This window comes from Eucalyptus grandis, chromosome 7 (assembly GCF_016545825.1).
Source record: "Eucalyptus grandis isolate ANBG69807.140 chromosome 7, ASM1654582v1, whole genome shotgun sequence".
In the NCBI taxonomy this organism is placed as follows: domain Eukaryota; kingdom Viridiplantae; phylum Streptophyta; class Magnoliopsida; order Myrtales; family Myrtaceae; genus Eucalyptus; species Eucalyptus grandis.
The window spans coordinates 59,834,861-59,903,060 of record NC_052618.1 but is presented as its reverse complement, the minus strand read 5'-3'; the positions used below and the strand labels follow the sequence as shown (position 1 = coordinate 59,903,060).

The window sequence follows — 68,200 nt, the reverse complement described above, 5'->3', positions numbered from 1 at the left end:
ATGACTTGGGCCCCACTATGTAATATTGTCCGCTTTGGACACTAAGTCTTTACGGCTTTAAAACGCATTGCACATATTAGAGAGACCTAAGCCTTTATAAACTAGCCCGAGACTCCCTCCCTAGGCGATGTAGGACAAGAGACATGCCTCTCCTTGCGCACATCCGGGAACCGAGTAGCAGATGCACTGCCATCCCTCCTCTCCGCGCACCGCCGCTTGGGCTATCACAAGTGGTGCCATCAATAGAAAATCCAACAAATCAGGTTGTGACAAGGTCAATGGCAGGAGTTGTGCAAGAGGATAGTCACGTCCTAACAAAAAGTGATCAACAGTTTATACCAGTACAAGGTGTGCACGAATAGCCTCAAGAAAAGCCTTCTTTTGAAATTGTCCCCTCTTTAGTACCCGACCATTCTCATGAGAATACTCCTGAGGTAATATCTCATACCATACTTGACTCTTGTGGATGATTATGATGTGCTTATTGGATATGAATTACCTAGCAGGCACAATCGTGGCAAGGCCTCTAGTCGATACTCATCAAATGTGGAGGAACATAAATCAAAGTACCCTATTGCAAATTATGTTTCGATAAGGAGATTGTCAGAACCATTGAAGGCATTCATATCAAATGTTTTTGTAACTCGAGTTCCTAGTGGGGTGAAAGAGGCTTTGAGGGAGAGTGGGTTCAAGCAATGAAAGAGGAGATTGAAGCATTACACAAAAAAAAAAAAAAAAAAAGACTTGGAGACTTGCAAAGTTACCAAAGGGGAAGAGAGTAGTGGGTGTAAGTAGGTTTTTACTATTAAATACAAAGCAGATGGCTCCATTGAGAGATACAAGGCACGGCTGGTAGCAAAAGGATATACACAGGCTTATGGTGTAGACTACCAAGAAATGTTTTCCCCTGAGGCAAAACTTAATATTATGAGAGTTTTGTTGTCTCTTACAATGAATCTGGACTGATCGTTGCATCAATTTGATGTGAAGAATGAGTTTCTTCATGAGGATTCGGAAGAAGAAATCTACATGGAAGTTCCACTTAAGTATTGTTGTGCCACTCAACCCAACATAGTGTGCAAACTAGAACACCCATTTTATGGGTTAAAGCAATCACCCCATGCTTGGTTTGGTCGCTTTAGCTCAGCAATGAAAATATATAGATATTCTCAAAGCAACTTGGGTCACACAATGTTACTAAGGCGACGTCAAGGAAAGGTAATGCCCTTAATCATATATGTGGATGATACGATTATCACAAGAAATGATCATGAAGAGATTTTCAAACTCCAAGAGAAGCTAGCAGAAGAGTTTTTTCTTTTTTTGGTCGGTAAGCTAGCATAAGAGTTTGAGATGAAGAATCTAGGAGGATTGAAGTATTTCTTGGGCATTGGAGTGGCTAGATCAAAAGGAAGTATTTTTTTTCTCTAAGAAAATATGTGTTGGACCTATTAACCGAAGTTGGAATGACAGAGTGTAAGCTTGCTGACACCTCTATAGTTCGAAATCATAGACTTGAGGAGTATCTAGATTAGATGCCAACCAATAAGGATAGATATCAAATGTTAGTAGGGCAACTGATCTATTTGTCACATACACGCCCTGATATCGCATATGCTGTCAGTATTGTGAGTCAATTTATGCATGCCCCGAGTGAAAATCATATGAATGTGGTGAGTTGAATTTTACACTACTTGAAGTCGGCTCTAGGAAAAGGTCCGTTCTTTGCGTAGAACAATCATCTTGAGGTTGAGGGATTTAGGGATGTGGACTAGGCAGGTAGCATCTCAAATAGGAGGTCTACATCGAGGTATTTCTCATTTGTGGGAGGAAACTTGGAGGAGCGAGAAGTAGAAGGTAGTAGCATTGTCTAGTGCTAAGGCGGAGTTTCGAGGGGTGGCTAAAGGATTGTGTGAGCTACTATGGCTTAAGAAGTTGATGACAAAACTTGGTTTCCCACTGAAGTTTGAGATGAGATTTTTCTATGACAATAAAGCAGCAATTGATATTTCCCACAATCCAATTCAGTATGATTGGACCAAGCACGTTGAGGTTGACAAACATTTTGTCAAGCAAAATTTAGAAGCTAAGGTGGTTCGGTTTCCTTCTGTTAGGTCTGAAGATTAGTTGTCGGACATACTTATTAAGGTTGTGTCAAGCAAGGCCTTTCACAATTCATTTGTTAGGTTGAGCATCAAAGATATCTTTTTACCCACTTGAGGGGAAGTGTTAGCATGAGTTGTTAATTAGAGATAATTTAGGAATCCAAGTCAATCTTTGGTATAAGATGTTAATTAGAGATAATATAGGAATTCAAGTCAATCTACTTCCTATTTTGCCTTCTGATTTGATTAGGAGGATTGTTAGGACTGACTCTCTTCTTTATAGATATATACTCAAAAGCATTGTAAAACAAACGATGTATAAAATATAAAGAATATGAAAACCTTCTTCACAAAGTTATATGCGATAGAGGATCAAGCTAAGGCTGATTTTCGTGATGCGTGAGCGGGAAGGGGAAATGGTTGTCGAAGAAATGCTAGGGGTGACAGTTGAGGGGCGGTGGATTTTGGAGTCATTCCGCAATTAATGAGCCCGTGCATGAGGCGGGTGTTCTTGTGGTTCTTAAAGAACAACGAACAGTAAAGGAACAAGGAAGAAGATGAACGGTATCCATAAAAGGATAGAAATGAAATTAAGAAATAAAGATAAAAAAAATTTAAAAAAATCAGCAACGGTATGGTTTCAATTCAGCTTGTTCATGTCAAATCGCCAGGTAAAAAGGCCGACATCGTTTCGATTCAACTTGGCCATAATCAACTAGAAGGCTATTAAGATTTCATGCAAAGATTCAAATCATTGAAACATCGAAAGGTTGGAGACTACGTTAAAACCTGCACAACGGGTTTAGTACCAAAATAACAATTTTCCCCCTTACAATGAATTAGAACATGTATTTGGCACTTTGAATGTTGGACAGTAGTACAGTACAGGGCATTTTAGTATCACGCTTGAACCTTCAACATTTTTTTCAAAAGTTAGCGTTAAAAGAGTGGAAGTAGAGAATGCATTTTCTATATTTCATTCGACCATTAAAATAGATAATTTATGGAATCCTTGTGACAATTCTCAATAGACCACTTCCATGGTACTATTCAATTATATTAGCTAATTACATGCATTAATGAGCAACAATCTATGACATCAAAATTACTACAAAATTAACCATTGATGGTGGTAATAATTTATTAGGAAAAAAATACCAAAAAAGTCATAAACCCATTACATTAATACCAATATAATCATAAACTTTTCAATTAGATGAATTTAGTCATAAACCTTTTTTACATTGGTACAAATTCAGTCCATTCAAACGATTTAGATCGGAAATCATTGAAGGGGATGTCGGCCGTCCTACGTAGCATGATTGGTACTGACGTGAAAATTTTAAACTTTTTTTTTATAATTTTAATTTCTTTTCTTTTCTCTTTTTTCCCCTTTTTTTTTTTTCCTTTGGACTATGGCCGATACTAGCCACAGTCCATAGGAAAAAAAAAAAGGAAAAATTTTAAGAAATAATAAAAAATAAAAAATTATTTTAAAATATTCACATCAAGATCGATCGTACCACGTAGAATATTCCATGTCCACATAAGTGATTTCCGGCCTAAATAAACCAAATGAGCTGAATTGATATCAGTGTGAAAATGTTCAAGACTAAATTGGTCTAATTAAAAGGTTTATAACTAAGTTTATGCCATTAGAATAGGTTTATGACTCTTTTGGTACTTTTCCCTAATTTGTTGTCCATTAAATTGTTGGTCTGTTTAAGTTATATGCATGCCATGGACTAATCAATTTTTTTTCTCTTCCATATTAATCAAAGACGAAGAGGCTCATCTATTGTACCTTTTAACATTTTCTCATGTACATATATGTACATGTACGTATATACACACACACACAATTTATTGCCATGGGACATACAAACAATATGGCCATGGGACCTCTGGTAGTTGCATTATACAAGGGAAGACCCTTAAATGTATTTTCTTTCATTTAAGTATTACACGGCATACAAATATAAGTGTATAATCCGATTTACTTTAGAAGCAGCTTCCTTTCATTTAAGTTCAGTGAATGTGCGGAACACAAAAGTTTACTGAAGACCGTTTACATGTACAATATATATCGTAAGTAAAAGTACAACCGGAGAATCTAAATTATAAAAAGCACCATGAAGAAACAGAAAAGTAAACCATGGATTTCTAGATAAATTCGACAAATAGTTTTTGATAAAGAACAACTGAATTTTGATGTTAATATTTGTGATAAAAGTACAGCACAAATGTCATAACTTGACACAAAGAAACACTTAAGTATCAAAAATTAATAAATATACATATAAGTACCACTTTTTTTGGAAAATTGGGATATATGAGTATCAAGTCTGGTGAAACCTCCCGGAAATCCTATGTGGCATTTTTTTTAATAACATCACTCACTCACTTGGCTTGCCAGAGAGTAGTAAAGAAAAGCCAAAACGATATTGTTTTGCCTTTTATTTAAATTTTAATATAAATATTAATTTAACTAAAAAAAGAGAGAGAGAGGAGGAATTGCAAAACGGCGAGGGCTATCATTTCAACTCGATCTGTCCTTGTTCAAAGTTTCTTGATGATTTCGGTCATGAAGCGTGAGAACCCTCGCTCCTCAACAATCTATCCTCTCCCCCCGGGCCGGGCTTCGCGGTTATGTGCATGAGGTCAGAGAACTTGTTCATTTGGAAAATGGTGAATCTGTTTTCATTTTATAATGATCCTCGGGTTAGGGCAGGTCGAACGTCGAAGTTTGGATAAGGTTTGGGGATCCAAGGGCATTCACGTTCCGGGAATGCCAAATGCAGCGAAATTTCAGGGAGTGGATTGCGCGGAAATTTTTTTGCTCGGGGTACACGGATTGATTAATTCACGACCATTTGTTCTTCCATTTGTCCGTGTGTACGCAAATGCGACTGTATCTGGTGCAGGTTTACTCGCCCATGCGGTGTTACTTACGATGCTGTTCAGCCCCGTACACGCAGGGATGCAGAGAATTTCTAGGTCCAGATGCTATTTGATGTCTGGATCGGGACTCTCTTTTATTAGTTATATCACCGTCCTCTGCTGACCCGGCCGATCTGTACAGTTGACTATCTACACATGTCCTTGTCATTGTTGGGGGATGTTAGGTTACGGAACTCGTCCTGTTTCTCGTTGCTTCCTTGGTCTTATATTCACCATAAACTATTCGTTGTCCGTTTTTTTTATTGGAACCCCAGGCATAAAAGAATACCATTTTGAGTAGTCATCTGGGGTGGGGAAAAGCTAGAGGAAAGTTCGTACATGCATGGACGGAAGGTCTTTTCGACTTTTCTCCAAGCGTGACTTGGACTTGGACTTGGACCCTTTGCAGTTTCGCCTAGGGAGGACGATACTGAGGGAGGCTGCATTGCAGTATTCATATACGCATCTCGTCCCCCCAGTGCAAAGAAGCGTCTGTTGTTTTATTTATTTATAATTCATGAATATTTGTCGCTTCACCCGAAAATAGAAGCAGATTTACCACGTTTGATGTCGGTCCATCATGCATCACTCGTCATCCCATGCTCTGAATGGGGCTAACCTCAGGACTATTTCTTTTTGGTCAAAAAGAAAATTTTCATTTCATATGAAAGAGAAGTACATAATTTCATGACGAATGAGCAAATCCCACAAGGCAAATAAATTTGAATAATGAATAAATTTGATATAGCTTTCAGAGACTCGTTCATTCCAAGAAAAATAGATCTGTCGTAACGTTAAAGTACAATCGAGAGCCAATCACCAAATCTCGTATAATTATCAATTATTAGTATATACCGAAAAATCCCTTTCCAAGTAGCTATGACTTTGCCAAAAGGTAGTGCACACCTAGGTTCGGCATGCCCAACACCATAACCATATAGAGACCACAGCACCACCAAAAAGGTTACGCCTTATAAATGTTAAGACTATTATATATATGCTTAGGTATGCCAAACAATGAGCAAGTTGATTTCTTCATTCTTACGCTCCCCACATGACTAGCTTATAATTTGGGTCTCTGCAAGTTCTTCATGTGCTGTATGCGGCATAAGTCCCCAAAATATAGTGCTTTCCATAGATGAAGTGGAAAGTCCTTTTTGACCCATTTAAATGAATATGGATTAATAAATGGGTTTTGGATCCATTTTGACAAGTCTGAAAGTAAGTAATGAATTAATATTTTCTTTTTATTGTCGACTATAAAAAGAGATTTGAAAATGTTAACAAATTTGTATTAACCACGTTGAGGATAAGTTCAAGACAAGGCTTATCTAATCGTAACTTTATGGTTTTCTAAAATAATATTTCCAAGAAAGCAACATACATATTATCTTAAACTTGACGGTGAGGTTTGGATGTCGTTTCATTTGTGTCGTAGCTGGCTTAGGAGAATAATGCCATCATGTGGGGAGAAATTTTTATGTAAATTAATTGCCAACTTGTAGCTTTATACGAATCGATGTATGTGAATACGACATGCATTTTTATTTGTGTATATTCTGATTTACTTTAGAAGGAGCATCCTTTGATAAGTTCAGTAGTTCATTGGCCATCGCGTATGTCTACATATATTATAACTAAAAGTACCAGTGAGAATCTAATTCATAAAATGTATCATAAAGAAATTGAAAATAAACCATGGATTACTAGACAGATTCCACAAGGGTCACTAAACGACTGTGTTTTCGTAACGAAGAACAGAACTTTGATTTCGATTACTAAATGCATCATACTTCAGTATCTTCGTAATCGATGCAGGTAAGCTGGAACTCATCAAAATTTCTAGGGCAAATGCTGGTCTGGGTGGGCATACCATGTGAACTTCGGGTGGGAAGTGTGAATTTTGTAGGACCACTGTCGAATGTTTTAAAAATTTAAATTGTTAGATGAAAACGTAGTTTAATATTTAATTATTCTAACACTCTCTCTCATACTTAGTCTGATCTTTTTACCTAGTATAAGCGTGAACGTATTTAATTAGGGAGGTAATTGTGGCCTGAAAAGATTTAAACTCAAGACGAAAGCATGGTTAAATATTTAATTATTTCAACATGAAGCAATGAGTGTGCACTAATTGAAAAGAAAAGTCGTTCCTAAAGAACTTCGTAGTCGAAGGAAGCTCACCATGCATTTGCCGGGCAACCGAACAAGAGAGGAAGTTTCTTGATGATTTTGGTGTCATGAAGTGTGTCCGGACTGCGTGCATGAGTTTAAACAACTGGTTCGCCAATCGGGTTTTATTTTTATGAAGATTTTCAGGGTACGGCAGGCCAGTCGTCCGAGGCAGAATCACATATTCAGCGGATCCAAATGCATTCACATTCTGGGGAAATGCTAGAATATTGCTGCCAAACTTCGAGGAAGGTACATCAATTGATTCATTCATGATCACTTCTTTTTATACAGAAATGCGATGGTATCTGGCGCAGTTCTTACCTAGCACAGCTTTACACACCGACACTGCCCAAATACTAGGTGGTCCTGGACCGCTGCATGGGCCATAGTCTACTCCACTCGTTGATCATCCCGTGTCTATGTAGGCCATAGTCTGCTTCTCTCTCCCTCTCTTTCACCCCCTCTGTCTTCTTCAGTCACTTCTTTTTGCTTCTGCACCACGCCATAAATCTGGTAATGCCTGCACTCCATTAACAAGCTCCGCAAACAAGATGTGCACGGCAAGATAGGCCAAATTTACAGGGAAAATTCACAAGCAAAATCTCTAGTTTTTATTGTTCATTGGGAATCAAAGTAAGTCAAAATTAAAACTTAATTAAATTCCTTTCCCAGTCCTCTCTTCCTCTGCAGACAAATCTCGAGGTCATTGAGAAAATGGAACAGAAGAAGAACTCAAAGCCTGCTCCAAGCTGCAGAAACTTCATAATCTCAAAAAACACAAACACCTCGACCTCACGAAAACTGTAAGCCCAAGCTTGGCAGCATTTTCATCCTGTGTGCGCAAGCATCAATTCCCGGTGGCGTCGTTGTGGGTGGTGGGCTCGTTGAGGCTAAAGAAGGGGTGAACTCATTGCTTGTGCCATGATGCAGTTGTCCAACTTTGAAGCCATGAGTGAGAGAAGAGAGAGGGGACAACGGAGGAGAAAAAAAAATTGAAATTAATGGGTCCCAATTGAACACGTGGCAGCCGATTAATGGAGTGGCCTATGGCCTATGTATCGGTCTAGGACCCCCCATTATTTTCTTGGCCTCGTTATTTACGATGACATTCAGCCCGTGAATCCAGGGACGCACGGGAAAGAGCTTCAGCCTGTGAGTTCCTAGGCGCTGATGTAAATTGATGTCGGACTTGGACCCTTTTTTTAAGTTCTCTCTCCGATCTCTCCGCTGACCCCGTCGGTCTGTGTGATCATTCTCATTGTTACTGATCTTGTTCTTTTTCTCGATTTTTCTTGGTTTGTGTCAGCCTCGTTGATTCCCTATAAACTATTTGTCTTTGTTGACGGAATCCCTTGAAACGGTGGGAAAACAACAATTTCTCTGTGTTTTTTAAAGCCCCTTCGAGCAGTTATCTGGGGGCGGGAAAGCTGGGGGCATCTTTTCTGAATAGTTACGTTTCTTCATGCTTGGACAGAGGTCTTTTAATCTTTTTCTCCAAGCGTGAGTTGGACTTGGACTTAAACACTCTGCGGTGTTGTCTATCTAGGGTAATATGATACTGAGGGAGGTTGCATCGCTGTATCCATGTATGGAATGTCGAGGCGTCTAATTTCTTTCTTATATTAATACGCCTGACATTTGTCGCTTCACCCGTAATGGAACCAGGTTTTGTCGGGCTTGATAGCTTGTTATCTCATGCTCTGAATTTGGCCAAACTCAATCCGACACGCATGCGACTCTATGCATATGTACATCAAACAATGAATAGATTGGTTTGCTCATTCATATACATTCATCTGTCTTATTGACTAGCCTACGATATGTTACTAGTCACAAATAATAAATAGACCGAAGCTTTTCAATAAGAGACAAAACAATCTCCTGCCTTTTTATTCATAAATACGTGACAAATAATCTTCTTGCGCTTCTTTGTTGACTAGCTCATAATTTGGCTCTCTGCATCTCCAAATAATGCATGAGGCGTTATTCCCCACAAAATGGTGTTATTGATAGACAAAGTGGAAAGACCCTTTTGACCGATGCGCTCCTCTAAAGAGCTGAGGGAGGTACCAACTGTCATCATGCTGGGGGTTGTGTTTATATTAACTCAGTTCTTATGCATGTCTCCCCATTTCCTTTTTACCATCTCTCCGTTCTTTTGAGGTATGGACTTTAGTACACTCCGCTAGAGTTTCCTTGCTATGGAGGTCCATCATAAACTCTCTGATATTTTGTGCTTGCTTGCTTTCTTTCTTGTCGCTCAACAACTGATCATCTAATTACACACTGGAATGTCTTATTTCTAATTCTTACATTATTTTCGTGGACTTACTTTTCTGAAGATTTTAGTGTTTCGATTGTTTCTTTCTCATCCAGATCTGGAGTTTGCTACACTGCAAATAATGAACACTAGAAACTGAGCACTTGATCACGGTGCATCAAGAGCAACATTGTCCTAGGTGGCAGCAACCTGGTTGAATTATTTAGAACTTTGGTGGATTAAAACTCAAGTTCATCTTCCTTAGACTCTCATGGCCGAGGACTCTGATGTTCGTGTTGCTGACAGTGTCATTGAGGAAAGTGACCTAAATACTCCGGAAGCCATGCCCGAAGGCCCAGATCAGCATGATCCTGTGGTTGTCATAGAGGAAATTGATCAGCATCCATTGAGAAGCAAGTGGAACATTCCAATATCTGTCTTCTTCAGAGACTTAAGGTAAGGCTACTCTGGCTGCATCTTTGAACAGCTAAGGCTAAGACTAGTTATGATTTCTCATTTACACTCCCAAATAATGCTTAGTGCAAGATTTCAATTAGCGTTGGCAGGATATCATCTTTCACAATACTAATCATCTTGGATATTCATTCATGTAATACTCACTTGGCACAAGTAAAATGAAGTCCAGGCAGAAATGAATTGGCTTGCCAACTAGCTCATTTCCATGATGTCAAGCATTTCACCCATCAGTGATGTCTGTCGTGGGAGCTTATTGTTCAAGTCATGTCATGACCCAAATAAGTTAAATGAAATGTACATCAGCTGTCTTCTTTAAAGCTAAACAATGGTCTCAAATTGGATTGCAGGCATGTATTCAAAAGGGATGAACTTGGTCGAGAGATATGGGGGATTGCTTTTCCCGCTGCCTTGGCTTTGGCGGCTGACCCCGTCGCTTCCTTAATTGATACTGCATTCATCGGTCGTTTAGGTATGATGATCAAGTCTAAGCTTTTCCGCGAAGTCTAGGCAGGTTGCTATTGCGATTTCTTGGACTGCAGAATGAGCTCTATAGCATGTCGTGGTTTTGTATGATCATATTCACAGTTATTATAAAAGGCCAAGAACATGAGAAGTTTGAGCTGGTAGGAGCTCCAGGTTTCTACTGTTCAAGAACTTGATTCTAGGTCTACGTTCCTATGTTTGTTGAGACATCATTTGACTGATTAGTTGAGTTGTTAATAGGATGTTGCAACTGGAGTATTTCTTAATGACAACTTTAATTGCCACGTTCAATAGCATGCAAATGCTTTTGGTACGATAAGAGATTTCAATGTATTGTGTGGCTGAATTCCCCTTGAATCTGTCTTGCCTTCCTAATGCAGAACATTTAGTGAATAGACAGCTGGTTTTGTTGATTTATTTCCATTGGTACCTACCATTATGTGGATGGGTTCAAAATAACAATAAATCTGAGGACTTAGCTCACCTTGTGACAACTTCAGAAATTTCCAATCTACACATTACAATGACTCATTATACTTGCCTCTAGGCTTCAAGAGGTATGATAACTAGATCAATGCTATGCTAACTTTGTCGTGTGCAGGTCCAGTGGAGATTGCAGCTGTAGGAGTCTCTATTGCTATATTTAATCAAGCTTCAAAGGTTACCATATTCCCACTAGTCAGTATAACAACTTCATTTGTTGCCGAAGAAGAAACTATTGGAAAAACATGTGCTAGCTTGGAAGAACATGAAAACCCTAAGAAATGCTCAACTAAGAACACAGAGATGAAAGAGTTGATGCCTGATGATGAAATGCTTGAGAAGTTGGAAAGGGGTTCCACCAACAATCGTGAAGTGAAAGATTTAGTTCCAACAGAAGGTATTTTATCTTTGAAAATGCATTGCCAAACTCATTTCACTAACTAAGCCAACCAGCCTTCAAGCAAGAATGTTTATACAGGACCTGAGGTAGGGGGAAAAAAGAGAAATATATGTTTGACATTGAAGTGAGGTTGGCTCCATGCCCTAAATCAAAAACTGAATGAGTCTATTCAAAATCGTTTTCCCCTTTTTCATTTAGATTTTTGGGATAAAGGGAAAGCTTACATCCCACCCCTTCCCCCCACCAAAAGGTACTTCACAACAAATATAGATCTTGATAATTTTAATCCATGTATGTAGCTCTCCTCTCATGTTTTTAGTTTCACTAATTCACCGAAAGACCTGAGATGTTAGGTTTCTAATGACAATACTTTTGGTTGATCAGATTTTTCTGCAACTACATGTAAGTCCACTCCAATATTCAGTAGCAAACCAAAAAAAGCCAAGTTGAGCAAGGAAAGACGACATATCCCTTCCGCATCTACGGCACTAGTACTTGGCGGGATCCTTGGTCTCTTACAAACATTGTTTCTGATATTTGGTGCTAAACTCCTCTTGTCTCTTATGGGTATAAAATCTGTAAGTCTTTTGATTATGTCTTTTGCTGAACTTTTTTAACTGCTGAAATTCTTCTTACTATTATAAGTGCAAAGTTTTATCTGTTTGATATAAAATATGACATAGAAAACGTGCACGATACCTTCCTCGAGTTCTGATTCTTAAGGTGGCTCCATGAGAGAACGTCATACATTTATATATGAACCTTGATACCGGGAAACCCCTTCCGGCCCTACGTATAAGCAACAAAACACACAAAGCTATAGTAATCTCAAACACTCTTTTAGTGCTCGTAATAGTTTGCCTCCTCACATAGATATATAATGATGAAACACAAGTAGATTATACCAAGTAATCCTTTTCCTTTTCTATTATTAGGTTAGTAATAGTAACATTATAGACACTTGGCCTCGCTATTTTTTATTTTCACCTTTCTACATGATCAATATTTTTTAGTGACATTCAGCCGGAGGATCTAGTGTTATTTATTTGAGGATACTAAATAAGCTATCGACATGATTTTAACTAAAAGCATCTGCTGCTTGTTTGGACAGGATTCTCCCATGATGACCCCTGCTAGAAAGTACTTGACATTAAGAGCACTAGGTGCTCCTGCTGTTCTTCTTTCTTTGGCAATGCAAGGCGTGTTTCGTGGCTTCAAGGATACAAAAACTCCTCTCTATGCCACTGGTAAGGGAGTAATATCCCCATTCTTTCTCAAAACTTTTGTTTCCAATTGCTGCATCAAAATGGTAAATCTGCATTTAAATGTTTTCTTATAGAAGACTACATTTTATATTATTAAAGACGTAAACTATGGAAAAATAGGCTCACAATGTATACATAACATAATTTTCTTAATATTTCGTGTTGTGTGTAAATCAAGTCTTATACATGAAATTTACATCAACTAGATGATTGAAGGCATGATTACAAGAACAGGAGAATGGGCAGAATTACAACAGAAAAAAAGTTAGAATTTGAAATCTATTCTTTGATACTGGGTTCAACTAATGTTTTCTTCCCTCAAAAGACCAGTTAGAAAATGGTCTATAGTGTATATATAGCACGTATCTTAACAATTATTACTATAATTTTAAGTTTAATATCAAATGTGTTTATGATGAAAGTGCCTGAGGCGATGCGAAATCACCTATGGACTAATGAGAGAGAAGAAAACAATGAATGTAAATCAATTAGGGCTATTCTATTGAAGCTTCAAAGAATCAGATTTTCCAATTTGTATGAAGTCTAAGCTAAAGGAAGAGTGCTTTTTCTGGACAAAATTGTCAACTGATATTCATTATATCATACATAATGCACTATTATAGAGTCCTAGAATGCTATAACTTGTTCGTGGTAAAGTTAACAATTCCATGGACAGCGAATTATTTTATATTTGCCTAATTCTCTAACAGTTCACTAACTAGATTATAGTATGATATGTCTTGTTAAAACGTATATAGTTCCTATCCTAGATGAAGTTGTTGGAAGTTCATCTTCTAATTAACTTCAGCCCGAGGAATAAAATGATATTGAGTGTTTTGAGTTAGTAAATAAAATACAATAGGAGGGTCTAAAAATATTCCTTCTTGCATTTTACAAAGTTATCATTTTGTAGGGTATACTGATGCTTCATGGCTATAGAGAAGTTAGTGGTTTTTGTGGCTTGGCAAACTGGAACTATGTTTATTCTCGGCAATTAGTTGATTGTTAATTTGATTGGTATGAATAACAGTTGCAGGAGATCTCACAAATATTGTCTTGGATCCAATACTTATCTTTGCCTGCGGTTTGGGAGTCAGTGGTGCTGCAATTGCGCATGTTCTTTCTCAGTAAGTGGTGCCATTCATCCCTAATTTTCATCGGTTCTTTACTTATGTCTCCAAAAGTTACATTATTTCACATGTTCATATGCGTTCATAATGTCTTAAAAAATTGACAATTGACCATATTTTCTATTTTTATAAATTATCTTGTGATTCTACCAGGTACTTAATATCTCTTATTCTACTATTGAGGCTGATGAAACAAGTTAATCTCTTACCTCCCAGCGGTAAAGATTTACAATTTCGCCGGTTCTTAAAGAATGGTTAGTGAATATTCTTGCATTAGCAAATGCATATGGATGCATGTATCAACTAACCAACTTTATCACTTTATCTTCCTCCTTCCTTTGACAAAAGGAGTAGAGCTGTCCTTTAGGTGTTACCTTTGTTTAATACAAATACTGATAATTTATTTGCTCATAGTTGTATAATCATGTGCTCCCCAGAGTTACAATATTGAAAAGGCTGCCACAACAAGAAATTGAATTGTCATTTCAATTTATATCGCTACAAGTTCTTTTCCGAATTTTGAGAATATAACCAATTCTAAAGGAATGCTTGTGTCTATCCATAGGAATTCTTTTGCTGGCAAGGGTGATAGCTGCCACAATTTGTGTTACCCTTGCTGCCTCAATGGCTGCACGGCTGGGTTCAACTCCTATGGCTGCATTTCAAGTATGCTTACAGGTTTGGATGACATCATCACTTCTTGCTGACGGTTTGGCTGTTGCTGGACAGGTAAAACTGCTTCCTTGAATACTTTCCTAGAAATGAGGAATACTTCCTTAGTGTGTGATGCCCTCACAGGATCTTTAAGTGAAGCAAAACTATGTGCATGAGTCAATTAGCTTCTTGAACAATAAGAATGAGATTTGTTAGGAGTGTTGTTCACTTTCTTGAAAAAAGTTACTCCCCCATCTAGATTTCTTTTGGTTTTCTCCCTTCTATACTTTTTAGTTTGATATCCAGTTGAAAACTTGCTTTAAATTTTCATTATCCACTTAAGCATATTAGAAGATCTCAAATAGAAAACATACTGCAGCTTGGTATCCAAGAGCAAAATGAGATGAGGAATATGTCAGAGATACCAATTCGGATTGAACTTGTGAACAAGAGTTATTTTTTAATGTTAGCATAGCATATTTAAAGGATTTGCCACCAGCTTCTTAAACTGCCTAGTTATTAGCAAAATGCAAAAAGAAGTACGATCCATTACATTAGCAGGTAGTTGTCATTTGAGATTTTTGATACCTTTGATAGGTGAGGGTCTTAACGTAGAGGAAACTACTTCATTCATAAATATTAGAACACTCTAACTTCTTGGCCACGATTTTTATTATGTTTGATTTTAGTAACAAAAGGGTATGTTCCTTTGAAATTTTTTAAAGATTGTGCTATAGCCTTATCATATATGCTACTGACTATATCATCATCCTTTTATCTTATAACACTTATCGTCAAGCCTACATCGATCATTATAGAAGTTTCTTTTAATTTTATAATGTGCAATGTCAATAGTGGTCATTGACTAAGATGTCCCTTCTCTACTAATAGGCAATTCTAGCAAGTGCATTTGCGGAAAAAGATTATGACAGGGCAATTGCAGCTGGAGTCAGGGTATTGCAGGTACTTATTTTGATGAATCATAATGACTTTTTAAACCACCTGAAATTGTAAATTGGAGATTCCTGAGAGTAAAGAGAAAAAAAGGAAACCGCCCAAATAACTTGGATCTAATTATAAGTAGTATTCGAGCATGAAAACAAAGAACGTGCGCAAATGTTCAACTTAGTACAAAGAAGCATCATACCCATTTAATCTTCTTTTGTTGCATTGTCTCCGAATACACCACATGAGACAAAGCAGTGCAATACACCAAGGTTCTTTCTAAGATAAAACCAGCATCATATTTCAGGGGATGATGTTTCCCTTCTGCCCATAGAGATCATGTGCAGGGACCCATACTCACATATGGTGCATGCGTGCTTTTGCATGTGGCCGTACACATATACGCACACACTTGGATCCGAAAATGTACAAGTATGAACTTTAGCGTGACTGCCACCCCTATCAATATGGTTCTAGATATCAGTCAATGTCAAATATCTCATCCTATTTTTCTTTAGAAAATTTGTTACTCTTCAGGCATAGTGGATAGTGGACCCAAATGTTTAGATCATTAGCAGGGTGCTACGCTTGTCACCCATGCAGTGTCGTAGCTAAAACTTGTCAGTTGCTAGCTAGGCATTCTAATTTCAGAACTATTCAATTATGCAGATGGGATTTGTTCTAGGCATGGGGCTTGCTGTGCTTGTTGGTGTCGGCCTAAGATTCGGATCTGGAGTATTCTCGAAAGATATCAATGTCCAGCATCTCATTTTTGTGGGCATCCCAGTATGTTCTCTCAAGTAGCTCAATATCTAACAATACAAGTTTTCTTGGAGAAATTGAGTAAATCATCTTCATGTGCATAACAGTTTATTGCAGCTACACAACCCATCAATTGTTTGGCTTTTGTCCTCGATGGTGTCAATTTTGGAGCATCAGATTTTGCCTACTCTGCATTTTCCATGGCAAGCCCCTAAATCTTTGCTACCAAGATCTACGTTTATTTAGTTCCCGTGAGTTCTAAATATGTTGACTACTCTCTAATAAGTTTCTATATACAGGTTACAGTCTCCCTTATCAGCATTGCTTCATTATTCCTTCTCTCCAAGAGTAATGGTTATGTTGGAATCTGGGTTGCTCTAACTATATATATGGTTCTTCGGGCTCTAGTTGGTCTTGGGAGGTATGCTCTCCTACTTTTTTGAAATCTTCTAGATGAAGTCTTTCATTTCTATTTCATGACAAGAATTTCCACCTTAATTAATCATTATGCATTATTTGTTATGGAGAAGTTTGATGGAGTGCTAAGTTAAGGACCTTACTATTTGGAATCAATTAATCAACAGCAAGCAGAAAGTTAATTTCCAGTATTCATTAGGAGTTAGTAATCTCCCACTTGGATAATGTTCAAGAGCATGTGAAAGTACAATTTTGCTTTGTTTAATGTGGTTTTGCAGAATGGGAACTGGGAGTGGACCTTGGCGCTTTATTAGAGAAGGACTTCTTCCACAACGTTTATGAAGACAAACTTACCTTAAAACTCTTCTTAGATAATCCAGGCCATTTCCGCAACTCATGTTTATTTATATTTCCATAGAAGCCATCCATCTCTTACATTACGCTTTTTCCTCCTTACCTGGGGTTCTCCTACCTTACCTGCTCAATAATCGGTTATATACACATGCTCTCTCTCTCTCTCTCTCTCTCTCTCTCTCTCTCTCTCTCTCTCTCTTCGACACCTCGAATCTACTCAATTAAAAAATCGCAAGGCCAAGAATCATGTTAGATCTCGATAACTGAGACTAAAACAACTTTTTCTAATAAAAAATTCAGACTTATCACGACCTTGAATTTCCACCTCACTCACTCATAAGTTGAACCGAATAAACAACACGGCATCTTTAAGTGCACATATAGGATGTGAAAGTGCAGTGACGTTTCTTCTTCTCAGCAACATGGAATCTCAATGCTGAATCACTCTCTGATGGTATGATCAATTCTCCCACAAGTATTTTACTCCTAGTCAACTTCCTAATCGCAAAGGATCAACTCATTCCAATATGCTATAGTTAGCTGCAGCATGTTAACGTCGCAAGCAAAAGGAGCCTGGCTGCAATCCATACGGAACTAATCGGTGAAAAATACGAATAAGTTTGGCTTATCATTTTGTGGTCGAAGTGCATGTATCTGACGAATTGCAGGAGTGCCATAAAGGCTACATGGTCGAATCTCTTATTTTTCACCGCTTAGACTTACTTAAGATGTCACATATCGACAAGCACGAGCACAACCTGGGATCGTTTTTTTTCCTACTTATCCTCGGGCAACAAAACCACTTCATGCCTTTCAAATTAAAACAAAAGGAGAGAAGAGAACAAAGCCAAAAGCCCCCAAAGGATGGCAACTTCAAGCATTGCATGCAGACGTTGCTAATCGGAAGTAGATTTATTGTGTTTGCCTCCCCCTTTGACCAAGCTCTTCACCATCTGCTTCAATCCCCTCTTTTTACGAGCCTTCTTCTCAGACTTGCCTTCTATCATCTTCCTCTCGGCCTCCAACTCCCCCTCCACCTGCAAACATAGCTGACCAAATATTACGCAATTCAGTTAGTACTTCATCATCCATATTAAATAGCGGAGACTACCGAGCCAATCGTTGACATACCTTGTGGAGACGGTCCTCTACATGATGGAGCCTCTCAACGAGATTGCCTTTGGCTTCGGTCTCCACCATCACACGGTCAAGTGGACGACAGTATTTCTCCAGACTCTTTGGAGAAAAGTCAACGGATGAGACGTGCCCTTCACTGGTCAAAGTCCCGCTTGATGGGGTTGACGCACCGGATGAGCTCTTTGTAAATGATCTGTTACCCACTTTAATCTCCTCTAGTTGCTTTAACTGAGTTGTCATTGAGAGAGAAAGAAATACAAAGACAATCACTATCCTGTGCTAGTACTCCCCCTTCATTTCTTATGGGAAATTTAAACCCATCAAACCTTGAAATGAATTCTCTCGTATAATAATCTGACTTATTGAATTGAAGGGGGTAATATAAGTAATTTTCTGATGTATTGATACCGTATCTTTACTATGTGATGACAGCTAACTATGGTCCTCCTTAAGGATGAGAGAAGGAAATATCGGCAATCAATCACTTCATTTCGATTTAGCTTATATTCAAGATGCCAATTTAGATGGATAACAAACCCCTTGTGGTGTAAACGGTGGCATAGCATACCAATACTGTAAATCTCAACTATACTTTGCGTTTCTTTATTCATGTTAAAATGAATAACAAGTCGGTACTACCTATAAAGACAAAATAGCATACTAACTTATGATGTACACAAACACACATTCATGGAGCTCCTTTTGTATTCTAATCTCTTTGAAACTTGCTATATTGACCGATAAACTTTAACTCCAAGTCAATCTTTACGAATCACTTTTGCTCACAAAGTCGTGAGTTTCTTATCTCTACATAAACTTATACTCAATCCTCTCAACACCTAATTATACCTTTTCAAATTACACTACTCATGAAAGCAAACTATACTTAAGTAAGGTAAGTATAATTTAAGCGGTCAACTTCACAGCCGAAGCATTTCAAGGCAAAGACAATCCAACTATATATATGGAAAAAAGAGATCAATTCTTAGCTCAGCGTACCATGTTATCCAAGCGATCAATGCGAGAGAGGATTGGTTCCTCCATTAGTGCCATTCTCAAGCTTTCTTTCTACAGAAGTGGGGGCAACACAAGTGGATGAGCTATTCAGGAGTTCTCAGTAGCGGCAGCAGAAGCGGGAAAGTAACAAATCTCTGAAGTTGCGGTAGTGAAGAAAAGGAGTGCTTTCTTTACACGTGGCGAAACCGTAGATGTCAACAATTTACACGTGGCGCACAGAGCATCTTCGGTTGTCAGACATGGCATGGGACTTCGGACACGTCAAACAAAGGCTTCTGCATGCTCATTCGCCAGTTGACGGTCGATGTTATCCAGCCAGCCGTTAGAAAAGGCAAGGATCCAGTCTTGAAGTTTCCTTCGATCTTCTGTACCATTTCTATCCGTTGGCTATTTTTTCCCAATAAGTAGCATTTTCGTCCATAAAATTTTTAGTCAAAAGACGAACCTAAACGATAAAGCATGTCATCGTCATCCATTAAATTTCGGGAACTTAACCGTTGAACTAATAATTATAAAAGAATATATTGGACAAAGAAGTTCGAAGGAGACCCATATCGTTATCCACTAAATTTATTCGTATTCCGAATGTTTAATTAACCCTTTTGAGTTAATTACTCTAAGGTCATAATCACAAAAATTCATGGTAATTTCGCATTAATTACTCGTAAAAAATTGTTCGCTTTCCCTTTTTCTCTGCGTGAAAAGATGCTTTTACAATTGAATTTCAATTTATTTTTAACACAAAATCAACAGCTCAAGATGTTCCTGCCCCTTCGCTATTTTACAAGCATGCGTCTAAGTCACATCTTGGTTCGAAGACCGTGGTCTTTGCCCTCAGCCGACCAAGTCATAACAGGGACAGTGAGTTAGAACGGATGGTTTTGTACCTTAAACTGCGTGGCAGTTGGCGAAGTAGAAAAGCAAATAATCCTCTCAACATGCTCACATGGGACTCCTTTTCTTTTTCTTTTTCTGGGCTGAACCACACATGTCTTGATCTTCCCATAAGAGGAAAATCCCCACATCCCATCCCCTTTCTGAGAAGCAACGTCCAAAATCACATTTTCGAGAACTTACACTTCTCTCAGAAGAGTACACTTTCTAGAAACAAAGCGAAAAGAAAGAGAAGGACGGTACTAAAAAGGGGGCACGAGAGAGGAAAGAATGCCAATAAGCTTAGGATCACCACCATGCGATAGGTATAATGCATTTGAACGAGCAAATACAATGTATTAGCTATTCATGAGAACAATACATTAACTGTTTTGGCAGCAGTCAAAAGGGAAGCCAAAATACAGATCCTCCAACTAATGCACATTAACTTATGACCTTTGAAACAAAAACTCTCACAGCCTATCTATCCACAAATAAATAAATCTTATAATCGACAACAAACAAGATTGCACTTTGCAGCCAGCCAGGTGGGTACATCTAACGACAGACAAAGGTTACCCTCACCTTCACAACTTTAGCTTAGTGGGGAGTAACCAATTTCGGATCTTACAGTTTCCCCATCTGTGTCCAATTATTAGCAGTTGATTCCACACTGCTCAACGGCAGGTCCAGTAACTCGGGTCGTGAAGGGATCAATACGCACCCACAGAAGTGAGAAAATGGATGCTAGGAGGATCGACCAAACAACTACAATGGTTGGTGTGCGGTTCTGGCGTCCCATCAGACCTTTGAGGAAGGGGTACAGGTGAACGATCACCCAAAACGCAAAGAACAACTTACCAAAAAGTGGACCCCACGACTGATATCCACTATTGATGGCATACGAAATCCCAGCCACGACCCCGACCAAGTTTATGATGAGGAGCGTAGTGGGAGGGATGAGAAGAGTTGTCCACTTGAACATGTAGAGTTCGGCAGAATCCCCATCTTCATCTGATGCTTTGGATGTAACAGTAAAGTTGGTGTCAATTCCAGCCAAGACTTTGAGCAGGCCCTGGAAGACGGCAAAAAGATGGGCAGACACACCACCAATCACCCAAAATTGCTCATTCCTCCACCATTCATCAATTCCAACACCACTCCACCTCATCTCCAGGATACCAGTGGCAAAAATGGAAAGGAAGAGCGAAATGAACCAAATACTGGCAACGTTACTAATCTGCACCACCAACATCAAACCTCAGTCATTGATTGATAATTAGATACACTAAAAGCTAAAAACCTTAATGGTATTCTCGAGTGCAACAATATCATCGAGAGAGAAATTATGGTATCAGTAAGCAGAAGTAAATGATAAGAGGTTAAATATCAAGACAACAAAATGAGTTATGACAATGAATGCTGAATGGCGCACCTGTGGAATAATAAACTTGTTTGTCAGCAGGCAGACAGCTGGCAGGGTACAATACATCAGAAGAGGTATGGCAGTGATGGGATAAATGGTAGTGTTGACATATGCAAACCTCTCAAGCCATTTAAGCCTACCGCCATATCCATACCAGATAGGGCAATGGCGGCTAAAAAGAATTTCAACAGAACCTAGAGCCCATCGAAGCACCTGGTTCAACCGATCAGAAAGATTAATAGGAGCAGACCCTTTAAATGCAGGACGTTTTGGCATGCAGTAGATTGACCGCCAACCACGCGCATGCATCTTGAATCCTGTAAGAATATCTTCTGTGACAGATCCATAGATCCATCCAATCTGCAAAGCAAAAGAGAGATTGTGCTCAAGTGTCGAACCAAATACTGGAGGAAAAAGAAAGGACATTAACAGAAATACTAGAGTATAAGTCAAATTTCATCTTACAAAGTGACCTACCAAGTAGGAAAATTACTTGTTTTTAGAAGGCAAGGAGTTAGTTGCATACAAGAAAAATATGAAAATGAATTACTTCACTCGTTATCTCTTCTGCTGAATACACACAAAGACAAACTCCATCCGACATCTTCCCCCCGCAATCTAAGCCTTCACTCTCCAATAGCCACGTATCTCTTTCTCATATAACAACAAACACTCGGGTGGAATAAAAATTAGAATAAGCTCACATACCTCACTTCCCCAGTCCGATTTATCCTCATAACCACAACTGATGACATGAATAGCCTCCTTAAGAAGGGTTTCTGGAGTTGCAGATTGAGGAACACCACCATTCTCCATAAGCGTAGAGGCCACAAAGACAGCAGACTGACCAAACCTCTTCTCTAGGCTCATTTGCGACATGAGCAATGATTTTTCATCATCAAATCCAGCACCTATGAACATGCAAATAAAAAGTCAGCTGGAGAGGTTTTAATCTAAAGGTTAAAGCTCCTCCTGCAGCATTATAACTTTCTAGCAGAAGATCAACACTATCACCTGAAATGAACTATTAGACATTTAATAGCTCTTACATACAGGAGCGGCATTAAATGGATAGTGAACAGGATTGCCAACATGAACTGTTAAAGTGCACTAGCAAGGTCTCAACAAAATAAGTGATTGATGAAGATAGGTGAAATCCAGGCAAATAAAACATTAAGAAAAACCTAAGAAAACTAAATTACTGAAAGAACATAGAAATTGCGTCATTGGAAGGATCCCGAGTCATCGGGGACAAAAGACATCCTCAGACAAGAGTGTCAAAACCCCAAGGGCCACTAAATTTCTGAGGCAAAGGGTTACATTAAAATGAGGACATATTCCAGATCTCAAGGCCTCACTAACTTGTATACCTCTATCTGCTGTTGACCAGTCAAATGTTATTGAGGTTGCAAGGAAGTTTCCAGGCAAAATTAAATGATCCAAGAAATAGCTAGATGTGTACCTTCCACTCCCTCTTCTATATCTTCCAGGCTGAAGATAGGCACAGTTGGATCTACATGTTTGCTAGACTTCTTCTTGTCAGAGCCTTTTTTACTTGATCTTGATTTCTTTCGTGATCCACCACAGAGAGAAGACAGGAATCCTGACTTTCTCTGCTTTGGCTTGTGAGGAGGTTCATAACCATATAAGGCTGTTCTATTGAACACGCACCCAGTTCCGACATACACAGGACCTTGGATGCCATCCAAACCTCTCAAGTTTATCTAGAACATAAAACAGAATACCCTTCTAATGAGTTATGCAAGGAAACTGAAGAATGTTTTAAGTCTTAGTCCATAACAAAAGTACATGCTTTGACAGAGGAGGTGATTTTGAGGTCAGCGCAAGTAGCAATATTGGACATAACATAAGAAAATTATAATGAAGAGACGAAGAGCTTACATCAAAGAACACAGTATTGCGATTGGCGTATCTGTCATTTCTATCAATACCATCAAATCTCTGTGGAAATTGTACGTAACACACATGTTTCCCAAGGTTAGGGTCCATCAAGAAACACATGGCTTCTCTCAATGCCTTACTGTTGTTTATGTAGTGATCACAATCAAGATTCAATAAGAAAGGTCCATTAGTGAGGACAGCTGAGACTCGCACCTGAAAAAAAAATAGACAAGGTAAGTAAAGCGAAAAAATGAAAGCATCAACAACCAAAATTAACAGACATCTACTCACAAGAGCATTCATAGCACCGGCTTTCTTGTGATGTTGGAAGCCCGGACGTTTTTCACGAGAAACATAGACCAAACGTGGCAGCTCATTACCCTCAGCATCAAGACCTCCACTTTGCCCTAAGAAAACCTGGCAACAGGTGTAAATGCTCAGTAAGGAAAAAAAATACTGCTTCCAGGGTCCAGGAACTATAGCGTGACCCTCATCATAATGGAGTTAAGAGAACTTGGATGTGGAGTCATGGCCTTGAAGATGCAGCACAATACGAAACAAGAGAAATCTCTACAGAAAATGATATCCATGAGAAGTTAATAGATTCATTTATCCTCAATCTATAACAGCCACAACTATCATTATGACTCTTTTAGGTTCAATTGCCATAAGAAACACCAAGTACAAATTGATATCATAGACATGAGAATGAGATATTATAGTTCACATGATCATGGGTGCATTGACAAATGGATAAAACCAAGCTTGTTAAACTCGCTTTTTTAACTTGGATCTAAGAGACCTTTATGAAATTGAATTGTAAGATCATAAGATATGATATGCGAACTTTAAAATAACCCCGAGAATTTTAGGAATTTGATACTTATAGATCATGAGAGCTCCACACCATCAAATTTAGTAATGGAAGTTAAATGATACTATTATCCTATTAACAACACCATCAGTGTCACATTGTATAAAAATAAAACATAAAAGCATTCCAACTAGCATTTTGGCTCTTGTGATTTCCTGATGTATACTTGCAAAATCAAAAAAAAAAAAAAAAAAAAATTCCAACTAGCATTTTGGCTCTTGTCACATTAGGGAGGCAATTTCATGGAGAGGACATAATCACAAACTCAAAGTCAGTCCACATACGTCATCATCAGTATTATAACTTTCTCCTAACCATCAGTAAATTAGAAATATATATTCAATTGATTTGTGAACAGTATGCATTAATGTGAAATAGGAAGAGGGCAAAAGAATTGGGGCCTTTCAAGAAATTAATTCCCATACAATGAAAGTTTTAAAGCTTTCAGCTTTTTGTTGCTTAAGTAATCAAAACTAATGGGGTGGAGAAGGAGATTTCTGATGAAAATTTTAATCATAGTTGGGTCGCATGTGAGGCTTTCAGTGGCAGCTTCATCGAACATGAGAGAGAGAGAGAGAGAGAGAGATTGCTGTGTTGCCCCCTGAGAGTTCAGAATGTGTTTTTTGTTTTTTGAAGTTAAGTTTGCACTAATAATGACGAAATGAACCGTTTCATTACACCTTAATATGGGCCCCTTTGTCTCATTTGCTTTGGGGCCTAAAGAAAGCCCACAATTTCACGTAACAAGCCCCCGGACAAATATAAGCCAGCCCAACAATTCTTACCAAGTCAACTGCAATTTCACTTCACAACTCAATTTCCATGATTTGGCTCGTAAAATCATACAATTTCACTAGCCAAATCACAATTTAAATACATTGGATTAAACTATAAATTAATCAGAATCAATCCAGGGTGAATACGATTTTACAATCTAAATCGCAATATTAACTACATTGGAAAAATTATAAATGCACCTGAATCATTCCAGGGTGGTCTCTTGTGTTATTTCCAGGCCATGGTGTCCCATCTTGCATGATCCATCCTTCCTCGGGAATCTTTGCTGCCTTGGCAACAAGTCCATTTATACGGACTTTAAATTCCTCATATTCTCTCTGCAATACATTAAAAAGCGAACATGTCACAACGCAATGCACATTAAATGGTGATTGCAAAACACTATCATGATTCAGATCTAAACTCATGCCTTCATAGCTCTGCGATCTTTGACAAATGATGGATGAACTTTGTCCTTCAAGTAGTCAATTTTCAGAGCAAAGTACCATTCAGGTGCTCGAGGCTCAATGCTATACTTCTTGCAGAAAGGAACCCATTTCCTTGCAAACTCTGATGTTTCAGAAAGGGCCTCAAAAGTTAACATTGCAGCTCCATCATCGGACACATAGCATGAGACCTTGTCAACTGGGTAGTCAACTGCAAGAATGGAGAGTACGGTATTTGCTGTCACAAGAGGAGGTTCTTTGAGTGGGTCGACAGTACTGACAAAGATGTCAACAGCAGCTAACTGTGATGGTTCTCCTTCTCTGTCATACCTATAACATGTAAAGTTCCACCAAGATTTCTGATCAGACAAAACAAGTTGATGATAAGAAAAACCTAAGTTAACAGATTCATGAAGTAGTTATCCTACCTAATGGCTAGTCTGTCGAGATACGTTTCACGATTTACTGGAAACCACTTCGGAAACTGATCCAATATCCAAGATATTGCAAACCAAATCTCACATATCACAGATATTAACCACAGAGCATAGGCATTGGGCACAGGATTTGTAATTCGGTAGTGCAAAAAGATGGAAAGAATGATAAGCCGCAGGACTATAACCATTCTATATGGATTTATCCTTGATGATGGAACAGAGACCTTCCTCGAAAGGGGCTGCCTGGCTTCATCATTCCTACAGAATAAGAAATTTATGTGAGATTCAGCCAAGGACTGAACACGATAAACAGATAGAACGAATTATTAAAAAGTAGTTGCAGTTACATTATGACACCAGTGACTATATTTAATAATGGAGAACCAGCATCAGAAGAGATTTTGAGAATTTCTAGCAATTCAACATAGATTAACAGCTTTTTCAGCTGAAATCAGAGATGACCACATTATTAAGCAACATCAACAAAGGAAAGGTTAGTGAAGATGGTCAGCCTCACTTTTAGTCCAACAGTAACAAATTCGACCGTAAGAAATGCTAAGTGAAAAAAATAAAAAAGGACCAATAAATTTTAATAGGGTAGAGACTCACAGTAAAGAGTCATCCACAAGTACATCAGTGCTGGCATCGATATCACCAACTCCTCTTTCGGAAGTAGCCTGGGCAGTGCTCATTGGAGCTACATTCTTCTCTTGCTTCATTTTCCAGCCATCAACTCTCTCCTTCCAGGCAACGTTGTTCAGTCCTGATGAACCAAATTCCCGCACTGGGTCCACCACCCTGATGTTAGCTGCATCGCCAGTACCACATGATCAATATGTGCCATACATAGGGGTTACAAGCATGTAGAGACAAGGATGTTTGTGAATAACAAGAGGGAACTACGTGATTGATTAGCATCGGCTACATAAGGTAGAGAATGGATGCGCTTCCCAGCACCAACATCAGGAGATGCCACAGAGAGGCGTTCAGGCGAAGCAGCAGATAACTCCCCAGAAACCTGAAGACATTGTGATGAATAACAATGCAAAGAAATGTTTAATTCTAAATCAACGCCAAAGAGAAAACCAGCACCCATAAGCTCAAACAATGTACCTCTTGGCCACTTGTAAGTCGAGGAATATGGTTGTGAGAAACCTCCTTATCGTAGTTTGGTGCACTCACATCCTCATTCTGTCCATACTGCATGTGCCAACTCAAGATGCGCTCTTCAGTCTTCCGGTTTAGATTTTGATTTTCTGAGTAATTGAAATCACTCACACTATCATCAGCATCAGCATCTTCTTCTTGGTCACCAAGAATAGCCGGACTTCCTGGAAAGAACACATATGCATAAAGGAACCACAGAGACCAAGGTCAAACACAATCAAACAATAATATTGACAAGGTTTCATGTCGAAGTAGTTTGACAGCAGAACTATAAGAGGTGGCTATAGCCCCAGATTCAGCAGGGAAAGAACACGAAAAAGATAGTCTCTCCCAAAAGGACTATGTACGACAGACCTCTGTGCCTCTTGTATCTGGTTTTGCATTGAGGACATGACTGATTCCCGTCTTTCCTCTCATACTCATAGCATGGCCTACAGACAGGAAATGCACAGACATTGCAAGCAACAAATGGCTCGCCATCAACACTTTTGCCAACGTTATCACCACAAATCTGGCAGACTTGACCACCCAGAATTTTCATTGACTTTCCCTGTGCAAAAGTCACAAAAATAACGGCATTGAGCAAAATCTTTCGTGTGTCAAAGGAAGTAGGTGATGTAAATGATTACGGCAATAATAACTATTCAGGATTTTATCAAGCTAACCACACGATCTAAAACATACCATTGCCCAAGGAAGGTGAAAACGATAAAAATAAAATAATAATAAATAAAAAAAGAGCAAAAGATAGTTTCCACTCCATCGAAATCTCCGTTGCCCCAATTTATCAACCTCCATATGTCCCCAATAACTGAACAACCATCTAACAGTGCAGGATTCAAAAACCATGAGAATCAAGATAGTTTAACAAGTATCTTTAAGTTTTCAACGAGACAAACTTTTTCAAACGACATTAAAAGTTCCTCACACTTTGCCATTCCTAAATTTGTGCCATCAAATGGGCAATGGTGTAAATGGAATATCATCAAAAAGACTAGTCAGTAGTCAGCCCTCACCCCAGTTTCTCCTTCCGACTCCATCGCAATAGCTCCTCCTGGCTCGGATGCTAAGAGAGGATGACTTCACTGATTCCGAACTTGATGTGGCATTAGCAGAAGCTGTAGAGATCTCTAGTGTTGCATTCAGAAGCAACTTGTTTTCCAGTAAAAACACAGATCCGTGAGTAAATTCCTGAAAAAGTTGCGAAAAATAAGTTATTCTCCTTCCACAAGCCCAAGATCGCTCCAATTGAACGACAATTGCGGACGAAATTTAGAGACTTGGACTAGCTTCTATAAGGACCGCATAATCAGGCAACGATTCTTCAGCTTGACTGAATAAATCTCATTTCCCCCTTGTTCACCAGTCAAAGAACAAAGTCGAATCTCGAGTGACGAGATCCAAACCTTCCAGATTATCCGTCCTACTTCGGCAATCACAGATCATGACCCCCGGGAGAAAATGGGAAATTAAGCAGTGCACTCACCTCAAAATCCGATCTTGACCGGATAGAACGACGGAGGACGGTAGGCGAAACGCTCAGTTCCTGCACAAAGAAGAGCACTTTCTTCAACTCTCCATCGAATCGAATCCAACAGAACCGAACCGAACCAACAGAACCGAACCGAACCCAGAGGGAAAGCATGAAAAAATGCAGATCGAAACTGACCGGAGCTGAGAGAGAGAAGAGGATGAGCAGAGAGAGAGAGAGAGAGAGAGTGGTGTGCGGGGAAACGCTAGCTGTCTCTCCTCTGGTTCTCTCGCTCGCGCTTTGTAGATGCGATGTGATGGGGATGTACCCACTAGCGGCAATGTGTATATAATTCCTCCGTTTCTTTATTTTAATCTCTTTAGTTAGAGTTTGTAAAAGAAGGAGAAAAAAAATTCAATCTTTTCTTGTTTTTTCCGTTTTACTCCCCCGCTGTCCGAGTGTCGGAGTCCAGCTGTAGTTGGGAATTCCTAATTTCGTGACTTTGCAAAAGGGGGAAGGGGAAGGAAATTGCTTGGGAGCGACGAAAGCGACAGAGCAGCAGCTGCTCTGGAAGGGTAATTGGTATTTCCACGACCGAAGCCTCCACCGACAGATCAAACGGCAACGAGAGGAACTGGCGAGATCTGACGTTAAGACATCCCTACCAATCATCATCGCTCTCTCCTTGCCTTTTGCATCCCGTCTAAATCAGCTAACCACTGAAATGACGTTTGCCAAAGAAAACGCGGAGCAACCACCCCCATCATTGACTCAATTTTTCCCTGTTAAAAAATCGCAGAGAAGGGAAGCAGAAGCACGAGATATTTATAAAAAAGGGTATTTTTAATTGTTTCGCCCATGTGCGGGGGACGGCGGGATCGTCGGCGGTTGGGGAAAGAGAAGAGCTGGAGGAGATGGGAGTTTCTTTTTGGTCATTTGGAGGTAATTTGTGGCGATGATCTACCATTTTCTGGGAAAATAAAAAGGAAGAATGACAAAAATGATCTCTGAATTTTAGCCCCGACTTATAATATCATTTTTAAGTTTTTAATTTATTCAATGTTATCCTTACATTTTTTTGTAAATATTCAATTTAGTCTCGGATACATAAAATATTTGATATTATCTTTTTGTTAGTTCAATATAACGGAATTGTTAATTTGATTTCCAGTCCAATATGTTTAAATAGAGGACAAATAAAAAAAAGTTAATCGTGGATAGACCTATGAAAATGGATCTTAAATCCATATATGATCCATTTCAAACATAAATGAGTTACATATGGATCACCTTAATTTTGAATGGCCTACCTTAAATGGATTTTAAATTTGAAGACATTAATAAACAGGTCTAAGTAAGTTGAGTTTCAAACAATTTCCAACCCACTAGACTCATGCCCTCTCCACTCTCCCTCCCCATCGACCTTATAAAAAAAATTAAAAAAATCAAAATTATAATTATAATTATAATTTTTTTTTTTTTCCTTCTTCCTTTATTCTTCTTCCATCTTCCATCTTCCATCTTCCTCGCTAGTGGTCAACCACGGTAATGCCTAGTGATCGGCCAAGCAAGGGAAGAGCTCGTTGTGGTCTAGCGCTGATGAGGCTTGAGCTCACTAACATTTGGTGAGACTCGAGTGTCTTTGATCTATGGTGAAGCTTGAGCTTGTTTGTGGCTAGTCACTAGTTATCAGCACAGTTGGCGAGTAGTTGAAGAAGAAAAAAATCAATTTTTTTAGAAAAATACTAAATAATTCAATTTTTGAAAAATAATAAAGATATTAAAAAGTAGTGCACAAAGGAAAATTAAATCAAACTTTTCATACTAAATATTGAAAAATATTTTCTAATTTATTTTCAAATTTCATACAACACCATAACATATTGTTATTTTCCTAGAAAATGATTTCTTTATTTTTTTTAAAATAGAGCCTCAATTTTTTTGACAAAATTATAAAAATTGTCTACTATTCATACTACATAAAAGTGTTTTAGCAATACAATTTAAAAAAAAAAATCATAAGAAATAAGTTTTCCTAAATTTAGTTAAATAGGTTAGGTCGTGTATAGATCGATAAATTTGTATTATGATAAATGAGTCATAAACAAGTTAGATGGGTTAAGACTATATATAAGTTGGCCCAAACCCAACTCGACTGACCCATTTAATAAGTCTACTTGTGGATTATTCACATGAGATATACGAGTCAAATTAGCACATTATAATAATGCTTTTTATTTGTACAATTTCCATGTTATATGATGACATGGATTTTGATTTGAAAAAAATGATTTATGCATATTTTATAAAAACGTGAATTATTATATCCTAGTTTGAGATGAGTGTCTAACATAAATAATCGATGTGTAGCGTTATTTATTTTTCCACTGATCAAACTTAGTGGATTGGAAGCCAATTAGTTAACTTCGCTAATTTAAATTAATGAAAAGATAATGTTGGATTCTAACGTATAGTTTAGAGACTAAATTAAATATTTATCCAAAATTCAAATATCATATTAAACAAATCAAAAGCTTGGAAATAACATTGCACATTGATATAAAGTTTAAGGATTACATTAATTAAATTAAAAGTTCAGGCACCCAAAGTCGATGGGCTATTTGCATAATTGATTATGCCAAACATAATCTTCATGGGGAAAAAGGCAAGGCCACACGGCAACGGCGACGTTTCAGTCCCGGGTCGGGTTAGGTTCGGTAAAACTTCGAAGCGTTCCTCTCGCGACGGTGCCTTTCGCCAATCGCCGCGAGCAAGCGAGAATCGGAGCGACCGAGAAACCCGACAGACGAGGGCGGGGGGGTTCTTGTCCCTCTTCATCCGAAGAGAGCAAGGAGAACAAGATGTCGTCTTTGGGCTCTCTCAAGTCGCAGATATTCGACCGAGAAGAGAGAAAGCAGTATGCTTTCCGACAATTTTCTGCCTTCCTCCAATGTGGTTTTCGATTCAAATTTTTTTTTTTTTTTTTTTTTGGTTTCCAGGCAATATCAAGCTCATATCAGGGGTCTCAACGCGTACGATCGGCACAAGAAGTTCGTCCGCGATTACGGTACGCGGTTCCTTTCTTGTCTGGAATGTCCCCCCTCGATTGGGTCAGCCCTACGTTTTTACTCCTGGCGTTGGACTACATGGAAGGATGCACATTATGAGCTATTTATGTGTGGTTATCCCGTGGTCCTATATGGATAGGATGATGAACAGTCCCCTCCAATTAGACGGATGGGGGCTACAGTCGTCCTCATATTCTCGTCTCCATTGCCGATGGAATCGCGGCGACAGGGGATGAATCTTCTGATATTGATTTCGTTCTAGTCTGGGTAACGATTTTGTTAAGTGGGACTTAATTGTCTGCGGAAGTCGGATGCCAAGAAAGAGTGCAAATATCGAGCCTCTTATTTGCAGGTTCATGGTGTCCTATAGTAAATGGATAAAGAATGATAATTTTTTTGTGATGGAGAAGTTGTCTACAATTATCCTTACATATTAAATCTTATGAGTAGAGTTCATCTTAAGTCTGTGTTTCTAGTGATGTTAATTCTTATGGTAACGCGGGTGTTCATCATATTCGAGTGTACCAATTATGGAGGTATGCTCGGCGTATCTTTGTAGGCAACTCTCAGTTTACCATCTTACTGGTTTTGCAGTTAATTTCTATGGCAAAGAAAGATCTGTGCAAGCTAATTTGCCCGTTAAAACTGATCAAGATACTTTACGAGAAGGCTACAGGTATTTTCATCTTGTGTCCCTATACGTTCTCATAGTATTTTGTGTACGCAATATAGCTATTTGTGCTAGTCGTACTTATTTTGTTCTGAAGCACTAATGTTATACATTTATTGATAACTATGACTTAAGAGAGAGTGCATATGATTAAAGTGAAATGCATCAATGCGTGGCATGGCGTTCCTTCTCTGTGAAGATGCATCCATGACCCGTGATTTTTAAATTCCAGTTTCCTCATCTGTAAATTAGAGGCTACACAGAACATACCTGCTGCTAGCTTCTAGTGTAAAAGTCAACTGTTTTTCTCCTTTCTTTCCCTTTTTTTTTTGTTGGATTTTATGTATACTGATGTTCACAAACTCATGGTATTATTTCTGTAAATCCTGGTAATAGTGAATAAATATGCAACTGATCTCTAGTTTATGGTTTTGTGTAATAATGTTATGCTCATGTTGGTTAGACTGAATGAAGGGATGGTCTGCACTGCAACTGGTTCTTCCTTTTGGTAGCTTTTAATTGTTTGCTATGAATCTTGAGCTATTGATTGGGAGTTTGCCTGGTTTATACGGATGGTCTTTTCATCTATCTTTGACATTTTCCTCTTTTGCACTTCAGTGTGTGCATTTTTAATTTCAGTGCTCTTTATTAAGGTTAGACTTACTTAAAAATCTATTTTAATTCTTTTATTAATTGATTGATCTAGGTTTATACGAACGGAGGAAGATGATATGGATTCATCTTGGGAGCAAAGGCTGGTGAAGCGTTACTATGACAAGCTTTTCAAAGAGTATCCTGTCTAGTTTTAACTGTCACATACTTAGGAGACTATTCTATTCATTTCTAATGTGAAATCCAGTTTTCTTGCCCATACTCTTCATGCAACTTGTGTGCCGGTTTATTACATCTCGGTCCTCTGCTTGCTATTATGTTGTTACTGGTCGGTGTCTTTCGAAAATCATGTTTTCGATTATGAATATGGAAGACACTTTGAAGATGGATGTCTTCTGCAAGTTTTATTATGGTCATGAAACAGGGTTGTCAATGTGAGATTTCTTATACTCTGAAATTGACAATTACTTTTTCCCTTGTGTGATTTTTTCATCTTTCATATGTTGAGTTGATCAATACTTATGCTGGTTAGGCAGTTGTCATGACCACGGATGTGCCTTGTTAAAGTATTCTCACCTCGTGTGTCAAAGCTTACATTGACTCTGGTGAGAATCGTGCAGAGTGGGGTATATTTGGAGATGTAATGTATATTTTTCTATGGGAGCATGTCATAGGTCAGTGTAGCATCCGTGGATGAATGTTTTCGGCAGCTTATGTCTGTTTTTGAAGAGGAAGGATTGATGATGAATACTGCCAAATGGACTTTTCCTTTAGCGGCTTAAAAACCTAAAACGATAAGGACACTTGATTTAGTGATTTTGATCCTGTTTGGTGGCTTATGCTCTTGCTTTTTGCTTGGGCTATGGCGTGTTGAATAAGGTGTATGAGGTCAGAAGATGAAGTGAAGTGTGTGGGATGGATGCCCAAGAAGCATAGAAATAGCCTCTTAAAGTGGGCTGGGATGGTAGAAATGGCAGGCTTTTCCATAATAGCTCCACATCTGCCCACATCGGAGAGAATTTTTGCTGCCAATTGCTATTCAGGCCATGTATGATCTTCAGTAGTCATGTCATCACTGGTGGATATATACAAGTTTCTGTTGACACTTCCATGCTTTCAAAACTTCATGTTCATAGTCTGTTGATTCGTAAGGTAAACTGTCTTTTCTGTGCATCATTGTTGACATTATTGCAATTTTCCTTTTAGTTCGTAATTCAGTGACATTGCATCGACTTTGTCTAGATGGGAAAATTGATAAGGTACTCTGATTGATGTTCGCCACTTTTATGGTACTTTACACTGCTATCATGTGTTCCTCCCTTAACAGGTTTGTAGATACTGCATAGCTGATATGACGAAGTACAAAAGTGGCAAGGTGAACCGATGCTTACATATTTGTAAAACAATGCTGGTGCTTTCAATGATTTTGCAGCTATGCATGCCCAGTTTGAATACTGTTGCCCTTTCTAGAAAGCTTGAGTCTCTAAAGGATCTGGACAAATAGTTCTTTGGCTTTTTTACCACGATCTCTAGCAAGTTCTCTTTTACTGATGTTTGCCATGGTTGTGTAAGAGCATATTCTGGTTAACGCTGTCTCTTTATGATTGTTTGATCAGTTTATTGGATTTAGCCTCTTCATCTGTTATCTCCTTGTGGGTGGATCAACATTTCTGATCTCACATGTTACTTCTTGACAAACCTACTAATTCCCATGAAAGACGAAAGTCAATTGATGACTTTAGTTGCTGGAAACTTGATTCAGTTAAAATAATTTCTGTTTCAAGCCATGTGATGCTCCAGTTGGCTGGGTATGCACTAAACACCATTTACTAAAAGTTGCTAGTAGGAATTTAGGACATAGGAAAAATGGGATGCTTGTCAGTAATCTTGTTTAAGCAGCTTTAGCCATAAAAGAAGCATTTATCTCTGCGTCTTAACCTTTCATTCCCCTTTTCTTCTCCCCTTTGTCTCCATTATATCTGACATCTACTTTTTTGTTCTCAATAGATTGGTCTAAGATGGAGGACAGAGAAAGAAGTCATATCTGGGAAGGGTACATATTCTTTTCATCTTGATTAGTGTGGTACAACTTTATATCTTTCTGTGATCTTGATTAGTGCTTGCATTTTTGCTAAAGCTCTTAACTTAAAATGGCTGTCCAGTGGGCAATGCTTTTAGCATAAATCGTTGTTAATCTGGAGGGATTTACCATGTCGACATACGATACATTTGTATGAAGTGTTACCTTGTATATTGTGATGACATATACAAATGCCTTATGTCGAGTAGGTAAACTTGGAGAGTAGGTTTCTTATAGAGTATAATATTAAGACCATCTGATGCAAAATGTCTTATGCAGTGGTAAAGTTCCAGCATGCCAGTGTTAGGAAAGTAACATGACAATATTTTGCGAGTTTGGTGGATGTCTTTGTAATTGATCTTTCATATAGGAAATTTTTTTGTTCTTTGTTCTACGTTATATTTTGCTGTCACTTTCATCGAAGGGTCCAATAATGGCTTGCTCAAGAATGTTTTGATGTGTTTCCCTATCACGCTTCTTGTGTCTCTTTGTTTATTTTGTTCACATGAAAAGGGTTATTGCATCCACACAAAGAGAGTTTGCATCAAAAGAATGTTTGTCAGGAAAATGCTGAATTTGCCTCCCACTGGGCTGAAAGTTATAGAGCCATGTTTTGTCATCTTAGTTAGTGAGTAAAGATATCATTTATAGTTGGATAGCAGACTCTTGACATCCTCTTCTGCCAGGGCAGTTCATATGTGGTAACAAACATTGTGACGGGACAGATGGCCTTGCAAGCTATGAGGCAAGTGTTTTTTGCTAGTTTTCCTGATTGATCTTGGTGCTAACCTCCTTGATGATTTTTTTGGGAGAAGAGGAAAGGGGAGAAATAAGCAGTTTGATCTTGAATATGGGGGAACTAACTGTGAAAATTGGAGAAAATATGACATGATGAAAGGCTTTTAGGAGGAACCAAGGTTAATGCAGTAATAACATGTGTATGAGGATGCCATAAAGATGGATAAATGAGAAGTAGATCTGCTATATTTTATTCTGGTCTTTACTTGTAATCTGCAGAGATCTTATATTCAAACTCAATTTCCCTTCAGTCCATTTTCTCTCCTCCCCTAAACAACAAATATTACACTGTAGAACATTGTTTTTTATCCCAGCCTTTGTTGTGCATCCTCTTTTCCAAACTGAAGTGAAATGAACAATGTGTAGATTGTGAAGGAACTATTTAGGTATTGCTATTAGTTCTGAGACATGATTGCTTGTGCTTTCTTCATATGCACTATTCACAAGCATGCGTTGTTTCCTCCCATCGTTGCGCGTCTAGGTTTGACACGTGATTCCATTGGCATCCCAGCCATAACATACACCCAGTTTTTCATTCATTTTTTAGGCTGATGACCATAATAAATTGAACTTGCTGAATTGTGCAAATATTCATATGCTTATTTACAATATGTCAGACTACATTCTTAGCAATCAGCTTTAGGAACTTGTCCTGATTCTTGAGCCATTCCTTCGGCCTGTTGATTTCTCCAGTATTCAACAAGTTACAGCATCACTCAGTCAAGATGATGCAGAATGATAATTCATTCTCCTCTTCATTTTAACTTTCGAACTTTCTGACTGGATTTTCTCATCAGACTTTTGCTCATGGTATTAGAATTCTGACTTTGTGCAACTTGTGGTAGAATCTCTTATAGTCAGATTTTTTGATGTTACATGGCAGGTAAACTTCTCTTATTTTGAAGCGGGGGAAAACAAACAAGCCTTGGTAAAATTGGTAACTTGTGAGAGGTCAGTGGAATTACTGTTTTATCTCCTCAACATTCTTGAGTTTTACTTGATTCACAAATTGCTATGTTAATGTTTTGTAAAATGTGCTGATGATGGCTGCAACAAATGTCAGTGCTTGCTTTTGTACCTCATTGTTTATCTAAATTTGTACTATTAGGAGAGTGAATTGGACCGTTCATTCTTGGAACTCTTCCATGACCTGAAACGTGAGTGTGGTCTAAGTGCATGTGCTGCTGTTTTGACTGGAAAATCATGCCTATATGACTTCTTGCTTGTTTTCAGAGACTTTCTTCTTGTCAACGCTGTTCTTCATTAACCATGTTGGGAGTCTGGATGTGGTGAAAAACTTAGATCAGAATATTCCTCTATACATATTCACTTGCAAAACATGCTTTTGTTGTTGCTGATAATAGATGTGCTGATAAGCTTCATTACAAGAAGAGAAAAGAGAAAGAGTTAATGGACAGGAAAGAGAAGGAGAAATTGGTGAAGCTGGCGAATTGTGAAAGCAAAAGAAAGAGGTCAAGCTTTGCTATAATGAGCTGATTGATGTTATACCCGTATATTTTTGCTTAGAGCATAATAGAATCATACATTGCCTTTCAGGGATCAATCTGGGATTGATGATGATACAGACTCTGAATATAAAGAGAGAGAAGCGAGCACAAGAAAAGGTTTTCCCCTTGTCCTTAACACCCCCCCCCAAAACACAAACCTAATGCTTAATGTGCATCACAGAACATATATGTTACTCTTTTTTTTCTTTTAATTACTCCCTGTTCATTGAAAATGGAGGAGCGGGCACAAGAAAAGGTTTTCCCTTGTCCTTACTCCCCTCCTCCCCCTAAAAAAAAAAAAAAAAAAAAAAAAAAAAAAGCCTAATGCTTAATGTGCATCACAGAACATATACGGTACTCATTTTTATTTCCCCCTTTAATTACTCCCTGTTCATTGAAAATGGAGGTGACATTTGCAAAGAAAAATTTTAGTGCTCTGCTGATTGCACTCAACAGGCTCATAAACTCAATTGCCGTATTGTGTAGCATTTTCCTTAATTTAGGCCCACAGTATGTCCATGGAAATGGACAACTTAATGTTAGATCCACATACTATAGAGATGTGCCTTTTCTATGGTGCCTTCTCTATAATTGCTCTGTTTTTTTTTTGCTTTTTGTGCAGGGAAAAAGGCTTCAAGTTCCGGGGGCAAGCATAAAGATGACGATGAAGATGATGAGAATTTTGATGAGTTTCTCCAGGGAATGTTTCCATGATATGACCACATGGAATCAAATGGTTAATATTGGCATAATGGAGCGTCTGATGGCATGGTTTAGCTGCGCTGGTATGCTTGTGTGCACTTCAAAGTATCCTCTCTTTCAGCCGAGCGAAGAAAAATGGTCGCGTGATGAATGCCCCGTCGCTGTAACATAATGACAAGACTGCACAAAACAGTGAAAACTTAGATATGTGAAGTATTTATTAAGCCTGGAAGTTTATTTACATTGCCATAGATCCTGTGATTTGCAATGGGTAGTGTAATATTTACTCGCCCAGAGATCCCTTTCATTGTCTGGAGTGACTTCTCTACAAGTCCGCCCCAGGAGAACCTAACACTGCCGAGATCAGTCGAGTGAAGCTTGTAGCGGATGGTGGGCTTGGACTGAAGTGTTGGCTGAGGGGCCTATTAATCCAAATTGAGCCGAGGCCTGCAATGAAGGGGAACCCCAATACTGTGTGCGGGCCAGGGGAAAGAGCAATAGTGCCTGCAATCTCTAGTCTGTACCTGATTTTTGTGGACTATATAGTGCCCTTGCTGGTTTGCCTTACTGGGCCCAAATATTTTAGAAAAACCATATTTGGGGGTATTAGAAAAGAATCATTAAAGGAGGGTCTGTTGTTATTCCCTTATTAACAAACACCAGACGGCAGCCTGTCAGCCGGCTTTGCCTGCTGTGTCATCCCATCGTATACGGAATGCCATGTGTCTTCCTCTGGACACATTTGCCTTTGCACGAGTCATTCGTGAGCAATAGAATAATTTCGGTTATAGGGGATAGCGACCTTGCTGTCGTACGCCCTGACGTATATTTCCGTTGTTTATTACGCGCTACTTTAGGGTCTTTGTTCAGCTCCCCGATTAGTCTGAAGTGATCGGTTGACCTCCTATCCCACATCGCAGGAGTAAATTCCAAGTTTGATGGAGCGTTGGAAGCCTAGGTTCGGTCTCTTTCTCGGCTTAGGTGGTCCGATGGCCGAATGTTCCATCATTGCTTTTGCAAAGGATTGAAGGAATGTGTCGATTCCTTCACAAATTTGACGTACGAAAAGGCAAAAGGTGGGGAGGAAAAGAGGCAGCAGCTTATGATTGGGTCTCGGACGAAAAGTGACCAACACAACAATGAGCGACTTAATCCGACTCGAGCAAGCAAAGGTTTATTTCCGCTTCAAACACAATGATGAAAACGTGCAATGAAATTTGAGTTCCTAGTGGGTAGCTTTATGGCAACCGAGAATCGTTAGGGCGAAGTGTGGTGATTGGTGCGTGGATTTTGCGGCAAAACGGGATTTTGACACCAAACCTCTTTGGCTCTTTCCAAGATTGTTTCTTGACATGGACATTGCTAAATGTTCCCTCCTTTCTTGGACTGCTTCTCCTCCTTGTTCTTTAAGCAACGATTCTCTCCGCAAGTGGAATCTACGGAGGAAAGGATGGAAAATTCCCCTTCTTCGCGAGTCACACGTCATTGGGAAATGAATTTCCTGGGCAATAAAATTACCTCTACCAAACACCCGACAAGATACGGGAAAGGAATACACAAAACCGTAAGGCATTGCGTCTACAGGGCGAGATGAGATCGACAGGAAAGCAAACCCTGTTTCTTATTATTGTCGAAGTCAATGTGGGGGACCGGAATTGCAAATATATCAACCTAGGGCGAGAAAGCTGATGAGAATTATCAACTTGCCCCGGTTCCTACGTTTCATTCGTTTCAACTCCTCTCGTCCTTGACAACGACCAAAACCTTTGCGTCAACCACAAACAAGAACTTCAAGAAACAGAACCCGACTTTGAAAAAAAAAAAAAAAAAAAAAGACAGAAGAGGGAAGAGACAGCTAATTGAAGGGGTAGTCACCTCCCGATCATCACTAACGACGACAAACGATTTTCGGAAATATAAAGAGGAAGGGGTTGGAGGGTCAAGGCCACTGTCTCCCCTGAGGATGCAGAGAGGGATGGATTCACTATCACCCGCACCCGTGGCCGTCGTCTTCGCTCCTGTGCTTCCTCCGGTCTAGGGCTTCTCAAGTCTGACTTCGCGTCCTCCTCCTGTCTTGGCGTCCCACGGCGAGTCCCTCTCTCTACCCCCCACTTCCCTCCGTTCGAATTTCTCGAAGGCGAGTCGTTGGAAGGAGCTGGTGAGTTCAGTCACACTTCTGTTGGGCATCTACCCGTATCTCGTGGGTTCCCGTTGGTTTCGGCGCTCCGCTTTCCTGGAGCGTAATTCGCCGTATCTCGTGGGTTTCGGCAATTCTTGAGGTCGGGACCTTGTGAAATCGTAGTGGGTCAACGACTTTCTTCTCTGAGTCTTACTTGGCGGTTGGATCGTTGGATTCGTTGGACTTCGACTGTTTCTCTTCTTGCCAGAAGCAGTTAGACAGAGTCTTGCTGCTGAAATGGAAGGATCCCGAAATTGGGATCTTTCTCTTTTTACTCGTTTCTCTTTTTGGGTCGGGGGGTGGTCTGCATTCGACCATTATTCGAAGTCCAAGGGGGTCTAAAGCAGTTATCTGCATCTATGACCCGAGAGGGCGTTTTCCCAGTTATTATTAGCTTATTATTCTTCGTACTTTCTCCTGGATTTTGTCAGTATAATTACCTGATGTAGTCTTTGTGGACCTCGACACGAGTATACTACAACCGTGTTGATCCATGTCTTTCTAAGTTCATTAATGGGTAGATACAGGATCTGACCATTGTTGCTGCCGTGATTACCAAACCGGTTGCTTCAAATCCTTTCGTAAATGGTAGACTTTAGGGCTTCACTATGGCAGGATAGTTTATATCATAGTAATCGTTTATACTTATCCGACAAAAGAACTTTTTCATAGAAGTACATAACTTTTCATTTGGAAGGTTAGTGGTGAGATGGATGTTACTGCTCTCAATCCCTCAAACTCTGAGTAATTTGGTCGTACTTTTTCCCTTCATTCACAGGATTGTTCATGGGTGATTTTTATCCTTATCTTTTATTTTAGTTTCTTTCATTTGGTTATTTGCAGTGCACATGAAAGGCCTAACATGAAACCCTAAATAACCTTTCTTGCAGAGATGTTAGTGATGCCGGGGAGGGCCGAAAATATAGATCCACAGTTAGAACAAGGAACTCAAAGCATTTTGCACTCTTCGCTGTATGTGCAACCTTGGTGGCATGGAGCTAGAAACAGTATGTCAGTTACAACTGAAGGTACTAAAGACTGATTTAGAGCCTTGATACTGGTTATGCCAAAACTAACAAGAGATAACTGATTTAGCATCTTGATCCGTATCTTTGTGACTCATGAATCATAACAACCTCAAAAAAAAAAAAAAAAAAAAAAAAAAAAAAAGAAAAGTAAATACTCTAGTTGGTTTCATCGCCAAGCAGATTGAGCTAAAGGGCTAAAGATGCCCATGTACGAGCAAGCGGGTGGGGTGATCCAATTGATTTTTATTCATTAGTTGTAACCCCTTCTCTCTTTCTTTATCTGGGGGAAATTGTGTTCTGTTAGATTCCTCCCTGGAATTTGAAAAAAAATACTTGTTAATGGCAGATTACTTCAGGGTAAAAATACTGTTCACGGTTAGTATGATTCGTGTTATACCTTGTACTTTCTTCTTATAGAACGGTGACTTTGATCTTATCATCCTTATACTTTATTCTAATAAAGCAGTGACTTTGATCTTATTATTTCCGTCGAATATTGTACTATCCTCTTTCTATAATTGGTTATGGGCGGGGCGATGTTATGAGAAGAAATATTTTCTTCAATTTTTGCAACTTTGGTCAAACACTGCATGAAGCACTTCCGACGTATGAGATTAATTGAAGTCATTAATTGTCTTCCTTTGAGAAGTCGTATCTTTGATGGTACCGTCCTTTTCATATATATGTGAATTGGCTGTACTATTAGAAGAAGTGATTTAGTTTTCTTCAATATTTTGTGTGCTCTATTCTTTCTTTGATGAAATTTAGTCTTTGGCAGATGGGAGTAATAGGCAAGAGGAGAAACATGCCAAGAGTGTTGAATCCTCAATGACTCTTTCGACTGGTGAACATCTTGGAGTGAATTCCCCCAGGGAACTTGTTGGTCACTCAATTGTGAGTCTCTCGTTCTCATCCATGTGCATGTGTATTTTCAGTCATGGACTGTGAATTTTTTATAACATTGAATCCGTCTGGAAGAATTTAGTTGCAAGGATATTTTGGGACATAATGTTGCCCCCTTTTATTCTGTTACTTAAATTTTCTTTAGTTGCAGGTTCTGACCTCATCTCTCTATTCAGATCCGCAATTTGGTGGTCCTCTGACTTCTTTCTATGGACCTCAAGCCATGGTATGCCCACTTTAATATGAAATTTTTTATGAGCCTTGATTGATGCTTTATCTGTAACTTTTTCTTTATTGCTCATGTCTAATAAATATGAATTATGTCGTTACCTCCAGTTTTGGCAGGACACTTAATTACTGCACATATCATGCCATTAAAACGATTGTAACATCTCAGTGATATATACTACCCCTTGAATCGTTTCTAGAAATGACTGGCCTCCCCAATCAAAAGGGGTTGGTCTTGAAAGGGATTGAAACATGTCAATTTTGCCTTAATCAAGCCCTTTGAAGTGTGATTTCCAAGGACACTGTTGACCATTGGTGTGGTTCAATATAACTGGCACTTTGTAATAAATACTGAAGTTCATGTGACTTTCTGATTATCCTATGTGAACGGTCATTGATCCATTCAAAAATGTATCAAAATTAATATAAAAAAATGAATTATGTCAGTAACCTAGTTCCATTAGCATTATAAATGCGCTTTTTCATATATTCATCATTTTGGGTCCAACAATTGTCTTAAGAAAAAACGTTAGAGCTGAATTTTTGTTGAGCATAAGAGGGATCGCTGTCAATTTTTCTAAATTTAAAGCGGTTGGATTGCACTTCCAAAATTGATCTGATGTCAGAGCAATTTACCCTACATATTTTGTGGATTGTAAATCTTCTCCGAAATTTCGGTTTAACTGTAGGTACCGCATCTTTACGGGGTTCATGGTAGAATGCCTTTGCCCCTTGAAATGGCGGAGGAGCCAGTTTATGTAAATGCTAAGCAATATCATGGTATTCTGAGACGGAGACGAATACGAGCAAAGGCCGAACTTGATAGAAAAGCCGTAAAGGGCAGAAAGGTAATGCTTACTTCTGGAATGTACAGAATTTGCCAATTTCTTCTGAGACATTCCCTTAAATAGTTAAAGATACATTAGCTCAATAATGAAAGGTTCCATAATGTTATTTCTCTCTTTTATAGCCATATCTCCACGAGTCACGACACCGGCATGCGATGAGAAGACCAAGGGGTTCCGGAGGCCGCTTTCTTAACACAAAAAGGCTGGATAGTGATGATTCCAGCTTTGCAGCAGAAAAAGCTGTGAATTCCAGTGTTGATCTGCCAACACAATTTGTTAAGACATCAACTGCTCAAGGCTTTCAAACTAGGTCCATGAGAGCAGATTCAACAGGCTCCAATGGGAATGCTAGTGCCAATGGGCTCTCATACCAAGGTATAAGCTGCCTTGGTGCGGAGAAGGAAACCTTGCAGCTATATGAGGGCCCTAATGGGGCCTACAAATAGCTAAACCTCTCTACGTGGGGGTCCCATGGAGCTCCACATTGCTTGTGCTACCGTCTTTTATTTCCGTAAGAAATAGCAGATGTGTGCAAGGATATGCAGCTTTCCCGAGTGGAGGACCCTCAGTTTGCTGTGCTCCGGCAACTCATTCTTGGCTGATACGTGCTCTTTAAATATCTATGTTCTTCAGGAAGAGAGTTCTCACTGGCTGGCTTATCAAGTTGCCAGCCGTTGTCGTAGTGGATGTTTGAATAATCTCTCTTCTGTTCATGTTTATGTTTCTGAGGATTTCGGGACAAGGTTATTTATGCTGCGTCTTGCGTCAAACACTCGAATGTCTCGTGATTGATCAAGTGTTGTGCATGCTCTGCCATGAGATACTATGTGTTTTGAGGAATTTTGTAACTGAATCATGCGTTCTACGGAGTGTATTTGGGATGATTGGACCTAGATTATTTTCCAATTTCAAAGTAACTTATGCAGGAGAATACAGAATACCATCGCGAATCATCAGGCCTGACCAGAATTAGTCGAACTTAATCACTCTGATAAAACTGATGATTCGCAAGATCGATCTACCTCAAACTCAATCCTTTTCATCTGGGCCAAGTGCACACGGCAGGAGGGCCTTTCGTTTACACCCGATATTAGCTGAACAATTGACTAGTTTATCACACTCAATCTCTACAGATAGGCGACTTGTTTTTTTCTTTTTGTTTTTCCTTTGGTCGATAATGCATTCTTTCATTATTACAATTGGAAAAGGTTCATGAGATAGTCCACCATTATGACATCAGAAAGGCCGAAGAGGGTTTTTAGCAACAAAAGAAAAAAGAAGACCAATGAGGGTTGGGGATTTAGACAGCCAATATGAGAAAAGGGAAATCGGTTCAGTGGGCCTTCACCACCATCAATCCGCGGCCAGCCCAGTCTCGGCTTGTTATTACAAAAGCCCTATGCATTTCTTTCTATATTAACCAAAGGGTTCTGGCGAGGAGGGCCCCTCTCGACGTCGAATCAACTACGGAGGTGAGATTCTCTACTAACATCGATTCTGGCGATTGCATTCGGGGAGTGAGTGTTTGGCTTAAGCTTGGGATTTATCCTAATTTGCTTTGTCCATTCACACTGCACATAGCAGATCATGTACCATTTTCCCTCTGTGAAGGATTTCTATTGTTGGAATTGCGTTGTTGCGTACACTTCACTCAAAAAATCACCCCTTGGGGTTATTCTGAATCTGCCATATAGTAGTTCATAAGGTTCCGGGGGCTGATATAATGATGACGTTAGGTTGGCGTTCGGTTTCTGGTTCTAAAGTCAGAGCATGTTGTAGTTGCTTTTTACCAAGTGGGAACAAACCCCGTTTCTCTTCCAAACCAGCTTGTCATTTAAGGGGTTAGGGCTCATCTGCCTTATGTAAATTCTACTTTGTAGTTGTTGCTTGGTCAATTAGGCTAAAATACACCAAAACTTAGCATAAATGAACATTTAAGTACCAAAAATTTTGAAAAGTACTTTTAAGTGCTACGTTTTATGAAAATTGAGATACTTAAGTGACAATTTCGGCGAGAATAACTGGAAATCTGTGACTTATTTTAGGAATAAATGTGGTTTAAGTGGCTTGCCGGAGCTGCCCACTCAGCAATTAATATGCAAAACGACGTTGTTTCGTCCCAAAAATTGATTTTTAAAATAAATACTAATTAAATTAAATTAAAAAACTAAATTAAAAAAGGGAAGGGGCAGCAAATCGATGAGAACCTAGACAAGCTAGCCACATCAACACCATGTGGATATATATTTTTTTTAAATAATTGCCATCTAAAAAAAAATTGCTAGAAAATGCCACGTTAGTATTTTGGCTAAAATTTTTCGCCGTTGGCACTTAAGTATCTATTTCTTCTCCAATTTGGCACTTCAATGTACATTTTGGAAGTTTTGGTAGTTAAGAGCATATTTGGTAATCATTTTGTTTCTGAGAATAATTTCTGCTTACAAATGATTTTTTTATTTTATTTTGTTTCATGGACAAGTTTCTAAGCATTTAAAAGCGTTTGATAATTGTCTAAAATTTATATTATTGAGATAAAAATATGTTTGGTAAATCATCAAATTCTTTTGTGATTTAGAATTTGTTTTAATTTTTAAAATAATTTGTTATATTTTCTCTTTTTTCCTTTTCTTATTTTCCTTCTTGCTTTGGCTAGTCACTGACCTATTTTGGAGTTGTTCTCGAGAACAAAGAAATAATTTTTTTCTATTTCTTAATTCTATTCCAAATCTACTTCTGTGAACAAATTTGTTTAGGGGAACAAAAAAGTTACCAAATAAATTTATGTTCTTTTTTTATTCTAGTAAACAAAAGAATAAAATCAAGTATTGTTTGACTGATTATCAAACATGGCCTAAGTGTCTGTGTCAAAGGGTGTCTAGCACTCAATTGATCAGGTCTTCCACACAAATGGGATTGTTTTAGTTCGTGGGGCCACCAAAATGGTCTCTAGGCAACTATATGTCTTCCCTTATATGAATCTACTTGCCATTTCCCACTGACCATCTTGCCTCAAGCTTGATCACGTCTCTTCCCATTGTTAGACTTTGCCATCCCCAAGAGGGCCAATGGCCCTTACTAGCATGCCAAAGCTCTCCTCATAGGTAGTCGATTACTTTCATAAATTGGCTCCATAGGGTATTAGGTGCCTGAACTAGTCACCATGCATGTTTTCCAAGCATAACCTTGTTGTACACCACTGGGTCCCTAAAGCCCAAGCCTCCCGCATCTTTCCTTGTTTTTAGTGGCTCCCATTTCCTTCGATGAATTCCTTTCATGCCAAGTTTTCAGTGACTCCCATTTTGCTTGAAGTGTATAACATTTGGAGCTTTCTCCAGTTTCAATTATTTGTTATGATTTGCTTAGTGGTTAGAGCTCAGAATTAATGGTATGTTTTTCTTCTTTCATGGATCCAGTTGAAAGACTCATAAGATGGGTAACCTGTCTGTTGCGTTTAAGTCGACCAGTATACAGTAGCTTTTAAGAAGAGATTTGGCAAGGGGCATTGCTAGCGTGATGGCACTGTTACTATTAATGAGTAATAGTGCAATATTGGCCGCCCATTTTAGTTGTTGAAGAAGACTAGTTTCATTTTTGAAGAAACGAATGGATGAAGTTCTCGAAGGGAAAAGAAAACCATGGGTTGAATTGAACTATTCTTTTTTAATGGTAGACAATGGACATTGGTAAAAAAAAAAATGATATAAATGATATACTTAAGAAAACTCATGTAAGATGGAACTAAATATCAAGCACACATATAATATTTTGATTCGTGAACTTTCAAATTTTTCAAAGTTTGACAGGAAATTCACTAATCTCTCTTGATTTTGATGTCAAACAAACAAAAAGAAAAATCAAATTACAATGTGACAAAGGGAGAAGGATGAATATGAGTCCAATAACAGCCCTTGATGCCGCAAAACACGAGAACGCCATTCAAGAACAGCATTTCTGATTTTTTTTCTTTTTTGGAAATCTAATAAATTTTGCAATAACCTTAAGGCTACATTTCGTCATCCGGATTTCTAACTAGGATGTGACTAGATAAGATATGATATAAAATCAAGTGATTTTACTATATCCTATCAATTATTTAGTGATTGTAGTAAGATATATTTATGTCATGTCATGTGTATTGTTTGATATAAACAACATATTAGTATAAATGAATAAAAAATTTTGCAAACGAAGATTGTAAAATTCTCCTATCCGCCTTTATCTCACTTCTCTCATGAGATAATTTTATCCAGTCTATATCTCTATAATATTCGACATTATTCTATCTTGAGTATGTACCAAAAGTAGGATATGATGAATTTTATCTTATCATGAATTTTATCCTAACCGCCATACGTAGCCTAAGAATCTCATTGAAGTGATATTATTTTCATAGTTGTAATTTTATTCCAGCAATTGGTTTCTTTGGAATAATTTTGTCCCCTATTTTCTTTCTTTTCCATATAAAAGAAACCGACTTAATGGAAGTGGAGCAAATCCCAAGTGACAAACAATTTTTCACATTTTCTAAAGAAATAAGTAAAAGAGTTAGCGGTGTCAATACCATTGTCACTGTTGAAGGAGTAATGGTGCCGTTGATCAATTCCCTTTGGCAAGTTTGAGCAAGTACAGGAACCTGGATGCCATTTTCTTCCCCGGATTGTCGAATATCAGCTGGTCGGTAATCTCTCACTTCGATTGCAACCATTGGATGTGAAATGCAACGTCGAGACCAAGGTTTGTGTACACAAATGCAAATTTTGTCGATTTCATTTTCTCGTAGCTTGTCACTTGTTATCAATTGATTTGCAAATGCTTGAATAGGTAATGACCTGATTTGATATTTCTTACAGGATGATGTGTTTGTCAATGTCGTTGTGTCTGTGCAATATCGAGCCCTTGCAGACAAAGCGACCGATGCCTTTTACGAGCTCTGCAATCCAAGGAGTCTGATTCATGCCTATGCGATCGATCGTACATGCCAAATATATTTCATCACATCAGTACAAATATAGTACCATAACAAATTTCTACACTTTTTATTTGCAAGTAACATACTTTTGTCCTTAAATTAACATTTCGTGCAAGCAACAACTCTTGCATCCCTTATTTTGATGTTCCAATTTTTCCAGCTATCAAAGCTAGTGTTGCAAAGCTAAACTTGGAAGACGCTTTTGAGCAAAAGATTGGAATTGACGAAGCTGTTGAAGATGAACTCGGAAAGGTTGTCCACTCTAGACTTCTAGATGTTATTACGAGAGATAATCTGAATTAGTGTTCTCTAAATTTTGCAGGCTATATCTGACTATGGTACGAGATTGTGAGAATCCTGATCATTGACATTGAGCCGAGCGTGCGTGTTAAGCAAGCTGTGAGTGAAAAGTATGTTGGTAAGCTTCGAATTTCAATTGTCGATGATTCTAGATAATTATTCAACATGGTAAAATTTTTATATGTTTAGCGATACTGGTAATTCTCATGTCTATGGAGGACAAGAAAGGATTCGCGTAATGCTTGGCTATTGTAACATTATTTAATCTGCATCAAACGAGAAATTAGACATTGTTCGGTGCTTAAAAGCTGTTTCAAAGATACCCCACCACATGTAAAGTATATTTTGATCTGCATCATATTTGAGTAACTTCAATTTATGTTTTTGTTTTGGACTGATGGTCGCAGCGAACATAAAGGCTGAAGCGGAAATAAGTATGCAAATCATAAGAGCTGAACACGAGGCTAAGTGCCTTTCTGAGCTGGGTAGAATGTTAAAACCGCTGCAAAAATGATAATCCCGCTGTTCTTGTTAAGCATCTTCATTGAGCTCCTGAAGATGCTTCTTTCTTCTCCCCATTTCTCGATTATCTCGTCATTGTAGCAATATTCTCTGCTAGATTTTCTCCCTCTCTTGTTCGAAGATGAATTAGCTTTAACTTCGAGGCCATTGATTGCCTTCTATTTGCCTTAATTCGAAACCTCTTTGATTGGTTATGGTGGATATGATTTTGGTTCCATCAGAACATGTCGTTGAATATATAACTAGATAGAATGGCTTTTGGAAGAACCAAATTGCTTCACGCACTAAAGGCATAATTTTTTACGATCATGACCAAGATTATTGGACTATGGAATTTCTCAATCGCCCATTAGTATGAACTGTATCGTGTAGGTCATTCAATCATCATGTCAAAACAGCATCGACATGCTTTCGATCGGGTCATTGATTGACATGTCATTGGAATTCCAGTAACGAGAGAGACATTTAAAATCTAGACATAAAAGATAAAATTCCAATTCGAGAGAAAACAGAAAAGTTGTGGCAAACGACTTGGCTATATAAGATTCAAATCGAGAAGAACAAAAAAGGTGGTAGCAATGACTCGGCCACAATGGGTTCTCTGCCACATGGGTTTCTTCTAAGAAGATAGATTAAGTGTGTCGTATCATGATCCTAGATGCCCCCTACTCTATTGTTTATTCAGCATTCAATGTGGTAGATAAGCCGTAATTCGACAAATTCCCACCCTAAATTGAGTTTTTTTTTTTTCCTTTTTTGGACTGGAGTAAAACAAAGTGAACGGTCAAAAGAGTCGCCAAAAATTGAAATAAAATGCATTAACCCCAATAGAAAGAGATTAAAAAGAAAGAAAGATCTTGCTGGGGATAGTGTCCGCTGTGTTTCGACCATATTGTGAATTTAAAGATCTCACTAAGGAAACTCAGCTAAGAACAATGTCTGTTGACTGAGCTACAAAAGCGATGATTGATGATGCCAAACGACAAATTGATTTTTTTATTTAGAATTGTTCATGTTCCGTTCATGGAAGATGGTCCAAGTTCTGGTCTAAGCAAACTGCTGACGAAACTTGATTAAGCTCGTCGCATGAAAAAGGCAAGGGAACAGACCCCGATAAAATGTTGAAGTTTCAGCAAATGGAGCGAGAGAGATGGCTAAAGGAGAGTGTAGAAAGAGTATAGACATTGCTGCTGACTTCTTCATTAGCAAGGAGATGATTTATATGCTGCAAAAATTGCTTTTTGAAGCAATTCCAAATGTACAAACAAGCTATGTCAGCCTCAAAATCATGGAGTTTGTATTCGTGTCATGTCAAATTCATACTTCTTCTCATTTATTTTCTCTTACATCACTGTGCTTTTTAGGTCGTGCATTCACATCATTTCATAAATTAGTTACTCGATAGCATATGGCTTTCATCCCATGGCTCACAGTCAAACTTCCATTTTAAATTTGGACAAAACCAAAATTTTGGTTAATTAATTAATTTTGACATCACTTTCTAATAATAAGTTTTTTGACCGAGGCATAGTGTGGATATGGAAGAATGATACTGAATAGAGAACACATGAATTTATGTATCTTAATGACCTGCCCTGAGAAATCAATTTACTATGTACACATCGCTGTCATTTGAATCCAAGCCCTGCTACACTCAAAGGAGCTTTGCGCTCTTAAATTTTAACAAGAACACCTTTTACCCTCGTGAAGAAGAAAAAAATTACATTAAAAGTTTCAAAACTATCGAATGGAGTAGAATTCTATCATATAAATTTGCAATCAATTTTTTAAGTACCGTTTTTTTTTTTTTTTTCTGAAGTAAAGTGTCTCTAGGTATTTATCTTGCTGCATATTTTAACAGTAAACTAATCTGTAAATGAATAATTATATGTACAATGGTGTAATTGAATATTTCATCGAGTTCATTCCATCCAGAATGCAAATCTTATATCTGGTTTCAAGGGTTCCGGCTACTCGATATGATTTGTTTCAAGTACTTCGTGAGTAATACTGGTGTTCTTTAACATGTAAGAATGGAAAATTGAAACGTGATGAGACTTCTTCTGACAACAACTTGAGATTACTGTCTTTCTAGGGTTTTTGGACTGGAATTCGGTTGTCATTACTTTGCATTCAATTTGAATTTGTTGATTTCACGAGCTCGCTTACTTAAGTTGACCACTTTTGAATCATCGAAACTCATTAAATCTGTCTGTTAATTTTGATCAAATGGGTACACAAAGGCAACTGTGAGCGAGTGAAAATAAAAGAAAGTATTAAATTATACTCAACCCTTCAAGAATTTAACGTTCGATTTATGGGTCATTGTAGATGCTATTGGTATTTCCTTATTATTAATTTGAACTTTGGAATAAAGCGTTGGATCATCATAGTCACGTTTGAACAATTTAAAGATAATCATAAGATGCTCGCATTGTCCGAAAAAAGCCAAGAGATTAATTTGACAAGACCACATGATAAGTTAAATTCTTTATGATAATAAAAAATGGACAAAAAATACTTTCATAATTGCTGAAAATTTTTAAGCACAAATGATTGTTAATAACAAAAATGCTATATGTTAATTAATTTTTTAAGCGGTATAACAGACACATTTAGAAAATAGTTTTCTAAATTATTCAAACAAAAGACCCCTCAAAATTTTTTGAGAAAACTACTTAAAGAGTCTATCCCGCTTCACAAGAAGTCACTTCCACGCTTCTGATTACCAAAATAAAGCTGATTTGTGATGGTCAGATAAAAGATGAACTTAGTAAGGGTTCCGATAGAAGTTCTCTCTCTCTCTCTCTCTCTCTCTCTCTCTCTCTCTCTCTCTCTCTGGGGCCAAATGTAATGAAGACTCATCCAAACCCTTTGAATATGTGAAATGACAGATTAGAAAGGAAAAGAAGTTGATCAAAACTCAACTATAATGCTACATGAATGGGAAAACATATATCTAGGATGCGTTAGTCTCTCGTTCAAATGACGAACCTATCATAAATACTTTGCTTAAATGACGTGGGGCTCATAACAACTCTGACTTTCCTTGGGCACATTGGTGGTATTCTACTCACGACATGGTTGATGGTTTGGAGCTTTTCCTTGACGCCAGGAATCATCGAATTCTACCGTTTGGGTATTATCTCAGACCTCGTTAAGCTTCATCGTTTACAATTTTCTCACCTTTCTACATAGGAAGAGTGGATGATCCAGTAGAAGTGCCTTGGAAATCACGATTGCCTTTGAACTAGGCAGATATAATTTGAAGAATTACATTGCAAAGATCTGTAGATGAGCTTAAAAGAGAAAGGCAAAGCTGATTGGATTTAATTTCTGCTTTTTATCGAGGTCATGCTAATTTAGAAAGCACATGTATCTTATTCTCAGTTGTTTGAATGGGAATCCTATGATTGACGGCCAAGTCCACTAAGAGAGTCTTCTAATCACTTGTGTCAACCTTATGGCTTTTCCCTTCCTTCTCCTTCCACATCTCCTCCAACAAAGCTTTACTCGTGTCTATGCCTGTTTCATCATTAGAAATAATGCGTCACAAGTCACATCTTATTTGCCTCTGTCCAGATTTTCACTCAATTCCCAAAGGAAATTCATATACTACCTGCAAGGTATGCACCATGTACATAACCGCTGAATTTTTCACTTGTGTGTTCCCCAGTGAAAAAGATGTGTCCTACTGGGGCCTGAGAACACACAAAAAACATGTTTCAGTTACAGGTACAGCTATGAGCTAATTTAGGAAGAAGCGCTAGCACCACCGAATTTCTAGTTACCTTGGAACGACAAAAGGAAAAAAAAAAGTAATTCTAGTTGCTTCTCTTAAGACATCATAAATGTTAAAGAATCTGGCGGTGTTAGAGATTTCACATGGAAATGAAACCTAATTGGATTGATTCAGAAAGGCCTACATTTTTGTCACGTCATAAATAACTTGTCTAAGCTTGGATATCCAAAGGTGAGAATTATACTAATCAACAGAAGACACGAAAACAGGAACATCTGGGATTTGTCATACTTGAAAGTAGGATAAGCACCGACCTTAATGCTTTGAACGACCTGATGATTAGATGTGATGGGGTAGTTGCTGTAGCTGCACCGCTGGAACCTGTCATTCCACCAGCGGGACACGAGAATATCAGTGGCATTAGGTATATTGGGTCCAAACATGTCCCTAAGAATCTCCATAGCCTCTTTCAGCGTTTCTTCGTCAGGTTGATTCTCCACACGGTTTGATTCTTCATTTGTCAATGTCACGACTAGAATATTGGAACCGGGGTGAGCATTCTCCATGTGCTGATGACATGCCAAGAGATGAACAAAACAATCATCTTCATCAGATGAGTTTCCCTCGACGCAACACACAGTTGATTAGAGTGGTGCTCGAGATTCCACATCAAAGTAGATTAAAGAGTCGAAATGTATTAACGATGGCGAGATCACAAATCTTTCACTGAAGGCCATGCGTGTGGCGGATACATTTACCAGCGTTTTTCCAATGAAAGCAATGGAGATAATACAATTTTATGGGTTTGAAAAACTGATTGCCGAACTTAGCATCAATACCTCACTATCAAACAAATTGGCTGCAATTGTAACTTAATCTCAGGATGCAGCTAATACTGCCAGCTTTCAGAAAGTGACAGAAACATCAGCCAACAACTATACGCAGCTCAAAGTGTCTTGACTATATAAGAGAAATCAGCATCGCAATAAGGTGTAATGAAGAATAGATATAAGAATCCACCGCACCCTTGGAGAGAAATAAAATGGTTTCCAACATATAAACCCCTTTGTAATATTTGTAAACAAAAGGACGACATCAAAAAGCACTCAATTCCCCAGAGAGAGAACTTATAGGACCAAGAAAACTGGAAGACGAAAGAAGAACTATTAACTGGCTACAAAAAGTATTGTTAACAAACCTGCCAAAATGCGTAATAACCTCTCCGTTCGTGTGCATATATGAAGAACTCCTTCTCGGGTCCACAAGGCCAGAACTTATACGGAAACTTCAGGTAGATTTTCGTGTACACCATCACGCCAACCTTCTCTATCGCCTCCATCTTCCATCTCTGTTGGGCGTTATTTTACAAAACCAAGTAAATTGGACAATAGATCAAACATCACGAGGCTTCTTTTGGGGACCGCTAATAAAGAGAACTTGTAATCATAATCGTTGCTTAATCCTCTAGACATCATTAAAGAAAGTAAAATTTTCAAATGGACACGCGTAGTTGTAATTTTCATGCTTTATCCCAAAGAACGGCAAGTGTCATGGCGCAGGACAACATCCAAGAAATCGTAGGTCCTGAATTCTTCCGCAAGGAAACGGTTCTATTGGGAGTCAATAACAATTGTGCACAATGTCGATATTGAATTCTAATTGATACCGCTAGTCTTCTAAGAATTATTAACTACTTTAGTAGAGCAATTTGGATACATTAATGATCGAGATATTCAGGTAAATGCAAGGGAAAACAAGGACGGCCGTATTAATCGAGAGATATTTTTCAGTGTATTTACAGGTTCATTCAATCAATCAAAAGCGGGGGAATTTGCGTAGAAGTTTTTCACAATAGTTATTAGGATCTCGTCCGGAACTTTTCATATATTAACTGTAAGGTCACTCGTTTTTTTTCATATTACTCGTGTGATTTCAGTGCACTCGATGGACTTCTCAATTAGGAAAACAGAAAAGGGAGATAGACAGAGAGAAATAAGAATGAATGAAGATGTGTTACGGGCATGGATGGCTGGAACGATATAAGATCACTCTGGAGGACCCCAATGCTAACGGACAAAATCGCGTAATTGGCATCATAGACAGAACCACCCTCCGTAGTAATAGTCACTCCGCTTCTCGAGTGTTGTATTTTTCGAACAACCTGCCCAAATCCATGCTTAGATAAACAGGCCAAAGTGAGAAAGCAGTGCATCCGTACAACATAGTGGTTGGGATTTTTCCACGTACTTTGTGCTCCTTTGTATTACGTGAAAAAGTCACAAAAATTTTAAATTATGTACATTGCATCACATTTACCTGAAGAAAAATTATGACATAAAAATCCCAAACTATATCCACCGTAACATATTCATGCTAAACTTTTTCTTGTGATATCAAAAATCTCAAATTTAAAACTATACCATACATTTACCTTCCATAAAGGTCATATTAAATGATATTCCAGTAAAAACGAAATCATTTATTATCAAAAATATGTGGGCCCCATATTGATGCCACTTGCTTGCTTTCGGCTGTTCACGTACACAAATTTGTATTAGTGCGCTCATCGACGGAATTTGTGTCTCACAAGTATAAGTGTGGAAATTTTAGGGCGCACATGTTTTTATTTTTGTTCATTTTCTGTTCCGGAGAATAATTTTTGAATAAAAAAAACGCGTTTGGTAAACTTGTTCCGGAAATAAAAAATGAACAAAAACACGTTTGGTAAATTTTATTCTTTTTTTGTTTCTTTTAATTTTTTAATTTTTTAATTTTATTTTTAATTTTTCCTTTCTTTTTAATTTTTTTCTTTTTTCGGCGGCAGCCTCGCACAGCCACGGCGAGGCTTGCCGACCCCGGCGAGGTCGCCGGCCCTCGACGGCCGGTCGCCGACCATGGCCAAGGCCGGCGGCGGTGAAAGAAAAAAAGAAGAAGAAAAGAAGAAGAGAAGAAGAAGAGAGAGAAGAAGAAACATTTCTTCAAAATTGTTTATGGAACAAGAAGTAAGTTTTTTTGTTTTTTTTTTTTGTTCTTTTTGTGTTCAGGAACAAAAGAACAAAAAAAAAAGAAACGCAACCAAACGTGTTTCTGTTCTTTTTGTTCTCGGAAACAAAAAAAAAAAAGTATTCCAGAAACACTTTTTGGAACGTTTCCATGCAGCCCCTTAGCGTCACAAATACAAAGTTCGGAGTAAATGTATTGTCATGGAATGATTTTGAGATTTTTGGTGGCTTTTTCTCTTATATTAATATCATAATATATTCTCCGTCATTTCATTTCCATCTCCATTGTTTGGATGATGAGGAAAGGGAAAAAAAGAAGAAGTAGGCATCATCATATCAATAAACAAGAAAGATATAAACAAAAGGATAGAAGAGATTGGTTTATACCTTGTTGAGTTGAAGACGACTGTCCAAAATCTCGCCCTCTGACGCGATAGAAAGAAAATCTCGCGCCAATTTGTGTACCAATTCCTCGTATCCCCTCTCGTCCGCCACTAAATACTCCTGTTCCCCATAATCAAGGAAAGTCGGTATAGGCAGGACCTCTGAACAAAAAAAAAAAAAAAAAAAAAAAACACGAAAACAGCAGCGTCGATAAATCCCACCGGTTAAAATGAATTTATTTTGATAAATCCTCTGGTTAAAAGGAAAATCAACTGAAGAATTGAATTGGGTTTGTGTCAGAAGAAAGCAGGCGAGGCGTTGACCACGGGAGGTTCTGCTGCCAAATAAGAAGCTTCTTCAACTCGACCTCATAAGAAAGAAGGCAGCGACTCACCGCGCATCTCGATGTCGTGAAGCACGAAGTCGATGGCCTGTTCCAATGGCGTCTTCGGCGAACTAAACATACGCGCAAGAGAAGAGTCGGAATCGCGCGCGGTGAAGAACAAAAATCTCGAGGCATTGAAATTTACGCAGCAGAGGAGAGGGGACTTACGAAGGAGGTTCCGTTGCTCTCGAGAAGTCGCGGCTGCCGCCATCCGTTCCCTGCTGGTTCCTCAACTTCTCCAGAGCCGAGTCCACCGCCTTTCTGTACGAGTCGGCGGCGAGTTCGCTCGGGAACATCTTCCCACTGAAAACAAACTCCGTCAGCATTACAAACCGAAACTCTACTACTACTACTACTACTACTACTACTACTTCCGGACGGTGAATAAGAAGTGCAGAACTAAGCATCCGTTCACTGTTGCTAGATTCAGGCTCGAAAGTGAATCGGACCTGCGACCGTAGATGTTATAGCGAACATTACTGTAGTCGGAGAGGCACGTCCGAAGCGAGGACTTGGCGGCAAGCTCCCAAACAGGATTCGGCACCTTGCCTCCAACTCCCATGATCCAGTTGGCCCCGAGCTCCACCGTCACGCCTCCGAATGCCTCCTTGCGCATCCTACCTCCTATTCGGTCGGTTGCCTCCAGTATGACGATGTCCTCCACTCCGTTCTCCACCAGAATCTTGGCCGCAGCAATACCTGAAGAGATGTCGCGCCATGCACGTATACGAAACAAACATCATCAGAACGGGTCGCGACACATGTCAAAAAAACCGAGGTGCAGACACGCCGCGGTCGTGGCGGGACTAGTGTTTCCGTACGCACCGGAGATTCCAGCGCCGACGATGATCACAGAGGAGCGAGACGGCGTTGCCATGAGCGTATGTGCGAGAGAGAGAGAGAGAGATGCTTTACGTACTTTTTTTTTTTTTGGAACAAAATGCTTCACGTACTTTTTCTTTTTTTTGAGAAAATGCTTTACGTACTTTGGGTCGACGGGAAATGAGAGGCGGGGATTTTATAGGGACGGTGGAGGGCAGTTCGGTCATTTCAATTGGGAGGCTAATCATCAAGATAATCTACCTTTTTAAGGAAGGTTTAGAGTCATCTCAATTGGAAGTATATCTTTTCTATGTTACCAACTTAAAATAAACATAGCTAATGTTGCAGATTTATTGCTCCTTATGTGTGCGAATTTCAAACACATAAGGAATGACGAATCTGCAAATTTCAGAACAACATTAATTATAGACCTGATGTGTATTTTCAATTTCAAACATTAATTAAGTTGACCGTTTGGGTTTCTAGTTAGGATAGATGAAATAATACATGAAATTCATAGATCTTATTATGTCATATCTATTATTTGGTGAATTACGGTAATAAACTGGATGTTTTTTTATATCCATTGTTTGGTTTAAACAGCATATCAGTATATATAAACCTGAAAATTATACAAACGAATATGAGAAAATTCTCTCACGACGCTCTTATCTACTTAATTTTTATTTGCTAATTTTTATTTTTTTCTCTATTTTTTTTTTATTCTTTTTCTTTTTCATTTCTTTTTGCCATTCCATCATTCTCTTATAAAATTTTATTAAATAGTAAACTACACTTATATACCTAAAACTTTCATAAATATAAATACTATATATAAATATATATATATTATATTTATATTATAAGACAAAAATAGATTCGAATGTATATATAAAAATAGGAATAAATAAAAACAATTTTTTTGTTATTTTTCCTCTATTTTGAATCTTTTTATAATAGAATTTAAATATTCTTTTAATTTTTTTATCTATTTTTTTATTTGAGAAATTAACTTCTATGTTATGGATATTAAAAATTGTATATGCATTTATCTCACCCCCTATAAGATAATTTTATTGGGGTTATATCTCTCTTATAACTAAGTTTATCATATCTTAAACATGTATCTAAGTTTATCATATCTTAAATTTTATCATTTCATAAATTTTCTCTTAACTGCCAAACCTAGAATGAATATGCAACATTAACTATGATTACATGAACTTTGGGCACATAAAGAATAATGAATATGCAACAGTAACTATATATCCAATGAATATTTTCATTTTCAACACATAGGGAACAATGAATCTGCAACATTGACTAGATATCCAATACGTGAATTGATTACATCAACTTCCTATTGAGATGTCTCTCAATCGATTATGAAATCTACTTATCTATATAAAGATTAAATAATTGTCCGTAAATATATATATTTGTATTTTTTTTTTTTCGATTTTTTTTCCCATTTTATCATTCTCTCCAAAATCTATAAAGAATGACAACTAGAGAAAGAGATTAATGGCATGCATGATAACCGTTTTATTCTTGTTCCAGAACTAATTTTCTATTCCAGACTTGTTTTTGGAACAGAAATCCGTTTGATAAAACTTTTTAATTTTTCTATTTTTGGAATAGATTTTTACTCCAGAAATATGTTTGAAATAGAAATCATAAGTAATTTTTTTTTTTACTTTTTATTTATACTATAGAAATGAGAAATAAAAACTATTCTTATTGTTCGTCATTGCTACTAGTCGGTCGCCCATCCGTTGTCGCTGGCCCAATTCGCCATCCACTGATTTGTTGCCGGCCGTCTTTGCCGCCCCTACTTGGGAGGGAGAAATTTTGTGTCATTACCAAATGAATTTCTATTCTGAGAATAGAAATTTTGTATCATTAGCAAATGTGTATTTTTACTTATAAACTTATTCGAGAATAGAAATAGAAAAATCTATTTCTTTTCCAGAAATCAATTTATAGCAAGAATGGTTATCATTTACGCCTAATTCTGAACAACGCTAAAAAAGCTTCCATTCACTCATCGTTAATACATAAGAGAAAAGGTGATTTTTTACTATTTAGAACGTGTTGATACAAAAATTACCCTTGACGTCACGTGCTGGCCGTGAGAGGATAATAAGAGCAAAAGGCCCCATTTTGTTCATAGAAGTTAGAGATAAATAGAGTTCATGAAGGCTACTTGGGTTGATCATCAACGGAATTCTAGAAGCAAATTCCAGAGTTGATAGCTAAGTGGCTAGTTGCTGTGTGTCAGGCAATGAGGATAAGGCACCAAATTTGAAGGTCAAGTAAAATTAGCATAAGAGCACAAGCGAGAATAGCCACGACGTGAAATTGCATAAAAAATTAGGGAGTTGATATTTACTTGGTGGACAAGCCACGCAAGCATCGTTGACAAGTCAAGAAGTAGTTGCTTATGAATAAGGGTGCTAAGAAGAAATAAATAAAAAAACATGAAGAATGTTAAGAGTAGCGCCCAAGGAAGGCGTAACTGACCAATAATTGCCAGTTTGCTCTATAAATACCGCAGCCTATCAAACGAAAAGCCCCATGAACAACACAACGACTATCTTTATTACTTTATATTTACTTTATTACATTTTTAACTGTAGTTTCCAAATTCCCATCGTTAATTAAATTTCGATGTGCATCTTTATTCGGTCCGACATTGTCAATTAAATTTTAGTGTTGTTCCAGAAGTCAAGCTTTGTTAGTTAAATTCCCCATATACGATAACATTCCCCATATACGATAACCATAAGCACTTTTGTCTTTCCTTTTCATGCCTAAATGTTATCGTATATGGGGAATGTTCATAATTGAGGTCAAAACATATAAACATGGGGTGTCCCCTCTTTGATTCTCTTGTATATTCTATTCACAGGGAAATTTGTTCAACCCTACATGTAAAATTGAAAATCGAGATTCAAAAGCAAACTTTAGGTGCATAATGAATTTCATGGATCAATGCACGCAAAGCCAATATGGATCAAAGGGTATTGGATCAACCGACGGTCTAACCACCAATTAATATGATACAATTTTAGTGCCGCGTTAGATTACAGGATAATGAATTTCATGGATCAGTGCACGGAAAGTCAATATGGATCAAAGGGTATTGGATCAACCGATGGTCTAACTATTAATTAATATGATACAATTTTAGTGTCGCATTAGAGTATAGGATTGTGTTGTTGAGCTCGGCACAACACTTGTCAATCAACCAAATAAGAAAGTATTGAACTTTTCAATGCACTTAGCTTTCATAATAATGCACTCAGCTTCATAATACATTTATGGTTTATACTTGGGCAATCAAGCGATTATTTACGAATTAGTATGCTTAACAGTACTTAGAGGAGGACTTACTAACATAACCAGATATAAGGGACTCTCATATGTAAGTATGTAACTACTTGCACTACTAACAAAAAGTATTCTATTCATCACTTGGGTCATTAACGTGGTATGACTGATCAATCACTTTAATTGCGTACCTTGCCTCGCAATGTATGAGTCACACAATTTGAGAATCACTTACTTTTAATTGACTTGTCATGGCAATGACAAATTATTTAAAAAGTTGCATGAAATACTTTCTTTCCCCAACTGACCTAGGATCACTGGAGGCCTCAAATGTTATTATGAAAAATTATGGTCTTGCCTTCCAACTAGATTTTCGATCTGCCATCGTACATCCGAAAAGGTATTTACTCCACCAAAACAAATCTGGACGATGTTATTATTGCACGAGATACAATTCGCTCGGTGAGTAAACTCCAAAAAAAACGAGGGTATAGGATCATCAAAATTGACCTTGAGAATGCGTAAAATCAACTTAAGCTGTCTTTCATCGAGGAGACTTTTCCAATTTCAAGTGTTCTGGGATATGTGGTTCAGCTAGTTATGAATTGCATCACATCATCATCCTTGCAAGCTTTAGACAAGGAAACTTAATTATAATTAGAAGTGTTAGATATCCATAGCAAATCTGTAAGAGGATCTAGACACAAGTATCTTGAACCAAGAATGACTTCCCTAGGATTGACAAACGAAATAATATGAATAAAAGTGTTAGATATCCATATTTCCTTACAAACTTGTTAGATGACCTTATTAGTGAGATATGTGAACTCAAAACCAAAATGACAAGATAACTGGAAAGTAAAACAATATTAGGAAAACTGACACCATCCTATGATTTAAACTCTTGACAACTACACTGATACCATGTAGTTAACCATTTTCCCAAAAAAAACTTAAGCATTTTAGTTCCAAGTACCAGGGGAATAATGAAGAGGAAAGCCTGCAACCTTTCTAACGGCCAAGGGATCTTATCAACCTAATTGAATCATTCCACTCCGCCAAATCTGTAAGTTTGAGCAGAAATCATCATTACGTTCAAAATCACATGTAAATTAGGTAAAAAGATGAAGACAGACTGTCTGATGAGCAAAACTTGCTGGTGACATTAAATGCGAGAGTTGCCACCACTTTGATTATTAACAAAAAAGAAATTAGTACCTGCAGCAACTGAAGAGTGTGAAAGATGAAATTCCTCACAAAATCGAACTATCCCTTCAAAAGTAAAGCTGTCCAGAAGGGACAAAATCACGAACGAAAACTTGATTATAGTTGAGGATGCTTGGGCAGCTTGGTCGTTTGCAGCAATAGTACCGAAGGGATTGATGCAGTAAAATGCAATGGAATCCCTCATGAAATCCCAAGCTTCATCTTCAATTGATTTTGAGCTGATCTTTGTGCCTTCTCTCTAGTTGGTTCTGACTGCATATGCACTCCATATGGCGCTAAATCTTCATTTCAATTTTTTAAAACTTTTGTACTGTCTCAAACTCTTCAATAGTTGATTGCCACATGAACTTTATGTCAACTGAATTATTATCATATATTATCTAACTTAGTAATTTCATAATAGAATTCGATAGAAGCTAATGGACGATAGAAATGCCGCATTTGTACCGGTTTAAGATTTTTAGTAACCAAAAAATTAATTTTCAGTAAATTTATCATAAATATATCAATTTGAGATTTTTTGGGATATTAATACATGAAAAATAATTAATAAGGATTTTTAGCTTTTTACCGATGTCAATTTTATCATTTTGTGTATCATCAGGCTTGACCAGAGTTGGCTGAACTTAATCACTGCAGTGACAAAACTTTAGGATCGCATTCGTCCAACGAAGGTATGGTGGTGTATGAACAGTTCGCTAAAACAAAAGAATCAGGATCATATATTTCACTAATTCACTTCCAATCTTGCCCCTAAGATTCGCAAGATTCATCTACCAGTACAGTAAATTATGTTGCTATGCTGACAAATTATCACCAAAACGCTACCTCAAATCAAAAGGTCCAATTTCTATGATATAAAGATGACAATGAGTATCTGATCGATAATGGTCTCCATTCTTTATATTTCCACTATATTTAGCATAAAGATGTCTGTCCATGTAAATATCAAACTATTAGATCAACTGTAGCAGCTTTCCAGAGATATGCCTCCCCTCGCAACATCTGCATTCCCAACAATTCGTGCATGTAGAGACCTACAGCTTAGCCAGTTCCTGAAGTTGTTCCTGCAAGAATAGACCAATGAATATGGCAAGGATCCTAGCTGTTAGAAACTAACGCTGGACAAATAGGAACAAATAGCAACAAGTTCTCTTAGTATCCTGCATGAAAATCTAATTCATAACCTAAGAAATTGAGAGATGCTGCCAGATGCCAGTCGTGGAAAGTTCTTTCACAATAAATCCAAGCACAAGTGCAAACAATTGAGGTTGATCGCACTATCAGTGGATGGAAAAATGTCACTCGATTGGAACTTACCAAACAACACACTGACCATTTCAAATGCTAGGATGAAGACAACCCTATAACTTAATTCTTACTGCAATCCATAGAAATGTTACTTGTGGAGCCAAAAGTGGAAGTGATCATAAGTGGGGGTATGCACTATGAGAAAGATAGCCAGTTAGAGAGCGGTGACATTCGGAAGCAAAAACTATACTAAGAAATTGGAAAAACTCACTAACCTCAGTCACGAAGAAGGCATGGAAGCCATAAGGAACCCTATGGGGTAATTCAACGACAGCAACAGGATCAGATGACATGTTTTTCGCATCAATTACATTTACTGCCGACTTCCTGCAAATTTATTGAACAAACATCAGTCCATGTTCTCATCATCCTCCTTAAACTATAGCGGTCATTGTTTTCTTGCAGTGCAGCACCAGTGAGATTTGCAAAAACAGTGGGAAGTCTAACAAATAACAGGTTCGATGGCGAGAAAAGGATGAGCAAAATACCCTGTGCTTTCATCATGGACAAAGAATATCAGGTACCCATCATCTTCTTCAGAAGTGATGCCAGGCTCTCGAGGGACAAAAACAGCTTCAGAACCAAATCTACCTGGTCCTAGGTCAAACACACCTGCAACATTTCCTCCGACCTCAATCTTCTTTTTTCCTTCCTCTGGCTCAGCATGCAGATCAAACTTCACAATTCCAGTAACCTTTGCAATGCTATCCAGAATGGTTCCATACACATACCTTTGTTTCCTGGACACTCAAAAGATAGTTGAAGTAAGAAATACAGAAATGGAAAAACACTGACTGACAAAAATAATGATAAGATTTTCTACAATGATTAATAGCAGTATAGGATTTCTCCACCTCAGTTTGCACTGATGACCCTTCAGCTTTTTCTCGCTCATTGCAAACATTCGTGTCGCTTTGTAAATGAAAATCGAATTATCCTTAAACAACCATTCATGGACCTGAACTAAAGCTGTACCTGCCAGTGTAGCACTCATTTATCCTGGGAAAATCGACCGAAGGCGCTGACAGCTTCTTTTGTGAAGCCAGGCCAGTTTTCATGTTGAATCTCATTTCATACCTGATTGAGAAAAAAGAAAAAAGAAAACGTCGATTTTAAAAAAGTCAGAGAATTTAAAAAGAGCATTTGACCGGACATAATCAGATCATAACGTTTCTTACAGTTCATTTCCAAAATTCTCGAGGTGTTCCTTGACAGTCCCACTGACCATGTCCAGATCAAGATTCTCAAGACGGCATGTAACCAAAACAACTTCATCTTCCTCCTCCCATGCATTGGCTGGAAGTAAGCAGCCAATTAGTCAATAAAGAGAAGGGAAAACCAGAGTTATGGTATAAATAAACTACCGGATTTACTGATAGCAGCAAAACACCATCTAATATACAACATTGCTCATGCCAGTGGCAAAATAACAACATTAAAAGGAAAAACTTGGCTAGAACATAAGTTTCAATAACCTAACTAATTAGTCCTCACCACCATTGCGCTACTACAACATGCAAGTTAATGCCAGAACTGCTCAAACGAATTAAGGAAAAAGTAGAAGGTAAAGACACAATGCCTTTACGTATCTGAATGTCAAATTAACTGACTTAACAGCCCGTAAACATTCTATCCAAGCTTTTCCTCATCCAGTACAAGAACCAACTCAAGATCTATGACTCCTAACAAACAAGAATGGCCTGCACGGTTTATCTCAATACAAAAGACAAGGATGGTCAAGAAGATGCACCATTGTGAAAAATGAAGCAGTTTGGAAGCTCAAACCATCTGATTTGAAGCTCGTTCTTTGCATATCGTGGAAGTACCCCAAAGCGAGATTTTTTGGTTTTATCAAATGTAAATATTAGCTTGTTATCTTTAACCATTTCCTGTCAACATAATCAGAAAACATACAGTCATAGTCATTTTCTATGGTAAACAATATATGGCATGTATCATACAAATGGTATAGCAATTTAAGGCGGGGCATTAGGAACCATCAAATAAAATTTAAGGGGAAAAAGATGACCTAACTCTTGTGATCAGAAATACTCTTCCCTGATATTTGAAAAGAATCCAGAGAGTTTAGATCAATAGATCTCTTCGATTTTTGCCCTCATTTTAAGAACCAAGTTTTTTCTAAGTTTCATCTGAGACCCATTATCTGCTGTAAATGGCTTTTGTCTGAGGAGTGATTTTCATAAAGCTTTTGTACTTATATGTTACGATACCTTGGGCCTGAAATAAAGAGGAAGATCCATGAAAATTGCATAATTCTCTGTAATGGCAAAGTCATGCATCATGATGGGATCTGAAATGGTAATTGGTACTGGATCATGCATGAATCCATCTTTTGAAATAACCCTGTAGGTGATATATGGTGGTGTATGCGAATAGCCAAAGGTGAACATCTCTCCTGCAACAATAAACAAGAGTTACAGCTCTTGGCCTGAATAGAACAAACTGATTGGACTGTTACGAGCTCGAAATTACCTGTGAAAGGATCGACCTTTGGATGGGCTGTAAAAGAATGAGAAAGTCTCTTATCATAATCAAGCATTCCAAGAGTTTGCAAGTCACCATCTTCCAAAACCTTGAGGACATCTGCACAGAATCGCAAACTTTAGCTCCTCACTGTAAACTAACAAATGTCACCAATGGAAGGAGGAAGGGTACAGAGAATTAGAGTTTTACAAGGTTTATCAGCCTCTGAAAGCGCCAACAGTTTTCCATGGTGATATACGAGTGCAGTATTGCCTGGAATCAGGCAAAAAGCAGTTAATTTTCATATATCTAACAGAAAACTGCATGGATGTCCCGGACTAGGCATAATTGTATGGATATGGTTCCAAGTGAGGCTCTATATGTGTTTTTCGATCAGGAAAGAGTATAATGCATTGTAGCCTACAGAGATGTTTGTTCTTTGACCACCAAAGGTAGAATTGGCAATAACCATGGACATATGATGATGGCACGTGGACATTTCTTCAGTGATTAGGACACTCAACTATTTTATTTTTCTTTTTGGCTAGTTTTCAAAGAGTCAGCATCGAATCAAACTGCGTTAGCAGTCATCCAGAAGAATTAACTAACACATGCATCGAAGCCCACCACATATTGCACCTTTTTCACGTGCGAACATTTAATGCTTATCATATCATGCTCGAAGCCACTAATGAAATGCTCTTGAGAGGTCCTCCTCAAGTTACTAGAAGATTTTCAGAGCAATGCACAGGTCTCAAGAGTCTAAAACCCTACCTGTCCCTGTTCCATATGAAACATCTAGTATTTTCAGTTTTGCTCTCAGCATTTGCATATTGACCATGAGTAAACCAAAAAGCCCTTTAAGGTCTCCAATCTGCAAATTGAGAATTAGATGAACAATAGATAACACTTGGGAAACAAAAGTCCGCAGAAAGAATCCTAGCACATCTTTTGCCTAGTGAGAATAAAAATCGATGCCCACGCCGGACTCCTGTATACATAGCTTTTGTCACTTCATAAGGAAACTGACGTTTTGTTCATTTCAAAATTCTCATCCTAAATTTGAGGCCACTCAGAACAACTGAAGACGGTTTGTTGATTAACATTATAATCTTCCATCTGCATCGCAATGGACATGTTCTGACACATGGTTTTCATTTTGGCCAAAAAGTGTTGATGTATATCAACATTCAGAGAGAGCATGCCACATACTTTGAAGTTTCAACACCCAATCAAACTGAGATACTAACTGTTATCATCCAACATCCCAAACCCGTGTCTCTGCTCCTCATTAACATACCTTCATAAATTTAGCTCCCCCATAGTACTCCTCTTGCTTAAGTTTCGACGTCCTCACATAGCGAGAGACGTAAGTAGCTTTGCCATTTTTTATCCGCATCCCATGAACCATGCTGCATGGTAGAGAAAAGGGAGGACAACGAAATGAAGAACCAGGTAACTGATTCAGTGACCATTCACATATGCTAAAACTGAATTTAAACAGACACGTGCTCAATTTGAGGAAACAGGCAATTAGATAAATCCACAACACTCCCTAGTCTAACTCCGAACAAGTCCAAATGAAAACACACACCGAACAAAAAGAGCGCGAACGATCGCAAATTAGAGCTAAAAGGCGACCGTCAATTCTCTACTTTAGTGAAACTTGGTATGAACTAGATGTGATTCGGCTAATGCAGTAAAGTGCAGGCTCATGAATACGCACCCATCTCCATCAAACCTGCACGGACAGAAAAACAAGCAGAACCCAGTTAACAAAAACAGTGCATCTAACCCCTTATTAAAAATACAATAAAAAGAGAAACCGAACCCAGAAAGTTTCCAAAGAAGGAAACTTGGAAAAGAGAGAAGAGCACCAGTGGTATCCGGCGACCGGGGCAAACTTGGGATTGGGGCCCACCCGGACGAATTCTCCATTCAAGCAATCCTTAAAAAAGCAAAATTTACCCTCCGGTGAATCGACGATAGACAGAGCTTACCCACTTTGCCAAGAAAACAAGAGAAGGGAAGGGGGAGAGCGAATGGGAGGGGAGATTACAGGGAGATGGCCGACGACGGGGAGGTCGGTGACGGGAGGGGTCTCGTCGGCGACGGGAGCGAAGTTGCCGGCGAGGTATTGGTGAGGCAGAGAGGAGTCGTACATGAACTTGACGATCAGCTTCTCAATGTAGTCCACAACCTTGGACGTCACCCCCTTCTTCGGCGTGGGATTCACCTCCGCTATCCCTCCGTCGCTCCCCTTCTTCATCATCATCTCGTCGTACTTCCCCTTCTCCTCTCTCTCCGCCATCTCTCTCTCTCTCTCTCACCGTGAGTTTCTGGCAGACCGATGAGCGTGCGGCACTTTGACAGTGCAAGTCCTGTTACCGGTCCATCACTTGCATCATTCGAAGCAGTTGGCCGGTCTCCTATCAGAGGCCGCCAAGCGCTCCCTCTTCTTGGATTTTTTCCCCCACTGAAGGTAAAGAACTTGTGGTGGGAAAAATACGGGAATAAAAATCTTCTTTTCTTTTTTTAATCAAGTGGACCGGCCGTGGTGTCTCGCTAATTTCTTATTTCAAGACAAAAAATGACCGTTGATGGGCACGTGGAAACTACAAAATTTTCTTCTCCTTTTTTTTTTTTTTTTTTTTTTTCGTTTGTTTGAAAATGAATTAGATGACGAGGAAGATGCAAGGATTATCCTGGAAAGATGGG

General features: G+C 38.3%; 6 protein-coding genes and 1 pseudogene across 12 annotated transcripts; 4 read left to right on the top strand and 3 right to left on the bottom strand.

The window, feature by feature from the left end:
* The first annotated feature begins 9,185 nt into the window (after positions 1-9,185).
* LOC104454656 (protein DETOXIFICATION 43) lies at positions 9,186-17,016 on the top strand. 4 transcript variants are annotated; one of them, XM_018876929.2, is made up of 14 exons: positions 9,186-9,286; positions 9,597-9,936; positions 10,305-10,426; positions 11,042-11,320; positions 11,708-11,901; positions 12,435-12,570; positions 13,619-13,715; positions 13,872-13,972; positions 14,284-14,447; positions 15,264-15,335; positions 15,987-16,103; positions 16,187-16,282; positions 16,379-16,500; positions 16,775-17,016. In XM_018876929.2, the coding sequence occupies exons 2-14, from the start codon at positions 9,752-9,754 to the stop codon at positions 16,836-16,838; spliced, it is 1,749 nt and encodes a 582-aa protein (XP_018732474.2). In that variant the 5' UTR covers positions 9,186-9,286; positions 9,597-9,751; the 3' UTR covers positions 16,839-17,016. The 4 variants fall into 4 exon arrangements, with proteins under 4 accessions (XP_018732474.2, XP_039172467.1, XP_010067871.2 ...); XM_039316533.1 differs by having other exon boundaries at positions 9,283-9,383; positions 13,872-13,936; XM_010069569.3 differs by having other exon boundaries at positions 9,283-9,383.
* Positions 17,017-20,177: 3,161 nt separating this feature from the next.
* LOC104454655 (cellulose synthase A catalytic subunit 3 [UDP-forming]-like) lies at positions 20,178-28,600 on the bottom strand. The gene is given in 16 exon segments (NM_001302739.1): positions 20,178-21,117; positions 21,313-21,663; positions 22,012-22,214; positions 22,766-23,027; positions 23,206-23,418; positions 23,497-23,622; positions 25,057-25,194; positions 25,287-25,632; positions 25,731-25,997; positions 26,349-26,547; positions 26,643-26,757; positions 26,853-27,070; positions 27,261-27,456; positions 27,923-28,097; positions 28,393-28,452; positions 28,576-28,600. Coding segments are annotated over 14 exon segments (3,243 nt in total). The 5' UTR covers positions 27,947-28,097; positions 28,393-28,452; positions 28,576-28,600; the 3' UTR covers positions 20,178-20,532.
* Positions 28,601-31,119: 2,519 nt separating this feature from the next.
* On the top strand, positions 31,120-38,443 carry LOC104454654 (protein FRA10AC1). The gene is made up of 11 exons (XM_010069567.3): positions 31,120-31,294; positions 31,377-31,444; positions 32,040-32,121; positions 32,822-32,905; positions 34,063-34,102; positions 34,735-34,780; positions 35,494-35,552; positions 36,489-36,556; positions 36,970-37,077; positions 37,163-37,230; positions 37,736-38,443. Exons 1-11 carry the CDS (start codon positions 31,239-31,241, stop codon positions 37,825-37,827), a joined length of 771 nt encoding a protein of 256 aa, XP_010067869.2. The 5' UTR covers positions 31,120-31,238; the 3' UTR covers positions 37,828-38,443.
* A 1,083-nt stretch (positions 38,444-39,526) lies between these two features.
* On the top strand, positions 39,527-43,894 carry LOC104454653 (nuclear transcription factor Y subunit A-9). Of its 4 annotated transcripts, none has more exons than XM_039316477.1 (6): positions 39,527-39,902; positions 40,885-41,022; positions 41,801-41,916; positions 42,071-42,151; positions 42,843-43,001; positions 43,124-43,894. In XM_039316477.1, the coding sequence occupies exons 2-6, from the start codon at positions 40,887-40,889 to the stop codon at positions 43,445-43,447; spliced, it is 816 nt and encodes a 271-aa protein (XP_039172411.1). In that variant the 5' UTR covers positions 39,527-39,902; positions 40,885-40,886; the 3' UTR covers positions 43,448-43,894. The 4 variants fall into 4 exon arrangements, with proteins under 4 accessions (XP_039172411.1, XP_010067868.2, XP_039172413.1 ...); XM_010069566.3 differs by having other exon boundaries at positions 39,529-39,973; XM_039316479.1 differs by having other exon boundaries at positions 39,532-39,973; positions 42,077-42,151.
* Positions 43,895-46,453: 2,559 nt separating this feature from the next.
* On the top strand, positions 46,454-48,426 carry LOC104455975 (annotated as a pseudogene).
* A 3,808-nt stretch (positions 48,427-52,234) lies between these two features.
* Positions 52,235-57,182, bottom strand: LOC104455974 (polyamine oxidase 1). The gene is made up of 10 exons (XM_010070667.2): positions 57,131-57,182; positions 56,755-57,004; positions 56,474-56,608; positions 56,315-56,376; positions 55,924-56,081; positions 54,552-54,695; positions 53,733-53,882; positions 52,849-53,103; positions 52,412-52,493; positions 52,235-52,317 (listed from the first exon to the last, which is right to left on the bottom strand). Exons 1-10 carry the CDS (start codon positions 57,180-57,182, stop codon positions 52,235-52,237), a joined length of 1,371 nt encoding a protein of 456 aa, XP_010068969.2.
* A 5,239-nt stretch (positions 57,183-62,421) lies between these two features.
* LOC104454652 (carotenoid 9,10(9',10')-cleavage dioxygenase 1) lies at positions 62,422-67,945 on the bottom strand. The gene is made up of 14 exons (XM_010069565.3): positions 67,542-67,945; positions 67,360-67,430; positions 67,209-67,223; positions 66,783-66,894; positions 66,257-66,356; positions 65,693-65,755; positions 65,492-65,602; positions 65,230-65,414; positions 64,749-64,887; positions 64,177-64,294; positions 63,974-64,075; positions 63,487-63,738; positions 63,214-63,325; positions 62,422-62,754 (listed from the first exon to the last, which is right to left on the bottom strand). The coding sequence occupies exons 1-14, from the start codon at positions 67,791-67,793 to the stop codon at positions 62,725-62,727; spliced, it is 1,662 nt and encodes a 553-aa protein (XP_010067867.2). The 5' UTR covers positions 67,794-67,945; the 3' UTR covers positions 62,422-62,724.
* Positions 67,946-68,200: the final 255 nt, after the last annotated feature.

Excerpts from the sequence above, each read along its gene's own strand:
- LOC104454656 (XM_018876929.2), top strand. The coding sequence starts at position 9,752 with ATGGCCGAGGACTCTGATGTTCGTGTTGCTGACAGTGTCATTGAGGAA. Across the intron at positions 10,427-11,041 it reads TGCATTCATCGGTCGTTTAG|GTCCAGTGGAGATTGCAGCT; the intron begins GTATGATGATCA and ends TGTCGTGTGCAG. Across the intron at positions 11,902-12,434 it reads CTCTTATGGGTATAAAATCT|GATTCTCCCATGATGACCCC; the intron begins GTAAGTCTTTTG and ends TTGTTTGGACAG.
- LOC104454653 (XM_039316477.1), top strand. The coding sequence starts at position 40,887 with ATGTTAGTGATGCCGGGGAGGGCCGAAAATATAGATCCACAGTTAGAA. Across the intron at positions 41,023-41,800 it reads TATGTCAGTTACAACTGAAG|ATGGGAGTAATAGGCAAGAG; the intron begins GTACTAAAGACT and ends AGTCTTTGGCAG. Across the intron at positions 41,917-42,070 it reads AACTTGTTGGTCACTCAATT|TTGCAGGTTCTGACCTCATC; the intron begins GTGAGTCTCTCG and ends AATTTTCTTTAG.
- LOC104454654 (XM_010069567.3), top strand. The coding sequence starts at position 31,239 with ATGTCGTCTTTGGGCTCTCTCAAGTCGCAGATATTCGACCGAGAAGAG. Across the intron at positions 34,781-35,493 it reads AGAAGTCATATCTGGGAAGG|GGCAGTTCATATGTGGTAAC; the intron begins GTACATATTCTT and ends CTCTTCTGCCAG. Across the intron at positions 35,553-36,488 it reads ATGGCCTTGCAAGCTATGAG|GTAAACTTCTCTTATTTTGA; the intron begins GCAAGTGTTTTT and ends GTTACATGGCAG.
- LOC104455974 (XM_010070667.2), bottom strand. The coding sequence starts at position 57,182 with ATGGCAACGCCGTCTCGCTCCTCTGTGATCATCGTCGGCGCTGGAATC. Across the intron at positions 53,883-54,551 it reads CGTTCCAGCCATCCATGCCC|AGATGGAAGATGGAGGCGAT; the intron begins GTAACACATCTT and ends AACGCCCAACAG. Across the intron at positions 53,104-53,732 it reads GTTATTACGCATTTTGGCAG|CACATGGAGAATGCTCACCC; the intron begins GTTTGTTAACAA and ends GCATGTCATCAG.
- LOC104454652 (XM_010069565.3), bottom strand. The coding sequence starts at position 67,793 with ATGGCGGAGAGAGAGGAGAAGGGGAAGTACGACGAGATGATGATGAAG. Across the intron at positions 65,415-65,491 it reads AAAGGTCGATCCTTTCACAG|GAGAGATGTTCACCTTTGGC; the intron begins GTAATTTCGAGC and ends TTATTGTTGCAG. Across the intron at positions 64,295-64,748 it reads CTGCTTCATTTTTCACAATG|CCAATGCATGGGAGGAGGAA; the intron begins GTGCATCTTCTT and ends GCTTACTTCCAG.